This window comes from Benincasa hispida, chromosome 1 (genome assembly GCF_009727055.1).
Source record: "Benincasa hispida cultivar B227 chromosome 1, ASM972705v1, whole genome shotgun sequence".
NCBI lineage: Eukaryota > Viridiplantae > Streptophyta > Magnoliopsida > Cucurbitales > Cucurbitaceae > Benincasa > Benincasa hispida.
In genome coordinates, this window is record NC_052349.1 from 26,732,959 (window position 1) to 26,805,047 (window position 72,089).

The 72,089-nt window shown below is 36.8% G+C and overlaps 5 protein-coding genes across 10 annotated transcripts in view; 3 read left to right on the plus strand and 2 right to left on the minus strand.

The window, feature by feature from the left end:
* Window positions 1–5,912: 5,912 nt before the first annotated feature.
* LOC120080068 (pentatricopeptide repeat-containing protein At3g29230-like) lies at window positions 5,913–7,975 on the plus strand. The gene has a single exon (XM_039034657.1). The coding sequence runs from the start codon at window positions 6,089–6,091 to the stop codon at window positions 7,778–7,780; it is 1,692 nt and encodes a 563-aa protein (XP_038890585.1). The 5' UTR covers window positions 5,913–6,088; the 3' UTR covers window positions 7,781–7,975.
* A 2,098-nt stretch (window positions 7,976–10,073) lies between these two features.
* Window positions 10,074–15,488, minus strand: LOC120080283 (single-strand DNA endonuclease 1). The gene is given in 17 exon segments (XM_039034946.1): window positions 10,074–10,344; window positions 10,347–10,499; window positions 11,284–11,355; window positions 11,357–11,492; window positions 11,670–11,800; window positions 11,943–12,043; window positions 12,129–12,211; window positions 12,810–12,909; window positions 13,129–13,252; window positions 13,354–13,413; window positions 13,566–13,639; window positions 13,734–13,806; window positions 14,157–14,208; window positions 14,688–14,815; window positions 14,899–14,960; window positions 15,061–15,218; window positions 15,332–15,488. Coding segments are annotated over 17 exon segments (1,704 nt in total). The 5' UTR covers window positions 15,400–15,488; the 3' UTR covers window positions 10,074–10,215.
* Window positions 15,489–15,688: 200 nt separating this feature from the next.
* LOC120079861 (methyl-CpG-binding domain-containing protein 13) lies at window positions 15,689–20,649 on the plus strand. 4 transcript variants are annotated; one of them, XM_039034333.1, is made up of 6 exons: window positions 15,689–16,495; window positions 17,546–17,674; window positions 17,788–17,883; window positions 18,051–18,212; window positions 18,811–18,982; window positions 19,238–20,649. In XM_039034333.1, the coding sequence occupies exons 1-6, from the start codon at window positions 16,412–16,414 to the stop codon at window positions 20,419–20,421; spliced, it is 1,827 nt and encodes a 608-aa protein (XP_038890261.1). In that variant the 5' UTR covers window positions 15,689–16,411; the 3' UTR covers window positions 20,422–20,649. The 4 variants fall into 4 exon arrangements, with proteins under 4 accessions (XP_038890261.1, XP_038890477.1, XP_038890319.1 ...); XM_039034391.1 differs by having other exon boundaries at window positions 15,691–16,495; window positions 17,566–17,674; window positions 19,238–20,648; XM_039034470.1 differs by lacking the exon at window positions 17,546–17,674 and having other exon boundaries at window positions 15,691–16,495; window positions 19,238–20,647.
* Window positions 20,650–20,744: 95 nt separating this feature from the next.
* Window positions 20,745–24,374, minus strand: LOC120080158 (ADP-ribosylation factor-related protein 1). 3 transcript variants are annotated; one of them, XR_005482442.1, is made up of 9 exons: window positions 24,175–24,374; window positions 23,701–23,809; window positions 22,819–23,028; window positions 22,557–22,697; window positions 22,156–22,264; window positions 21,973–22,034; window positions 21,570–21,673; window positions 21,215–21,384; window positions 20,745–21,045 (listed from the first exon to the last, which is right to left on the minus strand). XR_005482442.1 is itself a non-coding variant. In XM_039034830.1 (8 exons), the coding sequence occupies exons 2-8, from the start codon at window positions 22,909–22,911 to the stop codon at window positions 21,029–21,031; spliced, it is 609 nt and encodes a 202-aa protein (XP_038890758.1). In that variant the 5' UTR covers window positions 22,912–23,028; window positions 24,175–24,371; the 3' UTR covers window positions 20,745–21,028. The 3 variants fall into 3 exon arrangements, 1 of the variants encoding a protein (XP_038890758.1); XR_005482438.1 differs by lacking the exon at window positions 23,701–23,809 and having other exon boundaries at window positions 24,175–24,373; XM_039034830.1 differs by lacking the exon at window positions 23,701–23,809 and having other exon boundaries at window positions 21,302–21,384; window positions 24,175–24,371.
* Window positions 24,375–72,051: 47,677 nt separating this feature from the next.
* The window catches only part of LOC120088091 (3-hexulose-6-phosphate isomerase), a 1,091-nt gene continuing 1,053 nt past the window's right edge, over window positions 72,052–72,089 (plus strand). The window contains exon 1 of the mRNA XM_039045152.1: window positions 72,052–72,089. This exon is cut by the window's right edge and continues 1,053 nt beyond it. The gene's annotated coding sequence lies outside the window, so the exon portion shown is untranslated.

Below are 72,089 nucleotides of genomic sequence, written 5' to 3' on the forward strand. Positions count from 1 at the left end.
ACCGCACACAATCTTAACCTATCTCTAGGATGCATGCGATGTGTTAATAGAAAACAGTGCTTATTCCTAAGCTCCTATCTTTTGATTATATGTTCTAATCTGACTCTCTCAAGCCTAGATTCTAACTTGACTTTTCCAAGTCTAGATTCTACCCTTAGACTACCCTTTCGAGTATCTCCAATGGACGAATGATGCATACATAATACAAGATAATTGCATAGAATGAAGATCCCTAGTTATGCTACCTAAGTGCTTCACAACCTATTCGACAGATTTAGCTACTCATGCGTAATAAACAGAGAGTGAATAGATATAAAGAAGTGAATTCCATTTCTATAGATAAGTTTAAGTACAAAATGATAATGGAAGATAAGGATAGAGAGCCTGGTAGCAATCCCTTGCTTCCCAAGGCTTTTACACTATTGACTCTATTTTGTTCAAAAGATATTCCTGCTTTCGGAGGAGTTGGCCCTTTCTCCGATCTCGACGCTTTCGGCACTCTTTCAAGTTCACCGGAACGACTTTTTGGCACAATCTCGCTTCTCTTGCTTCTACCTTAAGTAAAAGAAAAACTAAGAACAAGGCTACTTCTAACTATGGAGAAAATTATCTAACTGTCGAACTAGACGAACTAAACCCCTTCTCTGAAGGTTTCTTTTGGTATTTATAGAGCTTCGGGGTGAAAGGCTTCTTCTCTCTTATGAGTACACTGATGGGATGACATTAATTCTCTGTCTGATGTGTCAAATATTTGTCACCGAAAAGTTGAGTGTACTTGCTACAGTAATTCATTAGCGGCTTATCAACTTAATTCGGACTCGAATCATCAGCTTTCTATCCCGTTGTGATTTATTATGCTTTTCACCCAAATGCGTCCACCAAGTTGCACCGGCTCTATGCGGCAATCTTTCTTGAGTAGATATTTGCGAGCACAAATCACCGCAAAATCTTGCGGTAATGTTGCACTCGAATGTTGATTTCTTGTGATTGTATTTTCCGCCTTGCATCAACGCATATTCTGCATAAAAATACAAAAGTTAATTGTTTCCATGCGATGAACGCATGCGACCGCAATGTCATGAACTTAATACTTTTTGGACGCAATCTTATATATTTTATCAACGCAAACCTGCATTGTTTAATAACTTAGTACTGTAATAACAACATTTCTGCTCGTTATGAACATCCAAGGTTGCCTTATGAGTCTTGAATTGTATATGGAGACATAAAGGTGAAGGAACTCTTATCAAAGAGTACCTCTGAGCGGAAGCGAGATCGTTCCAAACTCATTGTGACAGAATTAATGCATTCAGAATCTACCAGACTAGTTATGCAATATACAACAAATTACCGACCTGCTTTGAAACTTAGACAACAAGAGAGCAAGATACGTACCAGTTGAAGAACTCTTCTTCACCAAAATCTCGCTCTCGCCAAGGACTGCTCCTCTTGCTCTCGCTGAGAACGTCCACTCCATTCATTCACCAAATCATGATCGTCTATCCATGAATAGCCTCCACACGAACACAGCAACGAGGAGGACACCACCACTTAGAACCTTCGGTATTCTCGTTGTGAGAATCTAAGAGGTGTGGGCTCTATTAGATTTGGTAGAGGGAAGGAGGAAGAGAAGATCGTATACCACGACCAAGCAAGTGGGAGAAGGCTGATGTCTATCGTATAGACGATGCATGATCGTTTAGGAAGAGATACACAATCGTTTAGTAAATAGGCTGCGATAGTATAGACGATCATTTAGTAAACGCTCGAGCACGCGATCGTTTAGGAAAAAGCTAGACGATCGTTTAAAAAATCTTATGTAATCGTTTAGTAAGCTGCGCGCGTGTATACGACTGTGTAGAAACATTAAGCTATCGTGTAGGCTCTCAGTTTGCTATGCGATATGTAGTATACACCAAACGTGAGCGAATTACCGATTTTTTTTTTTCAAAAAGAAAATGATTTTCATTTTATTCTTCAGTTACAAAAATTGAATGCAACTTCCCACTATCACACGGTTACGGAGAAAATGTCGGCACAATTATCCATAATTGTCCAAAAATAAATAATAAATATAATCATATTATATTCATTAACCTATGGTTTAATATCACATTAAATGCAAAATATGAACCATAGTCTTTTCTCCTCCATTAGATATAAATCATATTTATATCATTTTCCTCTAAATAATGTATCTCATACATAATGTCAATCATATCATATATAATTAACAAGTTCAATCATGTCATATATAATCGAACTCTCTCTTGTCAATTTGAATACATCAAATTGACCCAAAATTTGATTCTCAACCTGAATCCATTGAGCTACCAAGGGGACTTTATGGACCTATGGTTCGAAGCTCTAACGGTAGGTGAATAGCTGACTAAACTCTTTAGCCACAAGATCCACCATCTGTTAATTTCCAAGCATTCCACTAAAGACCGACAACTGCACTCTTTTCACCACAAATATATTTATGTGTCCATCGGATATAATCAATCAATAGTACAATAACCCTTCACAGATGCTCGTAAGTACAACTGGGCCAATTTACCATTTTGTCCCTATAGTTACATTTAACTCTTTAAGTACCACTGATCCCTCTAATGAACAATACAACATAGTCCTACTATGTGTGGAAACCTTTCAGGCCATGAGAAGGTGTGTGGTGCCACATCGTTCAAGCCCCAGAATCAGACCTTAAGGGAGCAATCTATCTACTTACCCCTACTACAGGGAAAGAGTGAATTCCATCTTGTGTAGCTCAGTTCCCAACTCCCAAATCAGACGAATCCTCAAAGTGGTAGGTTTGAGTCGGCAATCTGGCCAATCGCACCCATGCAAATCAAAGGATCGCCCTCAAAAGTAAGAGTTCCCAACTCACTCAAGATTAAGGTCATGTTACCTATAGTCAACCTAGTGAAGTGAAGTCTCTGTCATGAATGACATCATATAACGAGACGATAACACTTCGTGCTCGCATGTCCCCACATGAATGATCAGGATCAGACCATCTGTAGCAAGTCACAACACTTATAACTATTCTACAAAACGGACTGCATCCATAGTGTTACCATGATAAGGTTTCCCTTCTATATCCATATACTACAAACCATTTTGGATATCACTTAAGTCATGATCCACCTATATGTCTCCACATACACGCTTAAGTTACAAACGACAACCAGAGATCTTAGTTTATTGGTTTGTGGTAAAGCAAATAAAAAAATCCAATATTCATAAACAAAAGTTTAAATAAAATATCATATATTATACATCACAAACGTTTGTTCAAAAATGTGTTTACAAACTATAGGACATGAGAGTTTAGGGCATCATCCCTAACAATAGGGAACAATGTTCAAGATACAGCCTGAAGGGTCGATAGTATAAGGTTGCCTTATATAGTTGACATGCGAGTGAGAGTATCCTATGCAATGATTTTGCATAAGGTTGGACCGCGAAATATTAACCACTAGACGTGACACCGTTAACTAGTTATGTTCCTATTTCAATAGGATGACTTAGATAACTTAGTCTTAATCTTGAGTATATTATGAACTCCTAATCACGAGAGATTGTCCTTTGATTTGTATGGGTAAAGGTGGCTAGTTCACCGACTCAATATGCCTATCATTCTGGGGACAAGACCGAGTGGAGAGCTAAAAGCACTATAATACAAGATGGAATTCACTCATTCTCGCCTTAAGAGTAAGTAGATGAGTGTTCCCTAAGTGGAGTCTCCAGAACTTGAACAAATGGCCTTGCCCTCTCATTGGCCCGAGAGGAGTTTCTATTTATTGGTTGAACCATAAGCAAGTTGTTCATTAGAGGAGCACTGGTACTTAAGGAGTCAGTGGTAACCCAAGGGTAAAATGGTAATTTGATCCAGTTGGAGTTACAAACATTCGTGAAAGACTAACTTGCTGTTATTGGTCTATATCCGGGGATAGAAAAATATATCTGTATTGAGAAGAGTGCAACTATGGTCTTTGGTGGAGTGTATCCATAATTAACGAATATTGGTTAGTTTGGTTAATGAGTTTAGCCAATTAATCTCATATTGTTGGAGCTTCTAATTTATAAGTCCACCAGGTCCTCTTGTTAGCTCACTAAAAGATATTAAAGAGGGATGATTTGAATTGTTTAAATTAATTTGAGGAAACTATATATTAATGTGATTAATATATAACTGATTATGGATATGATCTATAATTAAAATTATGTTAGAAAGTAATATTTGAATAAGATTCAATTAATTAATTCAAGTGAATTAAATTCACAAGGAATTAATTAATAGAGAGGTATTGCACATTAGCAAAGAATTAATTAATAGTTATTTAATTAATGTGCAAATTAAATTAAATAAGTGTTATTTAATTGTGCGAATTAATTAAATAAGTAATATATAATTAATTGTGCAAATTAATCAAATAAGTGTTAATTAATTAATTAATTATGGAAAGCCACAAAGAAAATCCTATGTACTCTCCAAAAGCTTTTTCTCCCCCCGAATAGTTGAATACTACCTATCCCTCTATTGGAATCCTAGAGACGAGGTTACTCTCGTGGTAGTGTTCGAGATTTTCAAGAAATCATTCGTTATCAAGATCGTTGGAGGAGTTGTTCGTTGAAACTTCGAGAGGATTGTTCATGAAACTTGGGAATCTACAAAGGTAAGAATTGTTCTAATCTTTTCCCAAAGCATGCTAATTTACATGTTTATATTTTATTTTAATACAATGAATTTGTTTATGTAAATATCGAAGTGTGGGATGCAAGACGTTCACAACGCTTCCGCCGTGGGATTCAATTCCTTCACATTATACGTCAATGTACTCGGAACTAGCAAACCTTTCAAACGGCCTCCAATATAGCGTTCTTCTGTGTCATCCCATGTACCACCATAACATAAGAATATATATTTCTCCATCATTCAAGAAAAACAATACACTAAATGAGCAATTAGGAAAATTGGTTACTGTAAATACTCGCTATACTCGATTCTCGCTACACACTCTTCACTACTCGATACTCGATACTCGTTCCTCAATACTCGGTATTCTTAACTCGATGCTTACTGTTTCATAGCTTTCTCTCCTCTCATTCTCGCTCCATTAGGAGCTACTCGCATGTCTCAGTTCACACTCACAAACTCACACTCACTTGTTCTCTTTACTACGCTCATATATCTCGCACAACGTCGAAAAAGTAAAAAACGTGAGCAAAAAAATGAGAAAAAAACTAGCGTATTTACTTACTTGAGGTGTGAGACAATATAGTGAAATAATCTGAATGTCTTTATAATTTGATCTCTGTCAAGAAAAATAGGTTTTGTGAAGTGGATTTTTTGGAGGGAAAGTGAGCTCGATTTTCTCTTTTGTATTTCAATTTTGTTTGTTCTTAGTTAATAAAAAAATTACTTCACATTTCAATAACTTGATTTGAAAGAATAATGAAAATTGTCAGAAAATTTTTCAATTTGTATATGTTCATACATGAGCTTTAACTACAGAGCAGGTCCTCCGATGGGCACGGACAATTCAAAATGATCGAGTATACATTAATCAAATATCGAGTATGACGTGGCTATGATCAAGTATACACGTGTTGATTTCATACGTATCGAGTGACCATGCATCCGAGTATTGAGTGACTGTACATCGAGGATCGTATGACGAGCCAACGAGGAACGAGTAACACGCCATCGAGGATCGAGTTCCTTTCGAGTTGGTAGGCACATGGGGTGCATCTCAGAAACGAAGGGGTAAAATCACACGTGGATGACACACTCTCCATTAGTTTTTCTACATTTGGCTATTTTTCATTTGGGTCTCCCAAATGAGACCATCCATACAAAAAAACCGTTTTTAGATAACACCCCATCCATTGTCTTTCCAATTTCTATCAATAATTGCTCCACCCACCAATGACCTAACAATTCCATATCATTCCTCTACGTACATCACTTTATTTCTCTCGAGCACGAACAGGAGGACCCGCACGAACTCTTCATGGTCATGTTTTATTTTTAATAGCCGTAGAAGACGAGCTGTTACACTACAGCAGTTATAAATGATGAATGGCTATGAACTTGGAGTCCAAAATTTCAGAGCTATTACCAAGATGCAACTTTGCGCAGCTCAAACAAATCCACGCTCTCCTCTTAACCACATCCATTCACCAAAACATCCATGTTTCCCCCAGCTTTCTTCGACGAACCACCGAGTTTGGGAACATGGACTACGCAAGTCTCGTGTTTTCTCATCTCAATCCCATTTTCAAAACCGAAATTCAATTCTGGAACGCAATGATCAGGGGTTATGCTTTCAATGGCCCTGTTGAGCAATCCGTGTCCTTGTATGGCGGTTTGCTTCAAAGAGGACTCAAACCCCATAATTCCACCTACCGATTTGTGCTAAACTCGTGTGCTGATTTGGGTTGGTTCTGGGATGGAAAAAAAGTGCATTGTCGGATTCTCAAGTCTGGATTTTCGTTGAATTGTTCAGTTTCTGTTGCGCTTTTTAATTTATATGTGAAAATTTCAGAATTTTCTGGACCTGGGGATGTTACTGATGGGGTGGCTTCTGATGCTCGCAAGGTGTTCGATGAAATGTGTGTTAGATCTGTTGAAGTATGGAACCGAATGATCTCAAGGTATACGAGTACTGGGGATGTTGATGGTGCACGGAAGTTGTTTGATACAATGGAAGATCGAGATACCGTGTCATGGAATACAATGATTTCTGGTTATATTAAGGTAGGAGAGGTAATGAAAGCAAGAGAGTTATTTGAACAAATGGCAGAGAAGAATGTCGTGTCTTGGACTTCAATGATTGGGGCTTATGCCAAAGCTGGAGACCTTGTTACAGCAAGAATGTTCTTTGATAAAATGCCTCAAAGAAATGTGGTGTCCTGGAATTCCATGATTTCTAGCTACGTTCAAAATGGGGAATTTCAGGAAGCACTGGATCTCTTTATCCAAATGCTAGCAGAAGGTATAATTCCTGATGGATATACTTTTGTATCTGTTTTCTCAGCTTGTTCTCATTTGGTTGATCTAGAGTTTGGTAAGTGGATACACTACTTGATTGATGATTTCTCTCAACTTGGAGTTATTGCTGCGACTGCTTTGATTGAAATGTATGCAAAATGTGGAGACGTCGACAGAGCTTTTATTCTTTTCATCAAAATTGGAAAGAAAGATGTGTATTTTTGGAATGTTATGCTGAAATCACTTGCCCTCCATGGAAAGGCTCAAGATGCTCTTAAATTATTCTCTTTGATGCAAAAAGAGGGCCTGAAGCCAAACAACTTCACCTTTCTTGGAGCTTTGTTTGCTTGCAGCCATGGAGGGATGGTGGAAGAAGGTCAGACCATATTTGATATGATGGAGAAGGAATATGGGATTAGACCGAGAATTGAACATTACGGTTGTATCGTTGATTTGCTCAGTCGAAACGGGTGGCTAGAGGAAGCACTGCATCTAGTAGAGAAGATGCCATTTGAGGCTGATGTTGCAATATGGGGAGCGTTGTTGGGTGGTTGCAAGTTAAGAGGTGATTTCAAGAGAGCACGAGAAATAGTTGAGAGGGCAAGCAAATTGAGATCAAATGAAGGTGGAATCCACGTGAGCTTGTCGAATATGTATGCATCAGTTGAGCACTGGCCAGAGGCTGTAACTGCAAGGGAAAAAATGGAAGAGGAGAATATTTTGAAGAAGACTGGCCAGAGTAGTGTTATTTATGCACCCAGTGGAGCTCATCGTTTGTAGGATATTTTCAAGAGGATGAAAACTCTTAACATTTATTTCTATTTTTATCAGAGGTCAAAAGTTGAAAATTATAACCCCACTTTTGTTGGAGTAAATTTTTTATAGTTAAATTGTAACTTTGGTTATATTTTTTTTTGAAAAAGTTAGAGTTAGTAAACTATAATTGGAATCTAGTCTGGGTTGACATATTCAGTATTTTTTAAACTATCAAATTTATTTGATTTGAAGTTAAATTTTATATCTCATATACAGTGTTTTAAAGCTCTCTCAGGCGTACGCTTAGGCTCAAGGCGTAGGTTTGGTGCCTCGCCTTGAAAACGCAAGGTTCACAAAATAAGGCACGTGTTTTGTGAAGTCGCAAGGTTCACAGCTTTGACCCTAGGTTTTTTTTATTATTTAAAAAAAATAGTAATAATTATGAGTTTTCCTTCGTTATTAACTAAAAGAATCAAGTTTACTAAGCCTAAATGCAAAATTTATTGTGTTTGAGGCTTTTTTTCCCCATATTTCCACTTGGACCATGCTTTCTCTTTTTAATGCAACACTTTTATATATAGTGCGCCTCACAAAAAAAAGTCCACACTTTTTTCTGCACCTTGCACTTAAGCCCCAGATGACTATTGCGCTTTATTATGTCTTGAACTTTAAAAAAACATGGCTCATATAATCAAAAATATTAAAATTCGTTTACAATAGACAATGACTTCTAAAAAAATGCAAATGCCAATTTATATTCCTACACATTGAAAGTTGAATCAATTAAAACCCTGAACTAATGATGATATAAATTTAAATATGAAATTTTGTAGGTGCATTAATTTAACACTTACTTCTAGATTTCGTTAGACTAATATCATGTGAAACTTATAATTAAACTCCTAAAATTTTCCATCGAATCAATATATACTTTAAACATCAATGCATCAAAGTAGATTCCTTCAATCGTTGGTTTAACAGAACGAATGTACGATGGTCTCGTTTACTTTCTTGCAACGTGAAGTTTCAATACATTAGTTTATTCCTTTCTTTCTTTTCCTCAATTGCACATTTCTTTCAGATTTACCTATAAATATTTTTTCTGATCCATGTAGGTCGGGGCATTCTCTACGAAACTTCATGTTCTGGACGGTATATAACTAGAATGAGTGCTTCTGACAATATTCAACAAGGTAGAAGCACCTTCTTAGAAGAAATGACTGAGACTTCACGTATACTCCATCATTCCACATCATGTTCCTTGGTCATAATTGACGAACTTGGGAGAGGTGCAAGCGCCCACGATGGTGTGGCCATTGCATATGCAGCTTTGCATAATCTTCTCCAGCAGAAGAAATGTTTGGTCCTATTTGTCACCCACTATCCTAAAGTTGCTAAGATTGCAAAGGAGTTCCCAGTATCTACGGGGGTATACAATGTCTCATATCTTCACACAAAAATCTAAGCTTGTCGGGCCCAAAATCAACTGAGGATGTGACTTACCTATATAAGCTCGTTCCCGGTGTTGCGGAGAGTAGTTTTGGTTTCAAGATTACGCAACTTGCACAGGTAACTTTATCTATCGTCCTGTCCTGCCCCCCGTTTGAAATCTTATGGAGCGTCCTCACTTGAAAGCCTGCGTGAATGCTCTTTACTTGTTGTGACCCTAGTTCTTTTTGCCGTTGTTATGTTTTTTTAGATACCTTTATCATGTATTGCACGAGCCAAAGAAATGGGAGTCTGGTTAGAAGAAATAGTAACCAGAAGAGCAGAGCGTAAATCCACAGAACAGCATTTGCAAGAAGCATCGGCCAAGGGGTTGAAATGGGAAAGCTTCCAGTGCTTCCTTGAAGGTGTTGGTGAGTCAGAGAGATTTGATGAATATGAGAAATTCTTTCTGTTCGTGAAAGCTACAACATGTTCTGCTGATGATATGGGAAAAAAGTGCCATCAAATTTACCAAGCTAGAAGCATGGCCATGGACTTGTTAGGAAGGTAAAACACAGTGATTTGATCTCAACTACTCTCATACTCTCATTCGTACTGCTGTCTTGTCTTGCTCATTTAATTTTGCTATGAATTGACAGGTGATAGAAATTACTCATATTGGAGTGGATAATCAATGAGTTTTATTTTTTATTTATTTTATTTTTTTGGGTGAGCAGTGGAGGAAAACCCCTCTAGCTGAGTGTACAAAGGACCTTAGTTCAGTCTGGTTTTAAATATATATTATTAGTGGTTTTCTTTTCTTTTTGTGAAAGGACCATTGTGTACAGCATTCCATCTTGTTTGGTAAGATCACAAACAGCCCATCTTGTTGAGAAAAATGGTGAAATTGATTCATTTACAAAAGCCAGATTCTAAATCCTATTCCTTCTGTGAGCAAAGCTCTCATTACAATATAGATATGCAACTTCTATTGCAACAGACATGGTACATTATTGGCCTTCCAGTGGAAGTCATTTACCCTTTAAAGTAGCTAAGAAAGATCTCAACTCTCTTGCCTTTCTCTCATGTTCAGGTGATTGGTCAGTTTCTGTATCACTCAAATCAATTACATCAATCTTTTGACTATTTTTTCTGTTGAAATTTTTGAAACCTTACGGGTTTGCATTGCAGGTGAAGGGCTTAAGAGATTGATGACCTCAATCCTCTCTGTGCTGCTGCTAGGAGCATGATCAACAATTATTGGTTCAATGTCAACAAAAAGCTCTTCGTTCAGTTCAACACCAGTAGCAGAAGTCTTTGAAACTTATGGGAACATGGGAAGATTATGAACTGCCCTGCTTTCAGATTCGATTTCAAGCAACAGAGTTTGAAGTCTTTCATCAATTTAAGCAACAGTAGCCTCCGTCTTCTTTGTTTTAGTAGTGCGCTTATTTTGTTTTCTTCCTTCAGCTCTTTCTCCTCAAGTTTTATTTTTTATTTATTTTATTTTTTTTGGGTGAGCAGTGGAGGAAAACCCCTCTAGCTGAGTGTACAAAGGACCTTAGTTCAGTCTGGTTTTAAATATATAATTATTAGTGGTTTTCTTTTCTTTTGTGAAAGGACCATTGTGTACAGCATTCCATCTTGTTTGGTAAGATCACAAACAGCCCATCTTGTTGAGAAAAATGGTGAAATTGATTCATTTACAAAAGCCAGATTCTAAATCCTATTCCTTCTGTGAGCAAAGCTCTCATTACAATATAGATATGCAAACTTCTATTGCAAACAGACATGGTACATTATTGGCCTTCCAGTGGAAGTCATTTACCTTTAAAGTAGCTAAGAAAGATCTCAACTCTCTTGCCTTTCTCTCATGTTCAGGTGATTGGTCAGTTTCTGTATCACTCAAATCAATTACATCAATCTTTTTGACTATTTTTCTGTTGAAATTTTGAAACCTTACGGGTTTGCATTGCAGGTGAAGGGCTTAAGAGATTGATGACCTCAATCCTCCTCTGTGCTGCTGCTAGGAGCATGATCAACAATTATTGGTTTCAATGTCAACAAAAAGCTCTTCGTTCAGTTCAAACACCAGTAGCAGAAGTCTTTGAAACTATGGGAACATGGGAGAGATTATGAACTGCCCTGCTTTCAGATTCGATTTCAAGCAAACAGAGTAAGTTTTGAAAGTCTTTCATCAATTTCAGCAACAGTAGCCTCCGTCTTCTTTGTTTTAGTAGTGCGCTTATTTTGTTTTCTTCCTTCAGCTCTTTGCTCCTCAAATTCTATAATCATCTCGGGACAGGCACTGTAGAACATATAAAAAGAAACAAGGCGAGAAATAATAGTCTTAGCTTAGTAGTATTTTAACATTTTAGTCAACCAATATCAGAATTGGATATTTCAATGTTATGGAAGAAACTGAGATGCAAAAAAATAAGCAGTATACTTGTAAATAACATAACCATTTAAATAAACTCCATACGTCTGCAAGAGATCTGCTGGCACAACAGATGAATCAAGTCCATCAACATTTTTCCAAGAAACCTCATAGCAGTCATTGCCCTGGACTCTTCGGTGCTTGACAATTCCAGAAACAGGACAATTAACTGGTACCTGTAACAGAAAAAAAACATAACCAAACAGATACAGTATAATGACTCTCCAATGGCCAGTATCCATATTCGTGACAACTCATAAAAGTAGAAGAATAAAAAAACATTAAACCAGGTATCCATGGTTAAAGAAATAGAATTACTTCTTGAAGTGGAATATTGAAACCAAGTTCTGATGTTTTAGACCGAATGTTCGCGAATCGCCGTAGATCTCTTTCTGCTATCTTTGGGAGAATGTACTCATCTAAACCACACATGGATGTATTCACAAGCTAAACATAACCAAATAATTTTATCTATTTAGCTCCAAAGATTAATGAAAAGAGAACCTGTTTTCTCAGGAGGCCACGCAAAAAGTTTGGCGCATATCTTCTGAAGTTTGATACGTTGAAATGGGTGCTGAACAAGAACCCTGTAGAGAAAGAAAATGTTGAAGGCATATGCATTCCATTGTACTAACACCAGATATGCCATAATAATGACTGCATTAATGTGTAATATACTGTAAGGATTCTTCCTCACCCTGTGATGTTAAACTTCCGAACAACAAAATACAGGGAAAAGTTCTTCAAATTAACAGTACAAAACCAACAAACAACCAGCCTTAACAAGAGGGCCAGGCTCTCCACAAGAACTACTATTCTATTATAAATATGAAGATAAGCACCCTAGCTTAGAACTCAAGGACATAGTTATACAACCTATAAAATAGATCATGTTCAAGTAAGGTCGTATCAAGATAACAACCCTAGTTTAAGTACCAACAGTCTCTGCAACCATACACTTCGAAGCTTACTCCCAGCTACTCTCCTGCCTGGGGGGAATTGCCTTTCTTACCCCTCCTCTTATAAACATTCTTAATTGGCGGTCTAATATTTACATATATACATATCTTATGAGGAAGTTCAGGTGCAGAGTTGAGGTAGAAGAAGAAGATATACTACTACAACACAGACGAACAGAACTAAAACAAAATTTATATTGTAATTCCAAAAGTTCAACAAGCTCACCTAGCCACATCTTCAGAATCAGCTGAGTGGCATTTGGGTTTCAAATAGGCATCAATTACTTCTGAAACCTGATCACATTTATGCATATACTGCCCAGCCCCTATGCAACCAAAATAATCCAAATCAAAATTAAAACTTGATTGACCTATTGTATCAGAGTATTCTTAAAAACTACAATATTTAAGTTCCTAAGCCCACTATTGATGGCTCAATCTGTAAAAACTGGTTGTTATTTAGTTTCGATCCAAGGTTTAAATTTCACCATCCATTTAACTCAATGTGTAGAAAAGAAAAATACAGTTCATAGTAATATTATAACCAGACTTAGGAAGTCCTTGCTTTTTGGAATTTTTCCCCTTCTTCGCAAAAGACAGTCCCTCAGATGCAATTTTTTGAAGGACAGCACTATCTCCTACTGCTTTAACAATCTGACAAGAAGATTCCTACAAAGGGCACAAAGACAGCAGACACATGGTTACATGCTGCAACCGGATTGTACTTATAAACAGGAATCCAACTGAGCAAAAAGGGAATTTAAACCTACACGTCCCATGCCATAAACGCCTTGCGAGTAGTCACTGCCAAGAAGTAGAGCCAACGTAATCTGCAGACCATTTTCAAAATGATTTGTGGATGATGATTACATATTTGGTCATACAAAAAGAAAATTCATCTGATGAATGAAACATCCCACACTGTTAAAATATACATTGCTTGAACTGTAGAGGCAGACCAACAAAAGTACAAGAAATTTACCATTGAGTTCCTTCCGAATCCTAAATGTCTTTCGATGTCATCCATTTCATAACAAAGTACATGACCATTATCTCCTAATTTAACAACAAATAACGGAATAATGAGTACATTATTTTGAAATCTAAAACAACTCAATAAAAACTGAGCATGATTTAGTACGACACTTACCAAGGCAGATGTCCCTATATACTGTCCTAGCACCGAAAAGGAAAGCATCTGAATCTGAAGTAAAGCATCCATCCTGATCAGGAAATGATGACTTAATAATAGTAATGATGTTCAAGACAATATAAATACAGAAACAATAAGCATCTGGCACACTGAAGGACAATTACTAAGGCCCAGTTTGAGAACTATTTTATTTTTTGTTTTTGATTTTTTAAAATTAAGCCCCTTGTCTCTCATTTTCATACAATGGTTTGTATCTTTCTGAGTTGAATTCTTAGCTAACTTGATTTTTGAAAACAATGGTAAAAATTACATAACAAAGTAAGAAATTTAGAAGTGGAAAAAGTGTTTTAGGCTTAATTTTGAAAAACTAAAAACAAAAAAAAAAAATGATTACCAAATATGGACTAAGCCTCTACTTACGCATAATAATTCTGAATTTAGCAATGCACATTGTGCTTCAGCTTCCTCAAGCCTAAATTTAGAAGAATATGATAAAAGGTTGAAGAGATCAGTTACAAGATAGAGAAAACCACAAGATAACCAGACCTTAATTAAATTAGGGCCTATCTGGATTGATTTGAGAAAAAAATGTTTTTTTAAAAAATTCATTTTTATTTAAACATTTTTGATAAAAACTGACTAAAATATACTTGAAAAACTATTTTGAATGGTTGTCAAACACTCCAATTTCTTTCAAAAAGACTTATTTTTTAAAATTAAACACTTGAAAATGTATTCCAAATAATTCTTTGACCAAGTCTTGATTTCTCATCAAACTTTTAAATATAGTTGGAAAATTTAATGAACCCTTCTAAATTGTATCATTTAGCCAAATACTAAATAAAAACTTAAAAATTGTTATGGCTGACAGCATATGTAGTGATATACTTTTCTTTACTGTTGAACAACTTAGAGATATCATAAGGTTTTCGAAAGAACAAACGAATTTACCCATCTAGACAAGGGATGCCAAGCGCCAGTCCCAAGGCTTTTGCCTCTTTAATCATTAAAGAGAACTCAGAACCCTTGTTCCTTTTCAGTGAGCATATTTGTTGGGGATTTGCATCATTTTGAGCAACCTGTTTTTGTTGAAGCTTTGGTAAGTAAGATTCAAGTGAAAGGGGGGAAAGCAAAAACGAATGTGGGTTATGAGAATTCCCACCTCACTTCCATTGTTCAAGCGGCGTCTATATGTTGACAGTTTAATCCCAGGAATTGAACCATCTACAGGCCATAAGTGTTCATTAAACACAAAAATAAGTACCCATTATCGATTTAACGAGAAGATTAAAAGAAAGAAAGAAGAAGATGAAAAGGAGCATGCCTGTAACGAAAATAAGGCTGCAATTTAAGGCAATGAGAGCTCGAAGGCGGTGAAAGAGCCCCCTCAGGTAAATGTTATTATTCAAACGAGAATGAGATTTGCTTACATTTTGAAGCTGAACTATCCAACATGAGAGATCGATGCATAACCTCTTATTCCTGAACCCCAATTCAAAATGGCAAAAACTCAAACAGGGCAACTGAAAAATAATACAAATGCAATCCCCTGTTTGGTTGTCAAGAAAATGATAGAATAGAAGGAAAGAACTTACTGAAGACGGTGAAGTGGGAGAGTTTTCTTGCACGATTCTAAGATATCCCAGAAGTTCTTTACTCCCATTTCTCCAGTGAAGAGGTTTTGCCTTGGCTTTCCCTTGGGCGGGTCCTTGCTTCAACCCACCCAAAAAATAAAAAAAATAAAAAATAAAAAAACTTAAAAAGAAGCATTTTTAGGAAATTTTCAAAAAAAAAAAAAATACACAAAATAATAAAATTAAATTTTTTTTTATAAAGACAGATGATTGATAGAAATCTTCCATTGATATTATATAATAGAACGTAGATAATAGTCGAAATTTTTAACAAGAGTGAAAACTTGTATTTTTATAAAAGTTTCTACGGTGTAAGTAAAATGTTAATTTTTATTAAATGAGATCGACATTAAACCCAATCAAATTTCAGTCGACTATCAAAAGAAAAAATTTAAAAAAGTTCTATAATTAGTTCGAAGTTCAAAACCCAAAACAAACTATGCATTTTCTTTGACTTTTTGAAAAAAGAAAAAGTCTTTACTTTTACAGTTTGCAGACATCCAAACAGCCCGCTCTTTTTTAAAATCTCAACATACCTCCATTGCTAAGATTAATTAAAGCTTCGATATTCCCAATAAAAGGAATATATTAGGTACATTGAAACAGCCTCCCCTCTAATCTCCCGTTACAGTAGACGTTACCGGAACCTCTAGCGGTTTCAATCCTCTGTTTTACTCCCAACTACTTACCATACTCCTCCACTTTAAGCGGTGGTACATTTAAAACGATCAGCGTTTTCACCTTGCAAATGGGTTCAAAAAACCAATCGAAAGATCCAGAAAAGTGGGTCGTATAAAATTTTGAAGGGGAGGGATGTAGAGGATAATCCATGGGGTCCGACACGTTTATATGCCGCGCAGGGTATTTCTCAGAACACGTGGTTTGAAAGAATATTTTGTCGGATTCCTCCATTTTAACGTCCTCTTGAAGGGATTTGACTCTAAAATCAGAAACTTGGCTACCCAAAACAGAGAAAAAGAGAGAGGGTTATTGAGATTGGCTGGTGGGTTTCACCGGAAAAGTCTTTGAGTTTCCGGCTGAATGATGAACCAGAATTCAGAGGACTGCCTACCACCTGGCTGGACTGTGAAGGTCAAAGTGAGAAAGAGTGGCAAAAAGGATAAGGTACTGGTTTTCTTTTAATTGGTTTTCATTTATTTTTCCTCTGTTTTTTTCTTGCATTTCATGGATCTTTAGCTGGGTTTGTAACTTTTATGTTCGACATTGCTGTTAAAACTAGCTCTTGATTTGCTTTCTCTTCTCATGTGCTCACCTGGTATAGATTCTTGTGCTGTTTGTGAATCTTGAAAATGTGTTTCTTTTTGGCTTGTTAGGAACTATGACTTCTGGTGAGAAAATTTGGTTGTGTAAGTTAAAAGGAAGAAGATAAGTGACTAATTTTTGGGGAGAAAGTGTGGTCTTGTGTATGCTTCTGATTTTGCACTAATTAGCTAAAGCTTTCCTATAACTTTCTAATCTAAGTAAATGTGTTAGATTACTATAATATTAAATTTATTATTCAGGAGCTTAAGTTTTTGGATCCATCGTTCATTTAAGATAGTATTAGAGTAGGTGATCCAAGAGGTCTTTGTGTTCAAACCCCGGTTAGAGTCGAGTCCTCTTCATATTTCAAATGCATGGTGAAGGAAGGTTAGACGATATAATATGAAATTTGTCTTTATCCATCCATTTAAATTTATTATTCAGCGGTTTAGATTTGTCTTTAGAGACTTACCTTCTTTTGGCTTCAATGGTTGTGATGCTCCCATGTAGTCCTTGGCCAAGTCTCCCCATCAGTTTAAAAGTTTCTATTTGCATTGTGAATGAACTATTTTCATCTCTTGTTAGGTCCTTTCTGTTTAGTCTTGTGTGGAGCACCAAACTGTAGTGTCATTTTTCCTCCAGAAGAGGCAACTAAAGTTTCCATTATCTTAGTGTAACTTCTATTCATGTCCTAACATCATAACATGATCCTTCCTATAGTAATGTCTTCCGGTTATTTGCTTTTGGTATTCAAATAGTTATTTGATAACCATGAATTCCACTATCATGTGGAATGTTAATATGCAAAAGAAGTCTGAATAAAGATCATATAACTGATGGTGGCCAATTATGTGCTGTTCATTTTAAGATAAGTAATTTGTTGGATCTTTGTGACTGATTCTAATGTTGCAGTATTATTTTGAACCCTCAAGTCAAATGAGATTTAATTCTAGGGCAGAGGTGTTTAGATACCTCAAAACTGCAGCAATCTGTCATCCTGAATCTGAAGAGAGCAGAACTGTCGAGGAACCAAGGAACAATGTCTGTCAAAAAATCTATCCTCTACTCTGATTTTTGTTTTCGATTTGATGGTCTTTTTTATTATGAACTTTATTGATATTTCTTTAAAAACTTCTATTATTCAAGCAATCTAGGTGGAAGTTAAGAAGACAATAGCAAAAGATTTATCCCCTGGATGGATCAGAGAAATCACAGTAACGACGACTGCTAACAGGATAAGAAGAGATTCAGTAATTGATCATCTATTTCCCTTATATGGTTTCCATTTGTTGTGTCATTTGGAATTTGGATATACTAACCATGTACTTTGTTTCATCTAATATATTTAGTGCCTTAAGCTAGTCAGTGACATGCTAAACAACATGAATAATATTAACAAATCAACTTCTGTTTGCAGTCTTACATTGATCCTGTAACTGGAAATGCACTTCGCTCAATAAGGGATGTACATCGATATCTAACAAGTGGCAAGGTGGGCCGATCAGCACGTAAATCAAGGAGCCAGAGAAACAGCAACATTGAGTTTCAACATGATGAAATCTCTGCAAGTGTTCTGAAGGTACTTGAAGTTAAAAATGATTATGACAGTGTTCATCAGTTGGTCCAACTATCACTTGATAAAATAAATGTTATACTTTGGAGTGATGCCCCTTAACCATTCTCTCTCCAAGGAGGAGCCCTTCTTGCTAATGATGCAATCAAATATCTCCTCTGTATCAATGGCTGAAATTTGGGTGAATTCTTTTCGTCTAGAATATGTACATAAATTATGGTCTGTAATCACGGATCCCGAATTGATGGCATGGAACCCACAAATACTATTATAGCTACTTGGCAATCTGAAATTTAAGAGTTTATGGTTGTGTTACACTAGTGCAATGTCTCTCGCTCCCAGATCTTTCAAGAATTAGATTGTAGACTTGAGATTTTAAGGTTTCGGAAACAATTTAGTTGCTTGCCCCTAAACATGATAAAAATAGAGAGAGAAATAAATAACATAATTTCTTTCTTAATTATTCTGTTTCTTTGACTAATTGCATTAAACATTCGCTGCTTCTGAAGTATTAAAAACCAAAAATGCAGAAAGAAAATTGTTTTAAACTTAAGTTTGATTATTTTTGCCTTAACACTAAATTTCTTATTTCCTTCTCTCTTAGTCACCTGCTGTCTCTAAGAAAGAGATGCTAGCTATTGGCAAAGCAAGGAGACAGATTATATGGAGTGGGAACTTATCAGAACCTAGGGAAATAGTGGATGATGAAGCTATGTTTCCAAATGCTACAAGTGTTGGAGAAAGCATGCCTGTTCCGAAACCTGATTCGAGTCGTGGTATTGTTCTTAACATGCAGCTTTAGTGTGACATACTTAATTTGATAGACACCTCATTTTCTCCTTTCTCCGTCACTTATATCTGCGTTAAGTAGAGGTTTGTTGAGAGTGGGAGTTCATGCTTTTTAAACAATGAAGCTAAAGATTCCAGTTGCTTTGCTTTCCTTAATTTTTCTGAAAAACTGAAATGAGAATGATGAGTGCTTCTGCCAATTGAAGATTCTGTATCTAATGTGAATTTTGAAATTACTGCAGGGGGGATAGGCGCTAAGTTATGTTGCTCAACTCCAACAGAGGCAAAAGGTATTGAGCAATCAGCTGGAAAGAATGATTTTTCTGAAATTGTATTGACTCCAGATAAATCCATTCAACACAATTGCACTGCTGAAAATGAGGCAACAAAGAATGAGAGCAGAAAGAGACAAAGGAAAACTAATAACATAAACTTGCCTCGCCGTGCTTCAAAACGACTTGCAGGGCTCCAAGCTGAACCAGTGCTTGAAGTTAAAACAGGCCGCCAAGCACGTTCAGTTGCACGCGAGGAGCCTGATAAGCAAGTAGCCAGTACAACTAAGTGGGCAGCATCTCAATGTCTTGAGAATTCTGATGTCAAGCATGAAACTAAGAGCACAATTGATCCTCCTAAAATTGACACAAGTCCAGATTCAGGTGAAAAAAAACGTTTTTGTGTTGATTTGTCCATTCTGCCTATGAATGTTATGAAGATGAAATCTGAGAATGCATATGAGCAGCAGCCGAAATGCAATTCCTTTCTGTCTCCAGAGGATGTTCTGGAAAAACATGAAGGTGAGGTGGAAATTGAAGATAAGGCTGATATGAAAAAACAAGGCCCTCTTCTTAAACTGCCCGTGGAGGACTTATTGACTGATCCTTGCATCGCATTTGCAGTTAAAACACTTACGGGAGGTGTTTTTGATGCATCCATAAGCTCAGAAGCATCACTGATGCAAAACAATGTTGATACTTCCACTGCTTTCACTCCAAATGAGGGAAGAAACGTAGGAGCAGAAAACAAGCTTAATGAGAAAGTGGCATCTCCAGAACTTCCTGTTACTCGAGTAGGGAAAGTAAAAAATAAAGATGTTGAGAAGCTAGAATCCACTCTGGAGTTGCCAGTTGGGGAAATATTGGCAGACCCTTGTATAGAATTTGCTATTAAAACTCTAACTGGTGAAATCCCACTTGATAACAATCCTGATGTTGAGGATTACTTTAACCAATTTAGCACCTCGAAAACCGAAGGAACTAACGCAAATGCCTCAGATCATCTTGGTACGGATTATTTCTACAAGACTAATGTTAGCCAGAAGCAGCAGGTTATTCAAGCACTTGAGGCATCTCCTAGTATTAACTTCCAAAGCTGTGGAACAGGTTTGCACCAACAAGAAAGAAACAGAAACGAGTTCCAAAGGCACTAATACCAACGTTATAAAATGTACAGTTTTGGTTGGCAGCATAGAAAAGATAAAATTTCCTTTTTGTTTACAAAGCCTTTTTGTTTTTTTTCCCCCCTGTTTTACTAGTTTTGTTAGTTGTGGTCAGCCAACCCTCCTTTGCCCGAGTTCTGCACCTTACCCCTGGGCAACATAATGTGCTGTATGATGCCTACATATAGGACTTGATTTTGATTTGGTTCTAAGTTACCCTTAGTCGCTGACCTTAATATGGTCATTTTGCAAGTATATATCTTTTATTTATGGATACTTTGTGCAGAGCTCATCCAATCATGATAATAAATAAGTTTAACACTTTAAAATGTAACAACTTTATACGACTTAAGGATGACAAAATTTAAATCACTTGTATGAAACATGGTCAGCCAAGAATGCCTATGAAAACATTCCCAGCCAAGAATGCCTATGAAAACATTCCCAGGTTCAAACACGTAATTCTGTACTTTTGCAGGTGGAAATTCTAAAGCTACCAATTAGCCATGTAATCAAGATTATCTTTACATTTTGTAGTAAAGCTAGATAACAGGAAGCCAGATCGAGTGAACGCTCTCAGACAGGAGGATGTAATGAATTAGGGGCCTCTAACACCTGTAAACGAGAGGAACATTCACAATAAGTACCAAAAGTCGAGCGGCTAATATAAAGTGTTCCAGCTTGATTTTCTTAGTTTTGCGCAGTTCAAGTATGTAGAGTGATGCAATGCAGATGTAGGGGGAGAAATCTATCTTTTTAAAGCATGTAGGATCTAGTATGGAACCTGGGTTTTTCACAAGTTTATGGAAGAAATATAGACCAACTATGATTGTTTCATATTTGATCTAAATAGAACCCAGACCAGCCCCACCTGCTCGAGCTCTCAATATTTCGGTTCTTTTACTTCTTTCCATTATATCCACCAACCATTCAACACTTTCCTTTATCCCCATCCTGTAACAAAAAGAATGAACATTTTCAGTTTCTAACATGTTATCTGCAAGCAAAAGCTAACTCATGGATGATAAACAGGCATAAAGCAAAGATAAGATGTCATGGTTTGATCTCCGTCCCATAACCCCATTAGTTTGCATATAATAAAAGCCCAATTTTCAAGTTAACTGACTACATATACGTACCCATCATAGCCAGAAACAGCTTCAAACATGTAGACTCTTTCGTCCAATTTTTTAAGATCGAGATAACGAGAAAGTTCTTCTGCTGATACTGCTTCCGGAAGATCCTGCACATCCATGTATTCAAATGATGTGACAGCCCAATCAAATGTAAAGAGAACAATATATGACGATAATTTTGATTTTGAGGAGAAAATATTAAATACTACATAATTGTCAACAATACAACTTAATTTCTTCTATCCTTCAAATAATTGAATAAATAATTTTCGAATTTATGAACAACTTATTCATCATATTGCAGCAGGGGGTTCATAGTTTCATGTTATATAAACTTGTCCTTATCCAGAAAAGAGGTTAGCAGAAAAGAAAATGTGAAAGAGTTCAACAGACTCCTGGTTCTGACCTGCTTGTTTGCTAAAACCAAAAGTGGAGCTCCTTGCAAATCCTCATGTCGAAGAACTTTCTCTGGGAAAGAAGTCCAAAATAATATCAATGCATCATATTCAAGTTTTGGTAGATCATGTAGCAGTAGAACCCTGCTGTTACCGATGCAATTAAGGTATGGCCATCTTATATTATCACCTACCCAGTGCAGATTTGGAATCTTCAAATTTTGAAGGACAAGCAGCATCAATTACATAGATCACCGCATGTGCCTCTTCATAATATTTTTCCCAAATAGACCGAAGGCCAGGCTGCGATAACGTCAAAAGAGAAAAAAGAACTAAGATAAATAACATATTGAAATCCCCTTTTTTAACCCCCACCCTCAACCCCTCACAGATGAAAGAGAGAAGTACTGCTGAACTCAAGTAAAAACTTTCAGGCTTTACATAATGTATTTTCATAAAGAAAGATAGCACCAAAAGAATCTGGCGACACATATATCACTACAAGATATGGGGTTGACAACAGGTCAAACCAACACATCATGCATTGCAATTAAAGATTTCATATAGCAATACTTTGCTCATTGCATATTCATACCTGACCTCCCAGATCCCAGAAGACAAGCTTTGCATTCAACACCTCAAGACGCCCAATATTGAGTCCAACAGTTGGAACAATCCGATCAGGGGAGAGACCTTCCAAGTTTGAGTATAAGGACTTCAACTTCTCAAGCAAAGTCTATAGGAAAGAGAGATAAGTGAATGGAAAGAAGTTAGTAAGTCTAGAAAGACGCTAAAAGCATAGATGAAAAATCTGACGAAATAACCATGCTCAATTAGTCTAGAGGAGAGAAGTTTACTGTTTTCCCCGCCTTGTCAATTCCTAGGATGAGAACATGAAACTCTGTCTTACTAAATAGGTACTTCCAGAGGCCATAAAATAAAGAAAACATTGTGTCTTTTCAGTTTACTGGGGTATTAGTTTCTCTTAACCCTTGGGGTCAAACGTCATAACTTCAAACCTGGTCTGTTTATTCTCCAACTCCAGAAACAGGGTAGAAATAACTTCCCTGAATATCAAAATAAATCAAATAAAAAGATAGCTCATAGCTCCACTTGAAACTATGTTTGCATCGTAAATTAGCCTCACACCCCTAACCTTATTGTTCTAGAACCAAAACAGGGATGTAAAGCAGACAAACAATTAAATATGAGGTTAGTGACAAATTATATAAAGATTCAGTATGACTTTCTCTTCATCATGCAATACTCACCCTCTTAACCAGAATAGTTTTGATTTAACTATTCGGGACAATCACAATAAGCGAGTTGATTTCAACTTCATAATTGTTTTTCATTAACTTCTAGGGACGTGAATTACGTTTTTAGTCTAGATTAAAATAATAGAAACTCAATGAAAGATTTCATTTCAGCGCAAGCGTCAACTCTCTAAAATCATCAACCTGCTCCATAACTAACATCCAAATCATATAAGAGTAATTATTTTTAAAGCTTTCTTTCACCCTTTTCCCCGTCCATTAGATATCTTCAACCCATCAGTATACCAGATTGTTTTCTCAAAATGTAAGTCTGGTTCCAAGAGAATTCAAAATAAAGCTCAAATTTAGAAATTTAAGCAATCTGTGAAGCTTTTGCATTCCAAGCCTACTTAAAACATTACTGAAATTCAAAAGCAACTACCATTGATATGTTCTTGTTATGGAAAAGAGAAAATATAATACCAGACTCCCCTGCACCATCAAATTTTAATGCATAACAATCTCACCCAAAACTCCGTACTTGCATAAGAAATCAAATAGGGATTCTTAACACTGATTCGAAACATCCCATCTACAAGAGGTAGAAATATTTTTCAGCGGCGAAATCAGCATATAGATTACGGAAATTCAGATCCACGAGCTAAAACCAAAATTATCGAACAACGTATTCCAAATGAAGAACCATATGTTATGAATCGAAATCAATTTCAATAATAGAAAAGATTAAACATTGAACGCCCGAAACAATTGCAATGGGAGACGAGAGAATTCCATCATGAACAAAAAAATGGAAATGGAAAAGTGCCCAGTTGAATTTCTGGGATCGAAAGCTTAAATATGGCAGTAAATGAATCAGATCAGGCAATTTGAAGAAATTTTGATTGAAACCCATTACAAATTCGGATCGATAAAACAGAGAGGAAGTCGGATTCATACTATTGGAAAGAAGGGACTAGTGAAAGAACTGCTGGTAGTGTAGGGCTTTGCCTTCCAGTGCAGCGATTACTAGCTCCCACCGTCTGAAAGTAACTGAAATTCTGTCTTTTCGTCCAACAACGATAGAAGCGAACCACCCTTCTAAAGGAAGCTCTGTTTCAATTTCGCCCGATTGCCGCAATTGCAACCCAATGTTCTCCTCCCAATACCGGTATTACCCTTTGGGGTGGACAGCAAAACCGCTCGAATCGAATCGAACCGATTTATAAGTAAAATCGAATTTTTTGGTTTGATGCGGTTCGTTAGACTGTTGAAACCGAATTTAAACGATTCGGTTCGGTTCAAAGCTTGAAAACCGATTTTCTAAACTGAACCGAACCGTTTAAATATAAATATATAAAAATTTAATAATAAATAACTTAAATTTAAAACTAAAGAGTAAATTACATCAGTAAAGACTCTAGGATTTTTTGTTCTGCTTTCAATTACATCAGTAAACACCGCACGATGTCTCTTCTTCCTTTCCTTTTGCTTTCGATTTTTTCCTTTAGAACTTCTCGGGTTTTTTGTTGCCGCCGCTGTCGGTCCGAGTCAGATGTAGGACGCACGACTTCTTTTATCGTTCTTCTTTCTTCGTTCTTCGTTCGTGCTTGTTCGAGACCGCTAGTGAACCAGAGTTCTTCGTGCTCGTTCGTGCTAGTGAACCAGAGTTCGTGCCAGTAAACCAGTGAACCAGAGTTCTTCGTTTGTGCTCGTTCGTCTAGTGAACCAGTGAACCAGAGTTCTTCGTTCGTGCTCGTTCGTCCAGTGAACCAGTGAACCAGAGTTCGTGCCAGTGAACCAGAGTTCTTCTTTCGTGTTCGTTCGTCCGCCGCCCGTTCGTGAAACCGATTCATGAAATCGAACCAAACCGAATAGAATCGGTTTGGTTCAGTTCGGTTTAAACTGCACAAACGATGCAGTTCGGTTTCAGTATAAATAAAAGCGGTTCGATTCGGTTTGGCCTCCAAACCGAACTGAACCGAATCGCTTCCATCCCTAATTACCCCCACCCCCACCAATTTTTTTTCTTTTTCTCTTTTTTTTTTTCTTTTTTAAGTATAAGTATAACCATTGCCTCTTAAATTAATTTTGTTTAGACAACTTTGCCTAATCGTTATCTATCTTTTGAAACTTTGGTCATATGGTACCATTTCTTGTTTCAAAATTATTACATACGTGTAATGTACGTGTATATATATATATATATATAGATATAGATATGTACATACGTAGTATATATATACACATCAATAGAATGAGAGTTCAATAGTCGAATTTTTAGGTCTAAGATTTATCACCAATATATAGTTATGATTAGGGCGGACCCCTCAAATGAATACTTTGTTTTGTATATATCTTATCATTTGCATAAAGTATCAAATATTGTGTTTGCTTCCTTGTTTAGTAAGACTGTCAAATTATTGTGTTTTCTTGTAGATCACCGAGTAGGAAGGCGTCAAACTAAGCAGCCAAGGAAAGACCTATTATGACGGTGGTTTTTAATCACAGGGCTGAATATTTCAAAGAAATTCACTTCTTCCTCTTGATGAAAGCCGTTGGCTACAAACCACGCTTTAGATGTCTTGTCATTCAATACACCCATTTACATCTAATATAATAACTTTAACCAGAAGAGAAGCTAGAGTCCAAGTTCCTTGTCTAAGTAAAGCCCGGCCATATTCATCTTCCGTAATTAATTGGCATTTAGAATGTTTTGAAGCTTGTGTAAAAGGAGTTGGTTCATCAGTTACTGAACTTACATTTACCATAAGTACTTTATTATTTGAAATTCCATACTTTGACCTTGTTTACTTTGGATGCTAATCGGATACTGTGGAAATGTTAGTAACCAAGGCATTATCTCCAAAATATTACAGGTACAGCTATGGCAATTGGTCAGTGGGCTGAGAAGAGCGAATGTTGTTAAGTGGAGAGGAATTTGGGATAGTAGGAGAAGGTAGAACAGAGAAAGTTGAGAATTAGAATCAGAAAGTTGAGGATTTATGTGGTCTGAGGTATTAGTTGATGGGGATTGATTTGTTACAAGATTATGTGAATTCAAAGAATACAACTACCTAATTCTGTTGGAACCTCCAAGCTGACAAGAGTTACTGATTTACTTTAAATTATCTGCATATAAAAGAAAACAGAAGTGAGAGGAGAGTGAGAGTTCATTTGGTAACTGTAGGATCATATAACAATACTACAGGGGTGAGGGTTGCTTACCAATTTTTAATCGAATACAACTAAACTTGAATTTTAATTTAAGAAAATTAAATAGCATCAAATAACCAACTTAAGTTAGTAACATATATCACAATTGGAAATTCTCATTAATCTAAATGTGGCATTTAAACTTGAATCTCAAATTAATAAAATGACACCAACCAATCACTTCAGGTTGATAGCTGATAACTTGTAGAAATACAAGTTATTGTACATTTTTATTTAGAATAATTAGGAAAATTTGGGAGAAAATGCATTAACTTGGTATACAATACATGTAGACAATCATACTTTGCATCCATGCGTTTACAAAACATATTACCCTGAAAATTATAAAATCTAACATCATTAAACGCAGGAGTAGGATGAAAAGAAGCAAAATTGACCAAGGAAACAAAAGCCGTAGTCGTGGACGCATCGAAAGATATCAGATTGACGCCCAATTTTTCACACAGAGAACCATGCGTTGAGCAGAAAACATGACAAATAGAAAACGACAAATGCGTGAGCGGTGAATGTCAAATCAAAATGCAAGTTGGTAGCTGAATATTTAATGTATGAGTATCATTGTCTAATGTAACTAAGTCTTTTCTTTGAAGAGTTCAAAGAAATTAGACTAAAATTCAAACCAATTGGGCAAGTCTATCAAGACATATTATGATCAGATCATAAAAGTACAGAAATTGCAGTATTACACCTAATCGATAGGAAATGAGATTATATCTCAATTTTAATCATTTGATACAATTTGAGTGAAATTGTGCTTTAAAAGGGAGAAAGATGACTTTGTTAGACTTGGTCACATTAATGATGAATACTTTGTTAGACATAGTCACATTATTTTGGATTATGGAAGTGTAGTAAACTAGTTTACAACATTTCAGAATATGGGTACGTTAAGATGCACATATTGAAACAAAATGAAGAGAAATAAATATGTTCAAAGATCTACATATGTGTAGGTTGTCCTTAAGGAGAAACAAAACGGTCTTTTATATAATCCTAAATAAAATAATGTATTTGTATGACAAATATTAATTTTATAAGAAATGATGAATTCAAGACTACAAACCTTTACCAAGGTTAAATAGTGTTGATATTTTGGTTTCAAGTAAATTCACTAAATAGTTAATAAGTGTATAACCATTTAATCATATTTGAATGTCAAATGAATTCTAATCAAACAGGATAAACCTCTATTGTAGCAGGAGAGTTATGAGATAACTCAACCTTATAACTTAATTGAAGTCAAGTATAGTTATATGGGTTTACAGATTAAAGGCTTATTTTCCTTAAAGTCATGTTGAGAAATGTTGACAAGGATTGCTTGGTCGAAGCCATGAACTCGAGATAAAGTCTATATACTTCAATTTGGATTTGTAGATTTTCTTGATGGGGTAAAACCCATAGGATATGAATAGATCTACAAAAGAGACATCTATGTGTGGATAGGAAGATGCAAATCTTCAAAGTAAGACTCATGGTAGAGGATGAAACATGTTAAGAGAAATTAGATTGTGGGTCAATTTTCGCACACGTTGCCATAGTGGAGTCTTTATGCATTGATTCATTATTGCATATAAGATATGTAAAATAAATGTTTAGATTCTTTTATGAAAAGAATTTAAAGGATGCATCTGCACAAACTAACAAAGGAGTTCAACTTTAAAAGATCAAATGTAAAGAGTTTGCAAAATGGTGTATGTTCATTTGAGAAATGAATTAAACAATTAGATCTTTGAATATAAGGTTTGATAAGAATTATCATAACCTGTGACTTTCAACAAATATTGATGATCTTGTGTGGACAAAAGAGTAATTAACAGGTGGATGTTTCCCATGTCTTATGTTAATAACGTATTACTCATTGTGAATGTTGCAATATGACATAAAATTTTTGATTACCTAACCAATTAGGGACATAATATTAAGTGAGTCTCGAGCATCTTACATTTACAAAATGTTTGTGAAATATTTGATGCAGAACTTTAGAAAGAATGATAATGCATCATTCTAATGTGGAGTTAAGTCTAAGGAAGAGTATCCTAAGATATCTCAAGTGATGAGGACAAATGATTAATTATATTCTCTTGGTAGGAGACTATTAATGTATTAATGAGATTTAACATATAACATTCAGTTGGTTAGTTAAATTGGTTATATCCATAGTGTGACCATTGAGTACAAAATTAAAAACTTTCTCAAAGTATCTATGGACAATGAGAAATTTTGTGTATGGTGTTAAGTTATGATCTTTCACAAGATACACGAGATCTTACAAAGATTTAGAGAAATCTATAGTAAGACTAATTTATCCTATGTGGTGGAGGTTGGTACACAAGATGATTGTTTCTACTTGTGAAGCAAAACTTTGTGTAGCCATAAAATATCCTTAAAGATCTGAAAGTGTTTTCGTTCTGAGTTAGTCTATCACACTTTTATGAGATAATAGTGGCACAAAGACTAAGACTAAGGATATTAGTAAACACCAATGTCTAAAGTAAAGCATATTGAGAGAACGTACCATGGTAGTGACCAAGATGACTTTGAATGAAATATGGTTTGATTTATATAAAAGAACTCTCTAGGCTAAAGTATTTGAGAGTTATCTAGAATGTGTAGGATTACTAGACATGTCTCTTATTCGCTAGGGCAAGTGGGAGATCATGTCGGGTATAAAGTATGTCCTAGGATACATGTCTCATCGGCTTTTCACCGGCTTTAGTGCAAGTGAGAAATTGTTGGGATTTGTGCCCTAAAGCCTCGTAATTTATTAATTAATCATTAATTATGCAATAATAAAATCCATTAACTGAAAAAATCCAATGTTATCACATGAAATCTTGAACATGTATGTAGTTGACATACAGGTAGATAATGTTCAAGAAATAACTTAAAGGTCTATAGAACACACTCTCTATTCTCTACAAGAATAATCTCTAAGATTACTCTGAAACTCTATCAAGAAATTCTCCAGATTTGTGTAGATGCATCCTTTAAATTCTTTTCATAAGATTATTCTTGTAGAGGGTAGAAAGTGTATATCTCTAAGATTACTCATAGAACATACTCTCTACTCTCTATAAGAATAATCTCTAAGATTACTCTGAAACTCTCTCAAGAAATTTTCCCAATGTTCTTAGAAAAGTTCTAAGAAAATTCTTCTTCCCATTCCCTCTATTCTTTCAAGAAATGGTTCTCACAAACCGAATCTTTGCTAAAGTCATAACGAGGAATCTCTTATCGAATTAGAAGAATTCAAGAAGGAGACAGCTAGTTTCAAGAAGATTCAAGAGGAGATTTTGTTACCATTATGGATCGATAAAGGTATGTTCTTAAACTTTTCCAGCTTATTTATATTTTTTATTTGTTTCAAGAATCAAAGAATGTGATCACACGCTTTCGTTGGGATTCAATTCTCTTCACGGGCAACATTAGTGACACTACAGTTGGTAGATCATTTTTTAGCGCATCCTAAGGGCAAAATTGAGGATGTATTGGTTAAGGTTGATTGCAAACTTCATAATCCTGGATTATGAAATGAATAGAGACGTGCCCATAACCTTGAGCAAACCATGTCTATCAATAGGTAGAATGTTGATCGACAAAGAAGAAATAGTCATGAGGGTGAATGGACAACACGTGAAATTCAACATCTTAAAGGCGTCAGAATACCTTGACGAATTAGACGCGTGCCACATGATTAACATTAAAGGCACTTGGGAATATGAAACAAATCCTGATAATGATGCAGAACATGAAGAAGAAAAATTGGACGCACAACAATTTGACTTATGTTATGTTGTGAGGGAGATTTAGAGGAACTTTGAGCCTCTTAATTTAGGCGACCAAGATCATAAAATTAAACCATCACTGGAACAGCCTCCAACATTAGAGATGAAAGCTCTTCCAACTCACTTAAATATACCTATCTCAGCGATGGAGGCACTCTACCAGTCATCATTTAAGCTATTTTGACTCTAGCTAATGAATAAACTCTTTTGAAGGTTTTGAAAAAATATATTTAAGCCATCAAATGGACGCTTGCAAACATAAGGGGAATCAACTCTTCATATTGTATGCACAAAATCAAACTTGAAGAACGAAAAGATGGATCTGTTGAGCATCAATGTAGACTCTACCTTGCGATGAAAGAGGTTGTGAAAAAGGAAATCATCAAATGATTGGATGCAGGGGTGATCTTTCCCGTTTATGATAGTAAGTGGGTATGTCCTGTCCAATGTGTCCCTTAGAAAGGAGGGATGATTGTAGTTCCGAATAAGAACAATGTATTGATACCCACTCAAACTGTCACTGGGTGGCAAATACGTATGAACTATAAAAAACTCAACGCAACAACTAAGAAAGATCATTTCCCTTTACCATTTATTGACCAAATGTTAGATAGGCTAGCTGAGAATTACTTCTTTTGTTTCTTGGACGGGTATTCAGGCTCTAACCAAATCATGATAACCCCAGAAGACCAAGAGAAAACCACATTTACTTGCCTATATGGAACGTTTGCCTTTTGATGCATGCCATTTGGGCTGTTTAATGCATCTAACACTTTTCAAAGGTGCATGATGGCTATTTTTTCAAATTATCTGGAACAAACAGTGGAAATATTCATGGATGACTTTTCCGTATTTGAGAAATCTTATGAGGCCTGCCAAGCTAACCTTGAGTTAATGCTACAAAGATGCGAAGATGCCAACCTAATGCGCAACTGAGAAAAATATCATTTCATGATAACTAAAGGTGTTGTGCTTGGGCACAAGGTATCAAAATCTAGCGTAAAAGTTGACAAGGCAAAGATTGAAGCTATTGAGAAACTTCCCCCCTGCGAATGTGAAAGCATTAAGAAGTTTCCTTGGACACACAGGTTTTTATCGAAGGTTTATTAAAGATTTCTCAAAAATAGCACGTTCACTAAGTATGTTGCTTGAAGTAAACAGGCTCTACATCTTTGAAAAAAACTATGTGAAGGTGTTTGAAACACTTAAGCATGCATTGATCACAACACCAATGTTAATTACCCCTGATTAGTTGCAGCCATTTGAATTAATGTGCAATGCAAGCGATTTGTTACACTAGTTCAACACAAGGACAAGATTCTTCATCCTATAGCATACATCAGCAAGACGCTTAATGAAGCACAAGAGAATTATATAATCGAGGAATTGTTAGTGGTGGTATTTGTTGTGGAAAAAATTAGAGCCTATTTATTGAGGACAAAGGTCATCATACATATGGATCACCCTGTCATTAAATATTTGATAACTAAGAAGGATTCGAAGCCCCGCCTTATTCGCTAGATTTTGTTGCTACAAGATTTTGACACAGAGTTTGTAGATAGGAAAGAAAAAGAAACAATGTGGTTGACCATTTACCAAGGCTTGAGGATGAAGAAGTTGATCGCAACTAACCAAAAGTAAACGCATGCTTCCCAAACGAAGCCATACTGAAGATTGATGATTTTGCACCTTGGTATGTGGACAACAGGAACTTCTTGGTTTGCAAATGTCCTCGAAGATTAGAATGCACGAAAAAAGAAGAAACTAATGCATGAGTGCAAGTTCTACTATTGAAACGAGACTCACTTGTACAAGCACGGTCCTGATCAAATCTTCAAGCAGTGCATTCCTGAAACTGCATATCATCGCATTCTCACACAATGTCATGATATGTGGTGTTATGCGATGAAATAATGGTAAAGAATGCGTTGGTGGAAAATGCATCGTGCATGCAAGTTTTCTCAGTAAGATCCAAGTATAAATCCTACTGAGTTGCCTGGTAAACCCAGGGTCGAACTCAGGGACTAAGGAAAACAATATGTAATGGTAATTTTTAGATCACTTTGCAGTAACAAATAAATCAAGGGGTTGGTTGGTTTGTTGTTTACAGTATAAAATGTATGCGGCAGAGTTGAGAAAAGAGTTAATAATACGAAGGATGCGATAAGTATGTGGGAGAACGGGTTGAGAAAGGGTTTAGCTAACACTTCCTAGGATTGCATTCATGTTATGCGATCATGCTACACACATACAACAACAAATCATCTCTCAATGCAAATGCTACGACTTTTAGTTTTAGAACGCATGCGATATATGCGATGATGTCTAAAGGACTTACATCTAAGCCTTTATTCTTGTCTATGTGATGACGAATGACACACACATATACAAGGCGACCGCATACTACCATAACCTATCTCTAGGGTGCATGTGATGCATGTTGGTAAACAGAGCTTATCTCTAAGTCCCTATCTCTTACTTATGCAGATCTAATCTTGCTCTCTCGAGTCTAGATTCTAACCTAGCTCTCTCAAGTCTTAGGTTCTTTCTTTAGACTCTCTCTCGAGTAGCTCTAAAGGGTGTTGGGCACAACATAAGACAAGATGGTCGCATGCAATGAAGATCCTAGGTCATGTTAGCTAAGTACTTCTCAACCCATTCGATATATTTAGCTACTCATGCGTATTTTAAAGAGAGTGAACAGATGAAGATAAGAAAGTTCCATTCTATAAATATATAATCGAAGTACTGAATGACAATGTGGAATAAGAACAAAGAGCCTGGTAGCAATTTCTTGCTTCCCAAGGCTTTTACACTGTTCTTCTCTACTCTGCTCAAAAGATATTCTTACTCTCGCAAGAGTCGACCCTCTCTCTGTTTTTCGGCGTCTTTTCTCGAGCTGACCAAGATGATCTTTCGGCGTCTTTTCCCTTCTCTCACTTCCACCTTCTAAGTATAAGAAAACTAAGAACGAGGCCAACTATCATCTATATGTTGAACTCTAAAACTGGGTGAACTTCTTCAATGAAGATGGCCTTTGGTATATAGAGCTTCAGGGTGAAAAGCTTCTTCTCTCTTATGATTGCACTGATGGGATGACATTAATTCTTTGTCTGATGCACCGAATAATTGCCACCGAAAAGTTGAGTGAACTTGCTCCAATAGATCGTTAACGGCTTGTCAACTTAATTCGGAATCGACCGTTATCAGCTTTCTGTCCCATCGTGATTTATTAAGCTTTCACCCAGATGCACCCACCTTGATGTGTCGACTCTATGCAACCACCTTCTTGAGCATATTTTTGCGAGTGCAAATGATCGCATAGCCTTGCGGTCGCAATCTCTTAATGCGCTCGGACATTAATTTCTTCGGATCGCATTTTCGCCTTGCATCAACGCATTTTCCTACATAAAATACATAAGTTAGCTGTTTTAATGTGAAGGACGCATGCGATCGCAATGTTGTGAACTTAATGCTTTTCGACGCAATATTGTATATTTTTACCATCACAATCCTGCATTGTTTTATAACTTTGCGTTGTAATAACGTGCATTTCTACTCGTTATCACACCCCCAAATTTAAAACAATACTTATCCTGAAGCATAAGCTAAAGATTTTCTCTAGAAAGTCGACCACATTTTTCTTTCCTAGATTTCTTAAGGTTGCCTTATTCAAATCCTATACACAAAAAATCTCCTTAATTCTTATCCAGCTTTTTTCTTAAAATATTTCTAAAATTTAGGGACCACAAGTTTAACCTTCAAAAAGACTTTACTAGATTCCAGGGCATCGCATGATTTATTTCATAAAAAAAAACTTTTTCACGGGGGTATTTTCAAATGATTTTTATCCTTGCGTATTTTTTACATATATTTTTCTATGACCTTACACTAATCCAAGTGCCTAGCCTTCGTTTTGGCTTGCCTCCACATATGTCATGCGGACATCCAACTACGAGTAAGGCGCTCTTTCTCAGTCTAAACTCATGCCTATTTGGCAGCAAAGTTGCGATCATTTATTTATACATTGATCACGATTCCTACCTTCATTTTGGCTTGCCCCCACGTGTGTCATGCGAACATCCAATTACAAGTAGGATCCGATCACAATGTTATGATGATTTTTTATAACCTAAAAATAGCAAGGTCGAAAATGAATACCCCACCCCCAAATTTAAAATGCGACAATGTCCATATTGATGAAAGATTGAAAGAAGTCATGCGATGCTCTTAGAAAGTTTTGTAAAAAGTCAGTTTGAAAGAAAGCTAGCAGACCACTAACTTCTAGAAATATTTAATGAGTTGACTATCCTAAAATTAAGTTGACTCTAGTGTATACAAAAAAATAGAAGCATACGTTTCATCATTGAAATCATAATTGGCAAGGAGAAATAATGCGGTGATTTACTAAATTAATCAATGTTAAATGATTGCGCCGACTAAAGAGGATGCGATGATAAATTTTTTAGAGTTAAAATGCGATGCTATAGTGCAAAATTTGGAATAAAGTCAAGGAAAGATACAAACCCCAAATTTGCGCTGTCGGCCGCATTATTTGTGAACGCATCATTCTTTGTGGCAAACTGCTTTCTTCGATTGCGGTGATGGAATAAAGTAGTTGCATCTTTCATGTAGTGCCTCCGCAATCGTTTACCACGATCGATGCAAAGAAAACATCAAGAGGGTCAAATAATAAGAAAAAACAAAGTTAACAAAATGTTTTTTTTTTAGATAAGCAATAGATAGCAAAATGATAATGCTAAAATGAGATAGAGATAAGTTCATGAATTGAGGATTTCAACGGATACTTCATAAAACTTGCATCCCTGATGAATTTGAATCGTATGATTACGCAGGGACCGCCCATTTCTTTTTCAGTCAGAGTTTCTCAGGTGCACGGAGGCGACCTTGCGATGCCAATCTTCTCCGCAATATATTTTCACTCGTTGCCCATTAACTTTGAATATGTTTGTCCCGTCTTCATTGGATAACTCGACCGTGCCATGCGGGAATACCTCTCTGACTATGAGGGTCCGGACCAACGTGACTTTAATTTCCCAGGGAAGAGTCGTAGCCGTGAATTAAATAGTAAGACCTTTTGCCCGACTTGGAGATTCTTTCCGCATCACTTATTATGGCACATGGAGTGCCAAAACGAGTGAAAATATTTTTCTTCATGAATTTGGAGACTACCGCCGCATTGCTTGCGGCGCACGCTACCGCTTCTACCCATTTGGAAACGTAGTTGACGGCTAACAGAATATATTTGTGACCATTCGATTGTGGAAATGGTCCCATGAACTCAATGCCCTAGACGTCGAACAATTCCAGTTCTAAAGTGATGTTCATGGGCATCACATGCTTCCATGAAATATTACCCGTGTGTTAGCACCGGTCACACTTCATCGCGTAGTCTCTTGCATCCTTGAATAGTGTTGGCCAATAATACCCACTTTGTAATAATTTCACTGCTGTGCATTGGCCTCCAAAGTGCCCTCCACAAGGTGAGTCATGACATTGTGATAATATGTGTTGGTGAGTAGCATCTGGTACGCACAGACACAAAATTTTGTCTGACCCCCTCTTATACAGATTTGGCTCATCCCAATAATATGACCTGCATTCATGTCTGAGTTGCCTCTTTTGGTGGTCGGTGTACTCTTTAGGAAATTTCTCGCAAACCAGATAATTTACCACGTCTGCATACCATGGAAATTCTTCAATCTGAAATAGATGCTCGTCTGGGAACGTTGCGCTCACCTCTGACTGATTGCGGTCAACTTCTGGATTTTCTAATCTGGATAAATGATCCACAACTTGGTTCTCTATCCCCTTGCATTCAATGATTTCCATATCGAATTCCTGGAGGAGAAGAACCCATCTAATCAATCTCGGCTTCGCATCTTTCTTTGTCATCAAATATTTTATCGTCGAGTGGTCAGTGTGAATGAGCACTTTAGTTCCCAACAAATAAGCTCTGAATTTCTCTAATGCAAATATCACCGCAAGCAATTCTTTTTCTGTGGTGGTGTAATTTGTTTAAGCAGGATTCAAGGTTTTACTTGCATATGCGATGGGATATAACATTGTTATTCTCTTCTGCGTCAGCACTGCTCCCATCGCATAATCACTTGCGTCGCACATTAATTCAAAGGGTTGTGTCTAGTTTGGTGCGATCAACACAGGTGCGGTTGTTAATGCGTCCTTCAAAATCATGAATGCTTTGAGGCATTGGTCATCGAAGTCAAACTTTCTATCTGCCTCCAGCAACGCACTCAGTGGTCGTGTAATCTTTGAAAAGTCTTTGACAAAACGTCTATAAAATCCAGCATGTCCTAAGAAACTCCTGACAGCCTTTACACTCACTGGAAGTGGGAGCTTTTCAATCGCCTTAATTTTTTCCTTGTCCACCTCCAACCCATCGTTGGAGACCTTGTGCCCAAGCACAATGCCTTCATTCACCATGAAGTGGCATTTCTCCCAATTAAGCACAAGGTTCGTCTCTTCAAATCTTTTCAATATCTTCTCCAAGTTGTTAAGATAGACTTCGTATGTTTGCCCATACACAGAGAAGTTGTCCATGAATATTTCTATAGAGTCTTCGAGATAATATTAAGAAAAGATGGCCATCATACACCTTTGGAAAGTGCTCGGTGCATTGCAGAGGTCGAACGACATGCATCGAAACGCAAATGTTCCACACGGGCAGGTGAATGTGGTTTTTTCTTGATCTTCAGGAGTGATCATGATCTGGTTATAACCGGCATACCCATCCAAGAAGCAGTAGAATTCATTTCCAGGGAGGCAATCTAGCATTTGGTCGATAAAAGGTAAAGGGAAATGATCCTTCTTTGTTGTCGCATTTAATTTGCAGTAGTCTATGCAAATTCGCCATCCCGTGACGGTCATTTGCGGTATCAATTCGTTATTGCATTAGGGACTACTGTCATTCCTCTTTTCTTCAGCATGCATTGCACGGGGCTGACCCACGTGTTGCGGCTATTGGATAGATGATGTCCGGTTCTAACCACTTGATTATTTCCTTCTTTACGACCTTCTTCATCGTAGGGTTGAGTCTGCACTAATGTTCAATCGATCCTTTGTGATTCTCTTTGAGACGAATCCTATGCATGCAGTATGTGGGGCTGATTCCTCTAATGTCTGCAAGCGTCTAGCCAATTGCTTTTACATACTTTCTCAGAATACTTAGCAGCGCATTTTCATGTTCTTCATTAAGTGCAGAGGAAATGATTACAGGGAGCTTTTCATTCTGCCCCAGAAACGCATACTTAAGGTGGTTAGGAAGGGTCTTCAGCTCTATTGTTGGTGGTTGTTCCAAGGATGGTTTTGTTGTTTTTCTTTCTTCATTCACTGTCTTTATCTTCTTGGGATGCGATCATCTCATCTTCTTTGGTTGTTTTTTTTTGTGATCGCATTGCATGCTACAATGGATGTGATCACATCCTTATCTTCATTTTCATCTTCATCGTCGGATTCATTGAGGTCTTCTTCGTCGGATTCATTGTATGCTTCTCTTTGTCATTCAAACTTTTTTCATCGTCGGATTCATTGAGGTCTTCTTCATCAGGATATTTCATGGCTCAGATAATGTCAAACCTGAGCTTCTGTCCATTCACGTTTAGCGTGATCTCTCTTTTGTACACATCAATCTGGGTGCGACTGGTGGATAAAAATGGTCACCCCAGGATGATGGGCACATCCTTGTCTACTTCGTAGTTCAGGATGATGAAGTCTGTTGGTAATATAAATTTGTCGATTGTAACTAGAACATCCTTCACCTCCCCCCCTGGATGCACAAGATATCTATTCGCTAATTGGAGAGTTACCGTCATGGGCGCCAGTTGCCCCATATTTAGCTGCTTGAAAATTGACAGGGGCATCAAGTTGATGTTGGCCCCGAGATCGCATAGTGCTTGAGGATGTATAACCCTCCAATAGAGCAATGTATAGTGAAACTTCCAGGGTCACGCATTTTCGGTGGGATTATAGATTTTGAACTTTGCGTCAAAGCCACCATTGAGAACTTACCAGTTCTACTCTTCTTTTTCACCATATCCTTTAGAAACTTCGCATATGCGGACATCTCCTCAATTGCTTCAGTGAACGGAATATTAATATGCAACTGTTTTGATATATTCATGAAGCGTTGATACTATACCTCATCATTTTTCTTCTTTTTGAGTCTCTGAGGGAATGGTGGCAGCTGTATTCTCACGGTCCCTTGTTCTTTCAGCCTCGAGGTGGATGCAATATCTGGTTCCATCGCCTCTTTTTCTTCTGTTTCTCCTCGAGTCAACGCAATCTCTGGTTCCTGTGCAATTGGAGCAGTCTGGCTAGGCTTCTTCTTCTCCCCTGCCATAGTCTTTCCGCTCCGCAATGTCACAACTTGACATTGCTCCTTCCCCGTACCCCCCTGGGTTGCGTGGGAGTTTCTTTGAACTCGGTAGGGCCCCTTGCGATCTATTCTTGAGTTTGCTCGCAATCTGGCCTATATGAATTTCCAGGTTGTGGATGGACGTCGCTTAATTTTGAAGCACTGTTTCGTTCTTTTCAATATATTGTTTCAACAAACTCTCCAAAGAGGAAGATTGCGGCGCCTGCGAACTACTGGTTTGATTATGCATTTGACCGTTGGTTCGCAGGAAAAATCCAGGTGGCCCTTCTTTTTGCACCACTTATTGAAAATTTTGCTGTTGATTTTTCCACGCGAAGTTGGGGTGGTTTCTCCACCCAAGGTTGTACGTGTTAGAAAACAGATTATTCTTCACAAAATAGACTGACTGTGGGTTTCACGGGCATTCCTCCATTGGGTGTCCTTCACCGCAAGTAGCACAACTTGTGGTCGTCTACTTGATTGGGTTCACTTGCCCACTATGCATTGCTGGGGTATTGATTGTGATTCCCTGTATCAAGTTCATCATCGCAATCATTTGACTCTGAAGGGATGCGATGGCCCCGTTTTTATGTCACTGTCCTTGATTCTCAATCTTTGATCGCTTTCTCTCCAGTCTTCATGATTTTTTAGAAATGCAATCAAGAGATATTTTTGGCCTCATCATAAGTTTTTATCCAGCAGACCTCTAGCTGCTGCTGCATTGGCAGCCGTCTGCGATGCAGGGTTTAATCTGTGGTAGAAAATCTCCATTTGTAAGCAGTTTGGTAAGCCGTTATGCAGGCAATCTCTTACTAGCCTCCTAAACCTCGCCCAAGCGTCGCTGAGTGATTCGTCATTATCCTGTTCAAAATTGGTGATCAATTTCCTTCTTCTAATGTTCTATGTCGGAAGGGAAGTACTTCATAAACTTCTCTACTACTTGTTCCCATGATGTAATCTCCCCTGGTTCGAGAGAATAAGCCCATTTTCGTGCCTGGTCACACAACGAAAATGGAAACAAAGTTAGTAGACCTCCTCAGTGGAGATGTTTAGGAGAACACAAACGTGTTACAGATCTCAATGAAACTCCGGAGGTGGACGTGCGGATCCACGCCACACCTACCACCAAACTGTTCGGCAGTTTGGATCATCTGCAGCATCATCGGTTTCATTTCGAATCTCGATCCGTCAAGAGCGAGCCTCATGATTCCTGTGGTGAAATCATGGAGGTTGGGCGACGCATAGTCCGGAATGGTCTTATTGCGGCCGTTCGCCAATAGGATGGATTTGCCATGATATTATTCATTGGTGCTCCATTTCCAGGTTGTTCCGCCATGTTATCTTTCTCTTGTTGTTGTTGTTTGTGGCTGTCTCTCAATCTTCGTCGGAAACCATCTTTCAATCTCTGGGTCGTAATTCCCCAGAGATTGAAAGCTGCAAAGAAAATCAAAAAATTATTGTTAGCACAATGTATTATCGAAGTCCCCGGCAACGACGCCAAAAACTTGATGCGTGGTGTTATGCGATGAAATAATGGTAAAGAATGCAATTGTGGAAAATGTGTTGTGCATACAAGTTTTCTCAGTAAGATCCAAGTATAAATCCTACTGAGTTGCCTGGTAAGCCCAGGGTCGAACTCAAGGACTAAGGAAAACAATATGTAATGGTAATTTTTAGATCACTTTGCAGTAACAAATAAATCAAGGGGTTGGTTGGTTTGTTGTTTACAGTACAAAATGTATGCGGCGGAGTTGAGAAAAGAGTTAATAATACGAAGGATGTGAAGAGTATGTGGGGGAACGGATTAGAATACTTATGGATCCTTGATACTTCTGCTGCATATTATTTAACTCTTTCAATTGGTATCAGAGCATCTTTTAAGCTTTCAATTCGGTTTAATTTTGGCAAGGTGGGTGTTTTTTCATGAGATATATGAAACTGATGCACTACTATGATTTTCTCTATTTTGGCCTCTTAATTCTCTTTCATTTCTCAATTAAATTTGTAATTGACTCTTGTTTTATGAGAATTTATGTGTTAGCAAGAGTTTGTAATTTATTTGAAGTCATTAGAGTTGAAATTAAGATGTAATTGAAGAAACAACCGAAGGAGGTCGAGCTGCTATTCCAGATTTTTTAGCTTCTGCTTAAATTTGTTGCTGAGGTCCAGTTGCTAAATGATCGTTTAGCTCCAGAAGTTTTACGATGAGAAGAAAAGCTAGACGATTGTTTAGTAATATGTGCTGGTCGTTGTGATGTTGAACACTAAACGATCGTGTACCTGCGGAAGCTAAGCGATGCATTAATTTGCTATACGATAGTATTACGCAATCATTTAGTTTTGTCGTGGGAGCTAGGCGATATGTTGATTTTTCTAAACGATAGCGCTATACGATTGTTTAGCAATGATGCGCGCAAAGCGATGCGATGAAATGCTATGCGATAGCACTGAGCAATCGTGTAGATAAATGCTATGTGACGCGATGATGTTCTATACGATCGTTTAGCTGCAGCAGATACTAAACGATGACTTGAATGTGTTGGGCGATGGTGTTATGTGATCGCTTAGTACTATGCGATGGAGCTAAGCGATTGCGCTGTGATGGAACTCAAGATCGTTTAGTCCTATGCGATAGAACTAAACGATCGTTCAGCTTTCAGAAAACACTATGCGATCGTGTACTTCCTCTTAACACAAGGCGATGATACTAGATGATTACCTTCAGGCGTTACACAATTGGCCTTAACAACACATTGAGGTTGGACCGAGAGCAACCGGTTTGACCAGTTTACTCAAGGTTCAATCTGGTTCAGCCTCAAATGGTTTTGGTTGGTCCGGTTCAGACTCGTTTAGTCCAGTTCAAGCTATTTTGGGTTTGGTTTGGAGCAGTTCGAGCGATTTAAAGACGATTATGAAGTTGTTTGTAATAGTTAGCTATCTGTTTGCTTGTTTATGCCAAAATGAAAACCATAACAATTAGTATTTAATTGTTTATGCATGAGATGTATGTGATAATTAAATGAATTCAGGTATATGCATACAGTATGCCATGTAGATTTAAAACCCCACCGTAGGAAGCATGTTACATGCATTGCTAGTATGTTATAATTGTTATAATATATAGTATGCATGTTAGGGTTATGTTTAATATAATAGTTATATTAGATACCTTTGTTGAATGTTGTGGATGTTAAGCATGTCTAAATTTGTAAGTTATTATAAAATTGGCTAGACGTTTAAAATCCATAACAAAGAACAGTTGCATGCTCACTTAGGTTAACAACTAATTTTAAATGTTAAAATAGATTTTTGCCTTATAAAATACGGTTGCAAACTCATACGGTTCATAAACCTGTCTAAGGTTGGGGGTACTTAAATTGACGGTTTACGAAACACCTCCTACCTTGGGATTATGACCGAACTATTGAGAGTTGTTAACTAATTTTATGAGCTTGTGTGAGTGATGTGAGGTAATAAAATGATTTATCACCTAGACATTGTAGGTTAAATCCAATTATAAGAGTTATATTTGGATAAATCACTTAGACTTAGGTAGTATGAAATTAGCCGTCATGCCTAAGTAAATTACCCAAACATATAGAACACTTCAGTGGGAGATTTACAATATATTTGATATATAGTTATTAGCTCTCATGTCCTCAAGAGTTCACACCGTGAGATCCATGCTCGACTTCTTGTTGATTTTACCTCGACTGCTCCATACGAAAAGTGTTTGCATGGGTCAATAACAAGGTGAATGAGGGAAGTAGCTCATAATAAGTGGGTGAAGGAAATATGTCAACATTGTCCTACGGTCTCCTCCATTAGTTTGAACCGTGATATTTCTATATTGTGCCTGTTGTCATTTTATGCGGCACTAGCTAGTCGTTAACGATGGCGATCCCTATGGAGGGTTGTAATATAGGATTCAGAACAACCCAGGCTTCAGTAAAATGAATAGGGTCTACAGTTCTGTTTTGGATATTGTCTTCTCTCCCGGATGCATATTCATACTTTCCTATAAGATCTGAAAAATGGCGGGTCACACTTACAAGAGTAAGTGTTAGTAAAGATCTTGACCAAAAATGATAACCAAAAGAACTATTGGGATATGAGTTATTCTAGATAATAGTATTTGGTCAATAACTGTCTTGCTTCTGTGAAGGAATTACTGACTACTCCATGGTAGCACTTGTTCTAAATCACTTAAGTATCATTGCAAATAAATAAAGATTTATTGGGTACTTTATTAGTTTTGCTGAAATGGATTTAGATGCATATTAAATAGAATTTGTTTAAAATGTTTCAGCAATGTCGAACTCGATTATACAACTACTTGCTTCTGACAAATTTAACGGAGTGGGTTACTCGAATTAGAAATTAAATATCAATACAATATCAGTAGTAGATGATTTGAGGTTTGTGTTAACGAAGGAGCGTCCTCTAGTTCCCAGTTCGATGGCAACCTGAAATTTTCGGGATGTTTATGATAGATGGGTAAGGGCGAACGAAAAACCCAGGCCTATATCTTGGCAAGTATATCTGATGTACTCAACAAGAAACATGAGGTCATGCCCACAACTCGTGAGATCATGGCATCATTACAGGAGATGTTTGGCCAACCGTCATCGTCTGTTAGACATGAAGCCATCAAATATGTGTATGTGACACATATGAAGGATGGGACCAACGTAAGAGAACACGTTCTGGACATGATAGTCCATTTTAATATCGCAGAGGCTCACGAGGCTATGATAGACGAAACAAGTCAAGTGAGCATGATACTGGAATCTCTTCCTGAGAGTTATCTGCCGTTCAGAACAAATGTTGTCATGAACAAAATCACTTATAACTTAACGACATTGTTGAATGGGTTGCAAACTTATCAATCTATGATGAAACTGAAGAAAAAAGAAATAAATGTTATTTCGAAACCGAAAAAGTTTTACAAGGGGTCCACGTCTGATACGAAACCCGTTGATGAACAGAAAGCTGGTTCTTCTTCTTCTAAGGATAAAACCGTACAAATGAAGAAGAAAGGAAAAGGGAAAAAGAAAACCGTTGCGAAGAAAGACAAAAACAAAAACAAAACTCCCAAGGGAAAATGTTTCCATTGTGGAGAGGTTAGGCATTGGAAGCGTAATTGCCCAAAATATCTGGCTGAAAAGAAAGCAGAAAAGAATAAACAAGGTAAATATGATTTACTAGTTGTTGAAACATGAATAGTGGAAAATTCACATCTTACCTGGATATTAGATTCAGGCGCCGCTAATCATGTTTGTAATTTTCTACAGGAAACTAGTTCTTGGAGAAGACTTTCTGAATATGAGATGACTTTCAAGGTGGGCACAGGTGAAGTCATTTCAGCTGAAGTAGTGGGAGATGTGAAGTTGTTTTTTGGAAATTCTTTTATCTTACTCAAGAATGTGATCTTTGTACCTAAGATGAAAAGAAATCTGATCTCCATTTCTTATCTTTTAAAGTATATGTACAGTGTATCTTTTGAATATAATGAAGTGTTTGTTTATTCAAGAGGTATTATTTGATGTTTAGGAAATTGACTTCATGAGCCCATTTCCACCTTCATGCAGTCACATTTACATCCTAGTAGCAGTGGATTATGTCTCAAGATGAGTCGAAGTAATCTCCTATGTCAGTAATGATGCAATGACGGTATCAAAATTTATTCAAAAGCATATCTTTACACGCTTTGGCACCCCTAAGGCAATGATAATGGATGAAAGTATGCACTTTTTGTTGGGAATGGTGTCCTAAATTTCCTTATAATCTTGTAGTTTGTAAACTCTGTATAAACATATTGTTATTAATAAAATAAGTGTTATTTTATAAGCAATAACTATTTATTGTAATAGACATTAATAACACTTTATTAATGATCATTCAAATATTACATCTGCTATTTACGAGTTTTAGGGCATAAAACCCAACATGGACAACCTTCCTCACAGCTCAAACATGACGCTCTTAAATACATTTTCAATACCTATATGAAAGAAAGGACATCTGTCAGAAAGCCATTCTCAACATGATGGTCCACTCTAACGTGGTTGAAATGAATGGGGTCGTTATTGATGAGGCCAGTCAAGTTAACTTTATTTTGGAGACTCTGCCAGAGAGTTTCCTACAGTTCCATAGTAATGCTATTATGAACAAGCTAGACTACAACTTGACCACCCTCCTCAATGAATTACAAACTTACCAATCCTTGATGAAAGTCAAGGAGCTGAAGGGAGAGGCAAATGTTGCCACTTCTTCAAAAAAGTTCTACAAAGGTTCGACCTCTAGAATTAAGTTTATGCTTTCTTCATCTAGCACCAAAAAGTAAAGAAGAATAAGGGAGGTCAAGGGAATAAAGTAAACCCTGCTACAACCCAGAGGGGTAGGAAGACCAAGGTTGCCAAAAGAACCTGCTTCCATTGCAACTAGAAAGGACATTAGAAATGGTACTGTCCCAAATACTTGGCAATGAAAAAGAAGGTCAAACAAGGTAATATGATTTACTAGTTTTGGAAACCTATTTAGTGGAGAATGATGATTTATCCTGGATAGTTGATTCAAGGGCTGCCAATCATGTTATTCATCCTGGATAGTTGATTCAAGGGCTGCCAATCATGTTTGTTCTTTTTTTCAAGGAATTAGTTCATGACAGTAGCTCCAGACTAGCGAGATGATTATGCCGATTGGAACTTGGAAAGTTGTCTCAGTAGTGTCAGTGGGAGGCCTTATATTATAGTTACAGAAATCATTTTTGTTATTCAACAACGTGTATGTAGTTCTGGTTTGAAAAGGAACTTGTTTTCTGTAAAGTGTTTGTTGGAACAACATTATACTATTAATTTTATTGTAGATAAAGTGTTTATTTACAAGAATGGTGTTCAAATTTGTTCTGTAAACTTAGAAAGAAGCCTGGATGTGTTAAGGCCATTAACAATTAAGGCGCTTCTTAATACTAAAATGTTCAGAATTACAACAACTCAACATAAAAAACAAAAGATTTCTCCTAAAGAAAATGTCCAACTTTGGCACCAAAGATTAAGTCATATAAATCTCAAGAGGATTGTGAGATTGGTTAAAAGTGCACTTCTATGCGAGTTAAAAGAAGATTATTTACCAGTATGTGAGTCATGTCTTGAAGGAAAAATGACTGAAAAACCTTTTACTGAAAAAGATCATAGAGCCAAAGAACCCTTGGAATTTGTACATTCAGATCTTTGTGGTCCTATGAATGTTAAGGCAAGATGAGGGCTTGGATATTTCATCTCTTTAATAGATTATTATTATAGCTATGGGTATATTTACCTAATACAACATAAGTTTGAAGCTTTTGAAAAGTTCAAATAGTACAAGGCTGAGGTTGAGAATTTATTAGGTTAAACCATTAAAACACTTCGAAGAAATCGATATGGAGAGTATATGGATTTAAGATTGCAGAACTATTTGATAAAACATGAAATCGCATCCTAACTCTCAGCATCTGGTACATCTTAGCAGAATGGTGTATCAAAAAGGAGAAATAAAACCTTGTTAGACATAGTTAGGTTGATGATGAGTTATGCTCATTTGCTTGATTCATTTTGAGATTATGTGATGACATGCATAAATGCATGCCATCTTAGTCCCTTTTACTTAGAATCATGAAGGTTGTTAGGCAGAATATACGACAATCATGTTAGGAATTCACGAGAAAAAGAGTTTGCGTCGATCAGCATGTCGAATCCCAGCTAACCCATTATTTTGCGTTAATTATGCGTTCAATGTTCTTTTTTTTTTTTTGTAGCTAATGCAGGAAATGAACGTGCGCGACCACCACATAGACGACCCCATGTGAAGAAACACTCTATCGCAAAGACAAACACATCGATCAACGCATGATGTTGGGTAATCAGCCATATGCATCCATCGCATGGAAGTTGCTCTCGTCAGGCGATTGCGGTCATCATATAGATTTGTGGTATTAAGCGAATGCGGCCATTGAATGATTGCGGCTATGCGACAACACAAACTAATGGGATCAACGCAAGGTAGGTGGAATGAACGCATCAACGTATCTACCTCGAGAAAATCCAAAAGATGATGTTGACATTTCACCTACCACGCCGTTGGTGGCAGAGTTCAGAAAGGACTAACGCGCCGAATGTCAGACTCAGAGCAGTCCAATTAATGCTGTCGGCGACCCAAACTCTATAAATAAAAGCCGACGAGCTGAAATTCAAGTTATCCAAGGGAGGATCCTTGTGAACTGGGGACTTTCCCCGCGATCTAGAACAAAATGCGTGAGAAGACGTTTGAGGTTCTTCACCTTCTTTAACCATACAAAGTGACGACCGCAACCTTCGACCGGAGCTAGATCTCGAGAGAGTCAGCTCCTCTGCCCATCCATGGCACCACTGACAACCTTGACACACATCTGCTGGAGCAAATCTTTGCTTTCAGCTAGTCATTTCCTTTCTTTTTCTTTTCTCATATTGTATTGTATAACATTTTGGAATTAAGGAATTAATACAATTTGTTTTTCAATGCATTTCTTTGTTCCTTCACTCCATCTCCATCTTCTTTGCTAACATATTTACTTTCATTGCAACACTTAGTGGGATTACTTGGGTATTGCATATTTAGTCATGTGGGAATTAGGAATATGAAGCATGTAGCAACCCACCGAGAGGTGTGCGTTGCGCGAGTGTGTGAGTAATCTTATTTACTTAGTGTGAAGCTGCTGCAACGCCTGTCTATGGGCTAACTCATTGCTTGTCTATGAGTAAAGTCAGCAATATTCAACTGCCCAAGAGGGTAAGTGGTTGGACGCATTAAGCAATGTATGTGTTGTTCACTAGGGATAGTAACAACCTTGCGTCAACCAAGTTTATGCAATTGTCCTATAGTATGTATGCTTCATTCGTCCACTAGGGATACTCAGGAGGGTAGTCTAAAGACAGGATCTAGACTTGGGAAGGTCACGTCAAAATCTAGGCTCGGGAGAGTCAGATTAGAACACATAATACAAGAGATAGGAACTTAGGAATAAGCACTATTTGCTATTAACCCATCACATGCATCCTAGAGATAGGATACGATTGTATGCGGTCACCTTGCTTTTACGCAGTTTGCACCATCGCAGGACAAGAGTAGAGACTTAGGAATAAGCTCTATGGACACTTTGCATTCAACACATGCGTCCTAGACTTAGGAGCACCGCATTTGCATTGGAAAATGATTTGTTGTGCATGAGTGTAGCATGATTGCATTAGCTTGTGTTGACTAGGGTTGCCCTCGTAGTCACTCTTAAGGGTTGTAATGAAAACATCTCCGCATTTTATCTATTTTCCCATACATTTATTTCATGTCAAGGTTTGTCGTATCTCTACCTTTCATGCATATTCTCATTGTGTTTTCCGTTAGATAGGAGTAGGAGTAGGACTAACTTAGCAACATCCCTTCCATTCTTTTATTTAAACCGGCGCATGCACATCACCGCAAACATATAGCTACAAGTCCCTGTGTTCGACCTCGGATTACCTGAGAAACTTGCGTTTGCGTTATACTTGGCGTGAGCACAAGAAAACTTGTGGCAGGACGCATGGTCATCGCATACATTCGTTAACGCATTATCATTCCAACGCATAACCATTGACGTATGACTATCAACGTATATCTTAGGAACATGCATCGCATACCGCATCCACGAGATTTTGGTTGTCGAGTAAAATTGACCTCTAATTTCCCGCCATCATTATGAAGTAATGATTGTAGTTTATATTTCGAACCGTATTCTATCCAAAAGTGTTTTTGAAATACCTTTGGAATTATGGAATGACAATAAAGGTAGTTTACGCTACTTCAGGATTTGGGATTATCCAGCATATTTGCTTGATGCAAATCCTAAGAAATTGGAATCTCGTTCAAATTTATGCCTATTTGTAGGCTATTCCAAGGGAACGAGGGGTGGTTACATCTATGATTCTACGGAAAATAAAGTATTTGTGTCGAAAAATACTACATTTTTAGAAGATAACCACATGAGGGAGTATAAGCCCCGTAGTAAAATTGTGTTAAGTGAGTTTTCCAACAAAACTACTGAAACTTCAACAAAAGTTGTTTAAGAGGCTAGTACATCAAAAAAAGTTGTTGATATCGATTCTTCTAGTCAAGCATATCCACCTCAACAGTAAAATTGTGTTAAGTGAGTTTTCCAACAGTAAAATGAAGGAGTATAAGCCCCGTAGTAAAATTGTGTTAAGTGAGTTTTCCAACAAAACTACTGAAACTTCAACAAAAGTTGTTTAAGAGGCTAGTACATCAACAAAAGTTGTTGATATCGATTCATCTAGTCAATCATATCCACCCCAACAGTTGAGGGAGCCTCGATGTAGTGGGAGGTTTACGAACCCATCTACTTGTTATATGGGTTTAACAGAAATCCTGATCGTCATATGAGATGGCGACGTTGAGGATCCATTATCCTATAAACAAGCAATAGATGATGTGGACAAAGATGAATGAGTTAAAGCTATGGATCCCGAAATGGAGTCTATGTACTTCAATTCAATTTGGGATCTTGTAGATCAATTTGATAAGGTAAAATCTATAGGTTGTAAATGGATCTATGATAACTTGTAGAAATACAAGTTATTTATGTTGTTTTATTTAGATTATGCGGCAAAAAGAAGGAAGAGTTGCGTCGATAGTATAAGAATTAGCTGATAAAAACGAAAATTATAAAGTGTCGTGAACACAACCACTAACCCCATAGCAATGGCGAAATGGAATGTCCAACTCTTTGTTTTTCAGAAAATAGGTCACCGTATGCATTAATTGCTCTGGGACAAAATGTAAAATGCATCTACACAGCATGCGACAATTTATCAAGAACGAAAAATGATCAACGCAATTGCAGTGCATGCGACGATCGATCATGGATTCAAGCGATCAACGCATTTCCACCGCATGCGGTAATCAACAATAGATCAAAACAACTACACCGCATGCGGCGATTGATCGAAGATGTGAAGAGCAACGCATTCGCGAGCGATTATGACAAGTGTACAACTTTCTGTTGTACGATTCTGACAGATTGATCGTGGAGCAGAGTGGACTTTTCCATTACGCCATGGCAGGAATTATCAGAACATAAAGTGGGACCACCAATACAAGAGCCGAGGTCTATAAATAGCTTCCTTGAATTCATTGCAAAAGAGGCTGGTCTGAAGAGACTTTACAGAGAAAATCCGGGAGAACGACGAGACAAGGCTGAAAGGTGAGTATCTGAGCAAGAAATTCTTCTTATTCTCAAAGCTGAAGCTCTGTGCAAGAGGTCACTTCTACCGGGAAAGCAAGCCTGAGAGGAAAGCTTTCCACTTCATCTCATCTACACGTCGGCAAGCACAACATCTCCGATCGGGATATGTGTCAAGATATTGACACTCTTTCCGTATTTTTTTCTATTCTTTCATTCATCTATTGTGTTCATCTTCTTTAATCTTTCATTCACAAATCATGTATCAAACGTTGATCTTTAAAGTTAAATATCATTATCTTCATCATTATCATCTCTCTATTCCTTTCCACTCATTTATCATCCATTTTCTCTATCATGTGTTCTTAATCCCCTGGGTAAAGAGGAAGGATTAAACGAGTGAGTTAATCTTTGTTAAGGTAATCGACTAAGTTTAGCTAAAGCATGCTCGACGGCATCTTCACCTGTGAGAGTAGAAGTGAAGATGTTATTCCGCCTATCAAGAGAAGGTTGGAAGAATGCGTTAACTAAAGTGAGAAGTATTTCCAGAGATGGAAACAACCTTGCATTCATTACATTCATCTCTGTTTCACCATAGACGTATGGGAACACGACCGATCACTGAAAGCTGTAAGCCAAGGGAAAGCAGAACCTTAGTTGCGTCCTTAACTAGATTGACGAACTTGCGATGTCTTTTCCCTCTACTTATTCTTTTTCTGATTCATTCACAAGATTTTCCATCGCATTCATTAGATTCTTTGTACAACTTCACAGCCAGTCCTCACCTTATATCATTAATAGTTTAGACATTTATTTATAACGCAATTTTACTTTCAACGCAATTTACTTTTCTGTCAAACCAAATTCTTTATTCTTTATAATAACCGGTCGCATTTACCACATTAGTATCGCAGCTAAACAACAATAATCCCCGTGTTCGACCTCGGGTCATTCTGAGAAACTTGCGTTGGATTATACTTGGTTTCAGAGCAAGAAAACTTGTGACACGTACTACATCATCGCATACTACGAAACATATTATCATCAACACATACACTTAGAATGTAGTATCGCAATAATATCTTTATCGCAAAGCACTTGAGCACACAGCACATCATCATATTCATTCATTAGCGCATAATAATTCACATAGATAAAGATAGATACAAATTTTAATATTACAAGTTTATGGCGCCGTTGCCGAGGACATGAACTTGAATCATTCACATTCATCAGTAATGCATAAGCGATATAATATAGAAAATCATTTTAAAATTTAAGTCATCAATCTATAAGAGAAAAAGGGGTGTAGATGAGAACAAACCTTTAAGGCTAAATTGGTGGCATTTTATATTGACAAGATGCTTGTCAAATATTAGATGCACAATTCTAAGAGGTGTTCATTACCTTTTAGCCATATAATTGTATTGTCTAAAGAACAGTGTCCTAAGACACCTCAAGAAGTTGAGAAAATGAAACGGATCCCCTATGCAGCGGTCGTTGGTAGCCTGATGTATGTAATGTTATGTACTAGACCTGACATTTGCTATGCAGTGAAGATTGTCAGGAGATATCAGTCCAATCGAGGATTAGATTATTGGGTAACCGTTAAAACCATTATCAAGTATTTTCGGGAAATGAGGGACTACATGCTTGTGTATAGAGCTAAAGATTTGATCCTCACAGGATACACTGACTCTAATTTTCAGACTGATAAGGATTCTAGGAAATCCACATCAGGATCAGTGTTTACTCTTAATCAAGGAGCAGTAGTCTGGAGAAGCACAAAGTAAGGTTGCATTGTTGGCTCTACCATGGAGGCATAATATGTTGCGACTTGTAAAGCTACCAAGGAGGCTGTATGGCTTAGGAAGTTTTTGATAGATCTAAAAGTTATTCCTGACATGTCAAAGCCCATCACCCTTTATTGTGATAATAGTGGTGTTATGGAAAATTCCAGTGAGCCTAGGAGACACAAGAGAGGGAAACATATTGAGCGCAAATATCATCTCATTCGGGAGATTGTGCATCGAGGGAACGTGATCGTCACAAAGATCACTTCGAAGCATAATGTTACTGATCCATTTACAAAGGCTCTCAGATTAATGTGTTTGAGAGTCACCTGGAGAGTCTGGGTCTACGAGACATGTATCATTTAGTCTAGGGCAAGTGGGAGAAATTACTGAACGCATACTGTATGCCATAGTTTATTGTTTTGTGTGTTGTATTCTGTTTATGCTTTGTATTTGTAAACCCCATTAACTTTAAGATAAGTGGGAGCTTGTGAGATTTATGCCTTAAATCTTGTGTTTTAGTAGTTTGTAACTTTTTTGTACAAATGAATTATTTATTTAATAAAATAAAGTGTTATTTTATTTGACATTTTGTTGCATTAACTTAAAACCAATAAACTCAGATCCTAGGTTATTTAATGTAGCTTATATGTGGTGACTTACAATTGGATCATATTTAAGTAATAACATGAAAGGTCTGCAGTAGATGGATAAGATTGGGTACCTTATCCTGGTGACACTATGGAGACGACTCACTTTATAGTTGTTACAATTGTTGTAAATGTTACAAATGATATGATCCTGATCATTCATGTGGAGACATGTGATTGTGGGTATCATAGGCAAAGAGTTTGTATAAGACCGGACCATGAAATGATTAGTCTCTTTTTATAACACCATTACTTGAAGAGACTTACATATCACTAGGATGACCATATGTGACTTGACCTTAATCCTGAGTGAGTTGTGAACTCCTGCCTATGAGGGTAGTACTTTGATTTGTATAGGTGAGAGTGGCAAGTTTCTCCGACTTACTAAGCCTACCATTTTGGTGATTCGTCCGAGTGGGGAGCTAGGAACACAACTACACAATATGGAATTCACTCCTTCCCAATCATAAAGTAAGTAGATAAATTGTTCTTTAAATGCTAATTCTGGGTCTTGAACAATGAGGCGCCTCACCCTCTCACTAGCTAGAGAAGGGTCTAGTTATAGTTGGACTATGACTAATTGTTCATTAGAGGGACCAGTGGTACTTAAGGAGTTAGATGTAACTATAAGGGTAAAATGGTAATGTTGACCCAACTGTCGTTATGAGTAATTTGTGAAGGGTCAATTTACTGTTGATTGGTTATATCCAATGGATACATAAATATATCTACAGTATAAAGAGTGCAGTTGTCGGTCGTTAGTGGAGTGACCAACATTTAATGAATGTTGATTAATTTAATTAATCTCGTATCATTAGAGCTTCTAATTTGTAGGTCCATAAAGTCACATTGTTAGCTCAAATATCAATTAATATAATGTATATGGATACATTATAATATAAAGTTTATTGAGAGAAATAAATATTTGAATATGGTTCAAATATTAATTATATAAATAAGATTCATATAGACTATAGGTTAAAATTAATATAAATATGTTTCATATTAAAACATTAAGTTATATGAGAGAATAAACTATAAGTTATATTATATGTGATATAATATAAACTATAGATTATGATATAATGTATCGTTTAATTCAATTTTATTAGTTTAGTTAATATAATTAAAGTTATCGAAGTTATTTTCACGATGTGAAGGGAGTTATTTGATAACTCCCTAACATCTCTCATATTGCCATTAACAAAGGAGTTAGTGAATAATTTTTAATTATGTGAAACTCAAGTTGGAAGATACTCTCTGTAGCATCTTTTTTCTTTATACAAATTTCTCTTAAGAACTTCTTTTCTCCCTTCACCAAAATTAAAGAAAGCAAGGCCGCACCTCTGCTTGATTTCTCACCTAGAGAATAGCAAAGAAGACACTTGGTGGTAGTGTCCAAAGGTTTTTGTTTGTTGTTCTGTTCATCAAAGAAGTTTTGAGTTCGTGATCTCACCGAGAAAGGAAAATCATGAAGAAAGAGTTCTTCAAGAGTGTGTATATTCTTTCCTTTTCCTCTCTGTCCTTTTAGAAAAGCATACATAAGGTTGTATGATGTTTATCATTCTGTGTTTCTTCTCTGTTATAAGTTAATTCCAAAATTAAATTCACTAACACAAGCGATCATTCGTGTCCACATGGTACTATAGTCATTTTCCTTCTCTTTCTTCATGGTTGGTGCTCTAGAGCTTTGTTTTTGGGTTGTGTGTCCTAAAACTCCCAGTTTGTAAAGTTAAACACATTCTATTATCAATACAGATGTTATTTAATATTTTTTCAATAAAGTTGTTATTGAATTTTTAAATTGTATTCATAAAGTCTAAATCCAATAAACTAAGACCCATGGCTATTACATGAATACTTGTAGCTAGAATGGTCTATAGTATACTAATAAGATTGGGTGTCTTATTCTGATAACACTATTGGATGCGGCCTACTCTGTAGTGGTTACAAGTTGGAAAGGTGCTACAAGTGAAGTTCTCCTGATTCGTTCATGTATTGACATGAGGAGTGGGGGCATCCTATGCAATGAGTTTGCATAAGATTGGACCAAGAAATAAGTCACTCATACTTTATAACGTTGTTTACTGTTTAAATACTGACTATTTCGCTTAGCTGACCTAGGTAACTTGATCTTAATCCTAAGTTAACTATGAACTCTTGTTTATTCGGGATGATCCTTAGATTTTCATGGGTGTAGGTTGGCTCAATAGCGCCTGCTCAATAAGCCTCCCATTTCAGGGGTAAGACCAGGTAGATAGCTAGGGACATAGGGTGCAATAAGAAATTCATGCCTACCCGATTTAGGGCTAGGAGAAAAGTTGTTCTCTTAAGTACTGAATCCAGTTTTTTAACAAGGGGCCCTACCCTCTCATTCGCCCGAAAGAGATCCGATTTATTGATTGTATCATAAACCAATTGTTCATTAGAGGATCGGTAGGAACTTAAGGAACAAGACGTAATATCAGGGGTAAAACAACATATTAACCCAGCCGTTATTACGAACAACCTATGAAGGGTCGACTTAATGGTTATGGTTAAATCATGTAGACACAAATATATCTACAGTGAGGAGAGTGCAACTGTCGAGCTATAGTGGTGTGACTCGTTAGTTAACAAATACTGATTAATTTGGTTTAAAGAGTTTTAGCTAATTAATCTTAAAATCGTTGGAACTCATGATCTGTATGTCCATAAGATCCCTTTACTAGCTCATAAAACATGAACATCTTGACTTAATAAATTGAGTGAATTTGGAATGATATCAATTTGAATTGTTCAAATTAAATTTCAATTTAAAAATATTCAAATTGGAATTAGGGTTTCAATTTAAATAAGTTCTAATTCAAAATTAGGGTCTGTATAATTATGTTTGATTTAATTAATGTTTAATTTGTTAAAATTAAACAAAATTGGAGAGTTAATAATATTTAAATATTGACTTAAGTATTAATTACATGAATAAAATTCATGTTTTAAATTTAATGTGTGGTTAATTTGATATTTGATATTTATTTAATTAATTAATTAATTAAAACATCAAATTAATTTCCAATTTTTAAATTTCAATTTGAGAAATTGAATATTGAAATATTAAATTTTATTAATTATGAATTAATTAAATTGAATTTAATTAATTTAGAATTAATTAAAATATAAATTAAAAATCAATTTTGGGTTTTTAAAGTGGAAACACCCCACTTCATTGAAGTATGAGGTGTTTCCACTTGAAGAACGCACAAATCCCACCATATAGAGGAAGTAACTACTGACCTTGAACTGGATCTAAAGTGCTTGCATGTTGGTGGTGATTAAAATCCTGAATTGTGAAAAAGAATGAAGTTTTGAAGCTGAAGAAAATAGTTTTCTGAAGTTCATCTTCTCCTCACAAAACTCACATTTCTAACTTCACAAATTCACTCAAATTCGAGTTCCACCAATCAAATTCAAGGCTGAAAATAGTAGAAGATCTCTTGATGGTTCACTATCGATTTGGAAGTGAATTAACGTGAAGAGTAGCTTAGATTGGAATATTTCATCAAAGGTATGTGAAACTTGAAACCCACATTTTGATTTTTTGAAATAACATGCTTTAGAACTCAAATTAAATGTAATTAGAGTGCTTATTGATTTTGTTTGCTTCCGTCACATGCTAGTATATCCTATCAATTGGTATCAGAAAGTGAATTATGAAGGAACTCTTATCAAAGAGTACCTCTGAGCGGAAGTGAGATCATTCCAAACTCATTGTGATAGAATTAACACATTTACAATCTAACAGACTAGATATGCTTTTAACAACTAATTACAAGCATGCTTTGAAACTTAAACAACAAGTGAACAAGAAACGTGCCAGTTGAAGAACTCTTCTTCACCTTCGAACTCGTTCTCATACAAAGACTACTCCTCTCGCTCTCACTGAGAACGTCTAAACAATCGTTCACCAAATCACCATCATCTACCCACGAACGGACTCCACACGAACATAGCAGAGAGGACACCACCATTTAGAACCCTCGGTATTATCGGTGTGAGAATCCAGGAGGTGTGGGTTCTATTAGATTTGGTAGAGGGAAGGAGGAAAAGAAGATCGTATACTACGACCAAGCAAGTGGGAGAAGGCAGGTGTCTATTGTATAGACAATGCTTGATCATTTAGGAAGAGGTACACGATCGTTCGGTAAATAGGTCGCGATTTTATAGACGATCGTTTAGTAAACGCTCGGGCGCGTGATCGTTTAGGAAAGAGCTAGACGATCGTTTAGAAAATCCTATGTGATCGTGTACTAAAAGGTGCACATGTATACGATTGTTTAGAAACATTGAGCTATCGTGTAGGCTCTCGGTTTGCTATGCGATAAGCAATATATACCAAACGTGAGCGAATCTCTGATCACTTTGCAAAATGAAAACATTTTTCATTTTATTCTTTAGTTATGAAAACTGAAGGCAACCTTCAACTATCACACGGTTACGCAGAAAATGCTGGCACAATTATCCTATAATTGTCCAAAAATAAATAATAAATATAATCATATTATATTCATTAACCTATGGTTTAATATCACATCATATGCAACATATGAACCATAGTCTTTTCTCTTCCACTAGATATAAATCATATTTATATCATTTTCCTCCAAATAATATATCTCATACATAATGTCCATCATATCATATATAATTAACCAGTTCAATCATATCATATATAATCGAACTCCCTCTTGTCAATTTGAACATTTCAAATTGACCCAAAAATTGATTTTCATCTTGAATCCATTGAGCTACCAAGGGGACCTTATGAACCTATGGTTCGAAGCTCCAATGGTATGTGAATAGATGACTAAACTCTTTAGCCACGAGATCCACCATCCGTTAACTGCTAAACATTCCACTAAAGATCGAAAGCTGCACTCTTCTCACCACAGATATATTTCTGTGTCCATTGGATATAACCAATTAACAGTACGATAACCCTTCCATAGATGCTCGTAAGTACAGCTGAGCTAATTTACCGTTTTGCCTTATAGTTACATTTAACTCCTTAAGTACCACTGATCCCTTTAATGAACAATACAACATAGTCCCACTATGTGTAAAACCTCTCGGGCCATGAGAAGGTGTGTGGCGCCACATCATTGAAGCCCTGGGATCAGCCCTTAAGGGAGCAATCTATCTACTTACCCCTGCTTCGGGGAAGGAGCGAATTCCTTCTTGTATAGCTGAGTTTCCAACTCTCAAATCAGATGAATCCCCGAAGTGGTAGGTTTGAGTTGGCGATCTGGCCACTTGCACCCAACAAATCAAAGGACCGCTCTCAAAGGCAGGAGTTCCTAACTCACTCAGGATTGAGGTCATATTACCTATAGTCATTCTAGTGAACTGAAGTCTCTATCATGAACGATGTTATGAAACAAGACTATAACACTTTGTGGTCTGGTCTTATACAGACTCCTTTGTATAGGACGCCCCTGCTCACATGTCTCCATATGAATGATTAGGATAAGATCATCTGTAGCAAGTCACAACACTTGTAATTATTCTACAAAGCGGGCCGCATCCGTAGCGTTACCAGGATAAGGTTTCCCTCCTATATCCATATAATACAGACCATTTGGTTATCACTTAAGGAATGATCCACTTGTATGTCTCCACATACATGTTTAAGTTACAAACGACAACTAATCATGATCCAGAGAAATGACAAATGTATCAACAAGAGTTATTGACAAAGTAGGTCCATCAACAAGAGTTGTTGATGAAACTAGTACTTCACATCCTTTTCAAGAGTTCAGAATGCCTCGTCATAGTGGAAGGGTTGTGCAACAGCTTGACCGGTACATGGATTTAACTGAAACTCAAGTCATCATACTAGATGATGGCTTAGAGGATCCATTGACTTTCAAACAAGCAATGAATAATGTCGATAGAGACCAATGGATTAAAGCCATGGACCTTGAAATGGAGTTTATGTACTTCAATTCTATCTGAAATCTTGTAGATGAAACTGAAAGGGTAAAAACCATTGGTTGAAAATGGATCTACAAGAGAAAATGAGACCAAATTGGTAAGGTACAGATCTACAAAGCAAAATTTGTGGCAGAAGGGTTTACCCAAAGAGATGGGGTAGAATATGAAGAAACCTTCTCTTCGGTTGCCATGATAAAGTAAATAAGAATACTCTTGTACATTGCTATATTTTATGACTATGAAATATGGCAAATGGATGTCAAGACAACGTTTCTGAGTGGCTATCTTGAAGAGAGTATCTATATGTCTCAACCAAAAGGGTTTATTGAACAGGGTCGAGAGCAAAAGGTTTGCAAGCTTAATCGATCCATTTATGGATTGAAACAAGCATCTAGATCCTGGAATATGAGATTTGATACTGCGATCAAATCTTATGGCTTTGAACAAAATGTTGACGAACCTTGTGTTTACAAGAAAATTGTTAACAAAACTGTCGTCTTTCTGGTGTTGTATGTTGATAATATTCTACTCATTGGAAATGAAGTAGAATTTCTAGCTGATGTTAAGAGATGGCTAGCTACGCAATTCCAAATGAAATATTTGGGAGAATCATAGTATGTTCTTGGGATCCAAATAGTTCGGAATTGCAAAATCAAAAGTTTAGCATTATCTCAAGCATCTTAAATAGACAAGATGTTGTCTAAATATAAAATGCAAAATTCCAAGAAAGAAACGTTATCTTTCAGACATGGAATTCATCTATCTAAGGAACAAAGTCCTAAGACACCTCAAGATGTTGAGGTTATGAAACAAATTCCATATGCATTAGCAGTAGGGAGTTTAATATATGCTATGTTATGTACTTGTCCTGATATATGTTATGCAGTTGGAATAGTCAAGATATTTCAGTCAAATCCTGGATATGATCATTGGACTACCGTTAAGAAAATTTTCAGGTATCTCCGGAGAACGAGAGATCATATGCTTGTGTATAGTACTAAAGATCTGATCCTTACACGATACACTGATTCTGACTTCCAGACCGATATAGATTCAAGGAAATCAACTTCGAAGTCAGTATTCACTTTAAACAAAGGAGCAGTAGTGTGGAGAAGCATCAACCAAAGTTGTATTACTGACTCCATAATGGAATATGAGTATGTAGCTACAAGTAAAGCAGCAAAAGAAGCAGTATGGCTCAGAAAGTTCCTGATTGATTTGAAAGTGGTTCCAAATATGCATTTACTAGTCACCCTATATTGTGATAATAGCGGAGCAGTTGCAAATTTCAAAGGAACCTCGAAGCCATAAACGTGGAAAGCACATCGAGCAGAAGTACCATCTCATCAGGGAGGTTATATACAGAGGATACGTGATTGTCACGTAGATAGCCTCACAAGATAACTTAGTTGATCCATTTACGAAGGTCCTCTCAGCTAAAATGTTCAAGGGTCACTAGTAGGACTAGGTCTACGAGATATTTGTCACTAGGGCAAGTGGGATAATTTGTTGGTATCTAATGACCTAGTTTATTGTATTTATTCTTTTTATTCTATCATTGTAACTCAACATTGTATATGTTTGTAGATATTGATCCATTGAAGTTTCAGTCCAAGTGGGAGTATTGTTGGGTTGTGTGTCCTAAAATTCGCAGTTTGTAAAGTTAAATACATTCTATTATCAATAAAGATATTATTTAACATTTCTTCAATAAAGTTGATATTGAATTTTTAAATTGCATTTGAAGTCTAAATCCAATAAACTAAGATTCATGGCTATTACAAGAATACTTAAACTTCATGTAGAGACATAAAGATGGATCAAGTTCGAATATATAGCCAAAATGGTCTATAGTATACGAATAAGGTTGAGTGTCTTATTATGATAACACTATTGGATGTGACCTACTCTATAACAGTTACAAGTTGTTGTGCTACAAACGAAGTGATCTTGATTCATTCATGTTTTGACATGAAGAATGGGGGCATCCTATGCAATGAATTTGCATAAGATCGAACCAAGAAATAAGTCACTCTTACTATAACATTGTTTACTGTTTAAAGACTGACTATTTTGCATAGATGACCTAGGTAACTCGATCTTAATCCTGAGCTAATTATGAACTCCTGTTTATTTGGAATTATCCTTAGATTTGCATGGATGAGGGTTGGCTCAATAGCGCCGACTCAATAAGCCTTTCATTTCAGTGGTAAGACTGGGTAGATAGCTGAGGACATAGGGTGCAATAAGGAATTCATGCCTACCCAATTTAGGGATAGGAGAAAGGTTGTTCTCTTAAGTACTGAATCCAAATCTTAAACAAATGGCCCTACCCTTTCATTCGCCCGAAAGAGATTCGGTTTAGTGATTGTATCATAAACCAATTATTCATTAGAGAATCAGTAGGAACTTAAGAAACAAGATGTAATATCGGGGGTAAAACAACATACTGACCCAACGGTTATTACGAACAACCTATGAAAGGTTGAATTATTGGTTATGGTTAAATCATGTGGACACAAATACATCTACAGTAAGGAGAGTGCAACTGTCGAGCTATAGTGGTGTGACTCGATAGTTAACGAATACTGATTAATTTGGTCTAAAGAGTTTTAGCCAATTAATCTTAAAATCGTTGGAGCTCATGATCTGTAGGCCATAAGATCCCTCTACTAGCTCATAAAACTGAAGGATCTCTTACCGTAGAGTTCCATGAGTGTGTTCAGATCGCTTCGATCTCACAGTGACCGAAATACAACAATATACATTCAAATGTGCAGTATGCAAAAAAATCTTAATTAACGGCATGCTATAAACAAGATATAACAAGGGAGAGAGTGCCATATCAGTTGAAGACAATCTTCAATCTTCGAAACTCAATGCAGCGGAACCCTCCACCCGATTAACCAACGCCCAGCAGCAGCTAATGACGGGAAGAAATGCACGTTATTATAGGCCTTTTATTTAGAATTATAAGGGCTGATAAGAAGTATATGCGACGATTATACTAAGAATTCATGAGAAAGTGAACTTGCGTCAATCAGCAATGAAAATCTCGGCTAACCCACTATTATGCGTTATTTTGCGTGCAATTGTCTATTCTTGTAGCAAACGCAGGAATCGGTCGCATGCGGAGAATCTCACCATCGTAGAGGCGATCGCATACATTCGACGCATGGATATTGCGGCCATTAACCGCATGCGTCCATTGCATAGAGGTTGTCGCTACAGAGGAATAACCATAATAGAGGAATGAACGCAAGGGTGGTGGAATGCGATGATACTTCGAAAATCAAGCACGAACCCATACCTTAGGAGTATCAAAAGGTGATGTTGACATTTCATCTACCACGTCGTTAGTAGCATAGATTCAGAGCAGGTCCATCACGACGTTAGCAGCAGAATTTCAGAGAAGGACCATTAATGTTGTCGGCGATCGAGCTCTATAAATAGAAGCCTTGGAGCCCAACTTCAAAGGATCCGAGCTTCTGCCTTAGGGCAGATCCTTGTGATCTAGAAGAAAGCGTGAGAAGATATTCTTGAGATTTCTTCATTCTTTCTACCATTCTGAGTGACGATCGGAGCCTCGCTGGAGATAGATCTCGAGAGAGACTACTCCACCACCCATCCATGGCACCACCGGCAGCCTTGACACACATCTGATGGAAGCAAGACATTGCCCATCTGGCCCTTCATATCTCTTCTATCTCGGTGTTGTATTACATTGTGACTTAAGAGATTAATACATATTGTGATCAATGCATTTCTCTATTTCCTTCGATTCCATCTTCATTTACTTCTTCTTATCATCCTTTCATTTCATTGCAACGACTAAGTAAGATTGCTAGAGTATCGCATATTTAATCATGCAGCATAGACATATGAAGCATGTAGCAAACCACCGAGAGGTATGCGTTGTGCAAGTGTTGTGAGAAAACCCTATTTGCTTAGTGTGAAGCTGTAGCAATGCTTGTCTATGAGTGGTTGCATTGCTTGTCTATGAGCAGAATCAGCAGTGACTAATTGCCCAAGAGGGTAAGTAGTTGAACGCATTAAGCAAAGTAAGCAGTGTTCCTAGAGATAGGAATAATCTTATATCAACCATACTTTATGTGATTACCTTGTCTTATAAGCACATCATTCATCATTTAGGCATACTTGGGAGTGTAGTCTAAAAACCAAATCTAGGCTTGGGAGAGTCAGATTGGATCGCATAAACAAGAATAGAGGCTTAGGAATAAGCTCTGTTTGCTATTACACAATATATGCACTCTATAGATAGGATATGAAAGTATGTGGTCACATTGCATGCATCTAGAAGTAGGATACGGTAGTATGCGGTCACCTTGTTTATGTGTGGGATGAGCAAGAATAGAGACTTAGACATAAGTTTTATCGACACTATCGTTTATGCATCGCATGCATCTTTGTCAAGTGTGTATAGCATAATCGCATAGCTTGCGCTGGCTGGGTTACCCTTTCGATCAAGCTTATTGATGCAGTGAAGTCATCCTTGCCATTTTATCTATTTTCCCATGCATCTTATTATGCGTTAACAGTTTCCGTGTCTCTAACTCTCACAGTCAAACTTCCACTGTTTAGTTAGGAGTAGAAGTATTGCATATCTCTTAAAACTAAAGGAGCTCATACCGAGAGTTCCATGAGCGGGTTTAGATCGCTCTGATTTCACAGTGGCCGAAACACAAACAATATACATTCAACACATACAATTATTCATATAAACCTAATTATCGGCATGCTCAGATTCTCTTCGAATGTCTAAACCCTAAGCAACGGAAAACCTCCAACGGATCTACCAGCACCTGGCGAGTATGTCGACTGCAACAGCACGATCAGAACATACACGAACACTGCAGTGGGGACGACACCACCATAAGAGAAACTCGGGTATCCTTGGTGTAAAAAACCCATAGAGTGGGCTTTGGTGAGTTTGGTAGAGGACGGAGGCAAACACGTCGTGTAGACGATAAACAAGTGGGAGATTAAACTTTGTTATCGTATAGCGGAAATGCTTATCGTATAGTAGAGCTACAGATTGTGTATGAAAGGCTGAACGATCGTTTAGAAAAAACATATACGATCGTTTAGAGAAAATGTGAGATAGACGGACGAGCTTCTATCGTATAGGTTCTCGCGATCGCTTTCACGGATTCTTTTGGACGCGGACGATAATACAAATGCACGATTGTCCAAAATGAAAACGATTTTCATTGTTTTAATCTGTCGGTTACCATAACCATCGCAACCCACTTCCTACGTTCGAACGTGATAAATTCGTTAATTATCATATAATTAAACAATTAATTAATTAATTAATTAATATAATCATATTATATTTATATCCTATAGTTTGATATCACATATCTACTATAGTATTTTCTCCTCTACTTAATATAAATCATATTTATATCTAATTTCCTCCAAAATAATGTATATCATATATTTAGCCAGTTATATCATATATAATTAACCAGTCCAATTATATCATATATAACTGAACTTCCTCTTGTCAATTTGAACATTTCAAATTAACCCAAACACTGGTTCTCGACTTTATCCAAGCTACCCAGGTGACCTAATGGACCTATGGCTCGAAGCTCCAACGGTACGTGAATAGCTAACTAAACTCTTTAGCAACGAGATCCACCATCCTTTAACTGTCAGTGATTCCACTAAAGACCAACTTACCACAGATATATTTCTGTGTCCATCAGATATAACCAATCATGAGTACGATAACCCTTCACAGATGCTCGTAAGTACAGCTGGGCCAATTTACCGTTTTGCCCCTGTAGTTACATCTCACTCCTTAAGTACCATTGACTCCTCTAATGAACAATACAATATAGTCCAACTATGTGTGAACACCTCTCAGGCTAAGAGAAGGTGTGTGGTGTTACATTGTTCAAACCCCAGAATCAGCCCTTAAGGGAGCCATCTATCTACTTACCCCTGCCTCGGGGAAGGAGTGAATTTCATCTTGTGTAGCTGAGTTTCCAGCTCCCAAATCAGACGAATCCCCAAAATGGTAGGTTTGAATCGACGACTTGGCCACTCACACCCATACAAATCAAAGAATCACCCTCAATGGCAGGAGTTCCCAACTCACTCAGGATTGAGGTCATGTTACCTATGGTCATTCTAGTGAAGTAAAGTCCCTATCATGAACGGTGTTATATAACGACACATTAACACTCTGTGGTCAGGTCTTATACAAACTCTTTGTATAGGACGCCCCCGCTCGCATGTCCCCAACACGAATGATCAGGTCCAGACCATCTGTGACAAGTCACAATACTTGTGACCATTCTATAAAGCGGGTCGTGTCCGTAGCGTTACCAGGATAAGGTTTCCCTCCTTTATCCATTTACTACAGACCATTTTGGTTATCACTCAAGACATGATCCACTTGTATATCACCACATACATGCTTGAATCACATAGATAACCAGGGATTTTATGTTTATTGGTTTGTGGTAAAGCAAATAAAATAAATAACCGAGCAAAAAACAAGATGTGAAGTAAATATCATATATTAACAACACAGATGTTTGTATATACTATTTACAAACTACAGGACACGAGATTTTAAGGTATCAAACCCAACAAAAACTTCAAATTCTTTTATTCTTTGCCGCAATAAATTACTTCATAACATTTAGCTACAAGTCCCTGAGTTCGACCTCGAATCACCCCGAGAAACTTGTGAACTCGTTATACTTGGCGAGAGAGCAAGAAAACTTGTGGCAGGAATGCATGGCCATCAGATGCATATTGCATATCCCTTAGTCCAATGCATGACCAGTGACACATGGAGAACGAACAATGAACACATATTTATTTACTCCATTTTCCACGTATTAGCAGCGTCGACTACAGCAGCACGAACAACCGCACAAACACGAACGCCACGAAAATGACACCACCAAAAAAGAGCCCTGGGTATTCTCGGAGTGAGAACCCAAAGTGTGGTCTTTGGTGAATTTGGTAGAGGAAGGAGGAAGCACGGATCGTTTAGGCGATAAGCAAGTAGCAGGGAAAAAGGCGCTATCGCATAGCATGATGCTTATCGTTTAGGAGAAGCTACACGATCATGTAGGTTTTACTGAATGATTGCTTAGGAAATGGTATACGTTCGTTTAAAAAAATTGGCACACATTACGATCGTTTAAAGAAGCTATGCGATCGTGTAGGAATTAGTGTGCGATCGTTTAGGCGGAGATTAACTATCGTATATGCTCTCTATTTTCTTAAGCGATCGTTTTTCTTTTCACCAGCGCGCTCTCTTCTATATATTTTGGACGACGATTCAAATGAAACAATTTCATTTTTATTTCATCGGTTACTAAGGGTGAGCATGTTAGACCGAAAAACTGACACGACCGACCTAAACCGACCGAAATAGGGTCGATCGATCGAAAATCTAAACATAACAGTTGAGGGTCGACTTCAGTTTTTCGAACCGAATAAGCAGACAGTCGAGCGCACAAGGGGTCGAGTCAAGACCCTACCCGACCGAAATATTAAAAAAGTTATATAAAATATAATATTTCTTCAATCTTCCGATCCGCACGGCACACCCGTACAAGGACTTAGGGTTTTGTCGTTTTGAGTTAGTTTTTCTTCCGCACCCCAGGCTGTCGTTCCTTCCAATTTTCTTTCGCTGTCTTCGTTGGTTCCACATCGTTCGTCTTCGTTTGTCTTCATTTTGATTGTCTTTCGTTGTTCCTTCTATTTCGTTCGTCTTCGTAGTTCGTTCCACATTGTTCCACTGTTCCTTTTGATTGTCTTCGTTCCACTTTGTTCGTCTTCGTTCCACATCGTTCCACTTCCAGCCGGCAGCCGTAGTTCGTATATTCCAGCTATAGTTCATCTTTGTTCTTTCTTTTTTGTTCTAGCCGCAGATCTAGAGCCTCCATTCTTTCTTCGTAGTTCCAGCCGTAGGTCCATATATTCGTAGCTTGATATCTTTCATTCTAGCCGTTTTAATGCATTGTAGAGTGTAGATTCTAGTCGTTTCAATGGAATGAGTTTGATTTATGGATGTGGTAGGTAGTGATTGACTGATTATAATGTATTATAAATGGAAATTAGTTTGAAAACAACAGATATGGAGTTTGAAAACAATGGAAATTAGTTTGATTTTGATTTATGGTTTGACTTTGATTTATGGATGTGTGGGTAGTGCTTGACTTAACAATCTTGCTGAGTTTATGTAAATTTGAAATCCTTTGAGTTTTTGTGAATTGTGTGATACTGACGACGTCTATCATGTTATGGTTAAGCTACATGGATTCAACGGATATGGAGTTTGATGGAACTACAACTGATGCTTCAAAAAATGAATGAGATACAGAAGAAACGGATGCCAATACGAATATCGTTGATGTTGATTCAGCAAATGAGACATTAGATGTTCCAAATCCACCAAAAAGAAGGAAGGTGGTGAAAAAATCCATGGTTTGGGATCATTTTGAGAGGCTACAAGGTGATCCTAAAGACCCTCATGCTCAATGTAAGTACTGTGGAGTTGGAAAATTGTAAAAAATACCCTTACTAAAAAAAGAGAGATCCAACCCAAATGACATTATCTTTCAAAACTAAAGCCAAAGATAATGTTGGGGATAATACGTCACAACTTGTATGTGAGTATAGTTTAGAGAGTTGTTGGGAAGTGTTGGTTGAAATGGTAATTGTTGACGAATTTCCATTCAAGTTTGTGGAGGGTAAAGGATTTAAGAAATTTGTCGATAGATTAACATGTGCAAGTCAACCTAGATTTGTTGTTCCGTCTCGGTTTACTGTGGCTAGAGATGTGCTTAATTTGTATGTTAATGAGAAAAACCGTTTGAAATACTTGTTTTTGAACAAGAAGTATAGAGTTTCTCTCACTACGGATTGTTGGATATTGAGACAAAATATAAATTACATGGTACTAACTGCCCATTTCATAGATTCTGATTGGAGATTACATAAAAGAATACTTAGTTTTTGTCCAATTGAGAATCATAAAGGTGATACTATTGGTAAAACCATCGAAAATAATTTGAAGGATTGGGGCATTGAAAGATGACTTTTTGACTGTTGATAATGCAAGTTCGAATAATACTGCCATTGCTTATCTTTTGAAAAGATTCAATAAGGGATTATTGTTTGGTGGAGAATTTCTGCATGTTCGTTGTTGTGCTCATATATTAAATCTCATAGTATGTGATGTTTTTAAGGAACATAATGATTGTATTGAAAGGATTCGATATGTTGTACGGTTTATAAGATTTTCTCCTGCACGTTTTTTGAAATTTAAAAAGTGCATTGAAATTGAAAAAAAAATCTTGTAAGAGTTATGTCTGTCTTGCTGTTCCCACTAGATGGAACTCTACATATTTGATGCTTTAGGCAGCTGTGAAGTTTGAAAAGGCTTTTGATAGATTAGAAGATGAAGATGCTTCTTATAGACACGATTTGTCACCAAATAAGGAAGATTGGACAAATGCTAAGATGTTGATTAGGTTTTTAAAGGTCTTTTATGATGTGACATTGAAAATTTCAGGGTCTTTGTACACCACTTCGAATATGGTTTTTCATCAGATTACAGTGGTTCAGAATTGTATACGTTTGAATGCTGGTAGTGCATTTATCATTTGATTTTATTATAATTTGGTTGTATTTGGCAATTAACTTTATGTTTTATTATAATTGGGTTGTATTTGACAATTGACTTTATATTTTATTGTAATTGGGTTGTATTTGACAATTGACTTTATGTTATAATTTCTAGTTTGATTGTATTATATGTAAGTGTGACTATGTGTCATGTGACATTTCTATTTGTGACGTACACTCTCCGTCTTATATTAGTTTTGTTTTCAATTATATATGTAATATGTATTAAAGGTTCTTTAAGCAATTAAGTGAAGCGAGCAGTAACACAATCCCAAACAATGGGCATATTAATTGTTAAATATTAAGGGTTGTCAAATCAAATCATATCAACATCTTATTTTTAATACCTCTAGGCTAGCTCTATTCCACAAGTATTAAAATAATAAAATGTGAAATGGTATCTTGAATTCTGAGTCACAATCACAAATTAAAAGAGAAAACTAAACATGATTGATAAGGAAGTTAATAAATAGTTGATTTTTTAAAATTAAAAATTGCTATTTATAACGGTAATGATTTATAATTAAATATAATTTCTACCTAATAGAATTTTTTCTTAGAATTTTAATAAATAAATATAATTTCTTTTAAAAGAAGAAAAAATCCAAAAAAAAGTCAACAAAAAAAAAATAAATAAATAACCCTAACTCGAAAAAATTGACTGACCGACCGATTGACCGGTCGGCTGGTCGTGTTTTCATTTAGTCGCCGGTCGGGACCAGTTTGGACATATTCCAAACCGATTTTGGTCGGTTCGGGGTCGATTTGGTCAGAAAACCGACCCCGACCGGCTGATGACTGTCTCTTATACACATCTAGATGTGTATAGAGACAGATATATAATTAACCAGTCCAATTATATCATATATAATCGAACTTCCTCTTGTCAATTTGAACATTTCAAATTAACCCAAACACTGGTTCTCGATTTTATCCAAGCTACCCAGGGGACCTAATGGACCTATGACTCGAAGCTCCAACAGTCCGTGAATAGCTGACTAAACTCTTTAGCCACGAGATCCACCATCCGTTAACTGTCAGACATTCTACTAAAGATCAACAACTAAACTCTTCTTACCAAAGATATATTTTTGTGTCCATCGGATATAACCAATCATGAGTATGATGACCCTTCACAGATGCTCGTAAGTACAACTGGGCCAAATTATCGTTTTGCCCCTGTAGTTACATCTCACTCCTTAAGTACCACTGATTCCTCTAATGAACAATACAACATAGTCCAACTATGTGCGAACACCTTTCGGGCCAAGAGAAGGTCTGTGGCGCCACATCATTCAAGCATCGGAATCAGCCCTTAAGGGAGCTATATATCTACTTACCCCTACCTCGAGGAAAAAGTGAATTTCATCTTGTGTAGCTGAGTTCCTAGCTCCCAAATCAGACGAATCCTCAAAATGGTAGGTTTGAATCGGCGACCTGGCCACTCGCACCCATATAAATCAAAGGAACACCCTCAATGGCAGAGTTCCTAACTCACTCAGGATTGAGGTCATGTTACCTATGGTCATCCTAGTGAAGTGAAGTCTCTATCATGAATGGTGTTATATAGCGAGACGTTAACACTTTGTGGTCTGGTCTTATATAGACTCCTTTGTATAGGACGCCCCTACTCACATATCTCCATATGAATGATCAGGATCAGATCATCTGTAGCAAGTCACAACACTTATAATTATTCTACAAAGTGGACCGCATCCGTAGCGTTACCAGGATAAGGTTTCCCTCCTATATCCATATACTACAGACCATTTTGGTTATCATTCAAGACATGATCCACTTATATGTCATTACATACATGCTTAAGCCACATACAGATAACCAGGGATTTTATGTTTATTGGTTTGTGGTAAAGCAAATAAAACAAGCAATTGAGCAAAAATATAAGATGTGAAGTAAATATCATATATTAATAACACAAGCGTTCGTACAAACTGTTTACAAACTATAGGACACGAGACTTTAGGGCATCAACCCCAACAAAAACATGACCATCTTGACTTAATAAATTGAGTGAATTTGGAATGATATCAATTTGATTGTTCAAATTGAATTTCAATTTGAAAATGTTCAAATTGGAATTAGGGTTTGAATTTGAATAAGTTTAATTCAAAATTAGGGTTTGTATAATTATGTTTGATTTAATTAATGTTTAATTTTTTAAAATTAAACAAAATTGGAGAGTTTATAATATTTAAATATTGATTTAAGTATTAATTACATGAATAAGATTCATGTTTTAAATTTAATGTGTGATTAATTTGATATTTGATATTAAATCAATTAATTGATTAAATATGTTTAATTAATTAAAAAATCAAATTAATTTCCAATTTTTAAATTTAAATTTTAGAAATTGAATATTGAAACATTAAATTTGATTAATTATGAATTAATCAAATAGAATTTAATTAATTTAGAATTAATTAAATGAAAATTAAAAATCATTTTTGGGTTTTCAAAGTGGAAACACCCTACTTCATTGAAGTATGAGGTGTTTTCACTTGAAGAACACACAAATCCCACCATATAGAGGAAGTGGCTACTGGCCTTGAAGTGGATCTGAAGTGCTTGCATGCTGGTGGTGATTAAAAACTCCTGAATTGTGAAGAAGAAGGGAGTTCTGAAGATGAAGGACATAGTTTTTTGAAGTTCATCTTCTTCCTCACAAAACCCGCATTTCTAACTTCACAAATTCACTCAAATTCGAGTTCCACCACTCAAATTCAAGGCTGAGAATAGTAGAGAAGATCTCTTGGTGATTCACTGTCGATTTGGAGGTGAATTAACGTGAAGAGCATCTTGGATTGGAAGATTTCATCAAAGGTATGTGAAACTTGAAACTCACCTTTTGATTTTCTGAAATAATATGATTTAGAACTCAAATTAAATGTAATTAGAGTGCTTATTGGTTTTGTTTGCTTCCGTTTCATGCTAGTATATCCTATCATTGTTTTGGTCCATTTACGTCCCGTTTTCAGCCCCGATGGTCCGTTCTACGTCATAGTTACTCAATACTTACAAAATAGCATAATAACCCTAAATTTCATGAACAAGCCCGAATTAACTTAGGAAAAATAATACTTTTATGGTGCTATCAAACTGCTCTTATCGATTGGCAGCCACTTGAGGACACGTTTTAGGACTTGAACACTAATGTTGTTTGGAGCCCTGTTTCAATAGGGGGAGGCCTAGGGTGGGTGCTTCGCGACCACCTGGGTCGTGTATGTCTTGTGGGATAAAAGTTCCTACCTAGATGTAGTAAGGTTAAGATACTTGAACCGATGGCAGTTTGTCAGGGTTGGAGAGCATTTTCCAAATTCTTCATTCGAACCTATTGGTTGAATTTGATTGCTTATAAGTGATCAACTTGATAAACAACATTGTGGATGACATCAAAGAGGTCTCTTACTTTATTAAGGAGACAAAGACTTGAGGATGTGTTTCTTTCTCTTGTGTTCATCGATGCCAAAATGTTGTAGTGCACTCCCCTGTGTTTAAAGCTTTAGAGGAGTATGAGTCTTATCTTCTTGTTACTCCTTATCCTGAGTGGTTTTCTATGCTTGTTTCTCGTGATATAATTTTTTTTGTTTATCTGTTGTGTTTTGCTTGTATTGTCCTAAAAAAGAAAAAAAAAAAACAGAGTATGAAGTTCATCAAACTAATTTGCTTAAGATCGTGTTCGAAACGGGGTTTGAAAAACATAGTAAGAAGACAAAAACTTGTTCATAGTATAAATGTTAAAATCTTCTACATCATAAACAACCGAAACAACTACTGATTAATGAGAGTAATTAGGATTTGATCTTTGTTGTACCATCGTTCATACTCAGGATTTTCCTTGGGAGGTAGCTAGTCAACTGGTAAAACTTTGACTGGAGCAGTATAAGAACCATCAACAAAACGATAAAGTTTGTGTGATTTGAGAATAAGTGAGATCTAAAATCGCTATAGTACATAATTTGTTGTATCAATACGATCTAAGATCCGGTTGCAAATATTCAAGAGTAGTGTCAATGAGGTATTTTGATGCTGATCTCCCTGAATATATACTTTATTTGTTGTTTGTCACAATGTTCCGATACCAAAAAG

Coding starts and splice junctions, on each gene's coding strand:
- LOC120080068 (XM_039034657.1), top strand. CDS start 6,089: ATGGCTATGAACTTGGAGTCCAAAATTTCAGAGCTATTACCAAGATGC.
- LOC120079861 (XM_039034333.1), top strand. CDS start 16,412: ATGATGAACCAGAATTCAGAGGACTGCCTACCACCTGGCTGGACTGTG. Junction 16,496..17,545: donor AGAGTGGCAAAAAGGATAAG/GTACTGGTTTTC, acceptor CTAATGTTGCAG/TATTATTTTGAACCCTCAAG. Junction 17,884..18,050: donor ACAGGATAAGAAGAGATTCA/GTAATTGATCAT, acceptor TTCTGTTTGCAG/TCTTACATTGATCCTGTAAC.
- LOC120080158 (XM_039034830.1), bottom strand. CDS start 22,911: ATGTTTTCTTTATTTTATGGCCTCTGGAAGTACCTATTTAGTAAGACA. Junction 21,674..21,972: donor TGGTTTTAGCAAACAAGCAG/GTCAGAACCAGG, acceptor ATGGATGTGCAG/GATCTTCCGGAAGCAGTATC. Junction 21,385..21,569: donor GCTGTTTCTGGCTATGATGG/GTACGTATATGT, acceptor TTTTTGTTACAG/GATGGGGATAAAGGAAAGTG.